At 42.2% G+C, this 60,948-nt stretch overlaps 1 protein-coding gene across 1 annotated transcript; it reads left to right on the top strand.

The window, feature by feature from the left end:
* The first annotated feature begins 967 nt into the window (after window positions 1–967).
* TMEM248 (transmembrane protein 248) lies at window positions 968–31,877 on the top strand. Its single transcript, XM_063449693.1, has 7 exons — window positions 968–1,174; window positions 16,365–16,541; window positions 19,837–20,122; window positions 21,300–21,450; window positions 21,550–21,733; window positions 25,988–26,131; window positions 31,426–31,877. Exons 2-7 carry the CDS (start codon window positions 16,380–16,382, stop codon window positions 31,444–31,446), a joined length of 948 nt encoding a protein of 315 aa, XP_063305763.1. The 5' UTR covers window positions 968–1,174; window positions 16,365–16,379; the 3' UTR covers window positions 31,447–31,877.
* Window positions 31,878–60,948: the final 29,071 nt, after the last annotated feature.

Raw genomic sequence — 60,948 nt, 5'->3', positions numbered from 1 at the left:
TGAAAACCCCTTCAGTCACTTACTTGGGACAGCGGCGATGTCCCTCGCCGCTGTCTCCGCCTCCGCGACGCTCCTCCCAGTGATTGCGTCGGCCGGTGGGCGAGACTGATCTCGCCCGCCGGCCGAGGAGACCTAATGCGCATGCGCGGAAATGCCGCGCATGCGCATTACGTCTCCCCATAGGAAAGCATTGAAAAATCATTTCAATGCTTTCCTATGGGGTTTTGAGCGACGCTGGAGGTCCTCACACAGCGTGAGGACGTCCAGCGACGCTCTAGCACAGGTTTCCTGTGCTAGAACCCAGGAAGTGACCTCTAGAGGTGGAGTTAACCCTGCAATGTAATTATTGCAGTTTATAGAAAAGAGTAGTGGGAGTTGGCACCCAGACCACTCCAATGAGCAGAAGTGGTCTGGGTGCCTAGAGTGTCCCTTTAAGGACCAAGCATCTGGAATAAAAGGGAATCATGACATGTCACACACGTCATGTGTCCTTAAGGGGTAAAGGAACACTCCAAGCACCATAACTAGTACATTGCGCTTTACCGGTTATGGTGCTATTATCGCCTGGGTAACCCTGCAATGTGCAGTGTCAACTCCGAATTCTTGAGTACTGGCAGGTTTATTTACTAACATGTAAATTCAAAGCTAGTTTTACATTTAAGGTAAATAGTTTAAATGGAATCTATGTCAGCTATGCTTCCACTTAAGCTGCTCCAACCTAAACATTTAAATTCACTTTGAATCCTCACTTTAGTAAATAACCCTGTCAGCCCTAAAATGTAAATGTAAGTGGTGAAATTGAGGCCATTAATATGAGGGTCTTAATGAATAATAAAAAGAAAAAAAAGAACAAAAAAAACCCTCATATTTATTGGTTTATTATGAGACCTGGGAGCCCCGACGTTTGTCACTAAACACGCGCTATAAGTAAAGTTATTCGAAAAAAAACAACGTCAAGGCGGAGACTGCAGCTTGTGACAGGTCGGCATTGCCTCCGGAAACAGTAGCTAAGGAAGTCAGGGAGCAGGAGGAGAGCAACAGAGAGCAGCCTTCCGCCTGTCACACAGACACAGGCATGTCAGAGCCCGGGCTCCCGCCATACACCCCGACACCGGCCGCCTGAGAGCGGGAACCCGGGGACAGGCCGGCAGCGCGGACATTGCAGGCCCTGCAGGTGAGCGCGGGGCATGCTGGGTACTGACTGGCAGTGCCAGGGAGAGAGTCAGGCAGACATTACTGGGAGAGACAGGGAGCCAGGCAGACATTACTGGCAGAGCCAGGCAGACATTACTGGGAGAGCCAGGCAGACATTACTGGGAGAGCCAGGCAGACATTACTGGGAGAGCCAGGCAGACATTACTGGCAGAGCCAGGCAGACATTACTGGCAGAGCCAGGCAGACATTACTGGCAGAGCCAGGCAGACATTACTGGCAGAGCCAGGGAGAGAGCCAGGCAGACATTACTGGCAGAGCCAGGCAGACATTACTGGCAGAGCCAGGCAGACATTACTGGCAGTGCCAGGGAGCCATTACTGGGAGAGCCAGGGAGAGAGCCAGGCAGACATTACTGGCAGTGCCAGGGAGAGAGCCAGGCAGACATTACTGGCAGTGCCAGGGAGAGAGCCAGGCAGACATTACTGGCAGTGCCAGGGAGAGAGCCAGGCAGACATTACTGGCAGTGCCAGGGAGAGAGCCAGGCAGACATTACTGACAGTGCCAGGGAGAGAGCCAGGCAGACATTACTGGGAGAGACATGGCTGGTACCTGACAGGCCGAGAGCGCTGTACAACCTGCGTTAGTTACTGCTTTCAGGGTTTGGGGCTTGGTAGATCGGTCAGTGCCCGGGGAGGCTGTTTACAGGACATCCCATGGGGGCAGTGCCAAGGGAGAGGCCTTGCAGGCCAAGGACTTGTAACACGGCCTGATCTCCTCTCTTACGACGCTGGGATGAAGGGGGAAAAAACTCAACAAAACATGTTTATTTATCAAATTTGTGCCAGGCATGAGGACACTTTATTTTTTTTTTTTTTTAAATATATTTTTTTTAATCCGAGGAAAGGGAAATTAAGATGCAGTGCATTTGCCATGAAGGAGAGGGGTGAAATTTTCATTGCATTGATGGGGAGGATAGAGGTGTAATTTGCAGAGCATTGCCAGTAAGGAGAGGGATGTAATGTGCAGAGCATTGCCAGTAAGGAGAGGGATGTAATGTGCAGAGCATTGCCAGTAAGGAGAGGGATGTAATGTGCAGAGCATTGCCAGTAAGGAGAGGGATGTAATGTGCAGAGCATTGCCAGTAAGGAGAGGGATGTAATGTGCAGAGCATTGCCAGTAAGGAGAGGGATGTAATGTGCAGAGCATTGCCAGTAAGGAGAGGGATGTAATGTGCAGAGCATTGCCAGTAAGGAGAGGGATGTAATGTGCAGAGCATTGCCAGTAAGGAGAGGGATGTAATGTGCAGAGCATTGCCAGTAAGGAGAGGGATGTAATGTGCAGAGCATTGCCAGTAAGGAGAGGGATGTAATGTGCAGAGCATTGCCAGTAAGGAGAGGGATGTAATGTGCAGGGCATTAATGGGGGGGGGGAGGTGGGGTAAGGGGAGTAGTTTGCAGCGCATTGAGGGGGGGGGGAGGGGGGAGTAGTTTGCAGGGCATTGATGGGGGGAGAGGGGAGTAGTTTGCAGGGAATTGATGGGGGGGAGAGGGGAGTAGTTTGCAGGGCATTGATGGGGGGGAGAGAGGGGAGTAGTTTGCAGGGCATTGATGGGGGGGAGAGAGGGGAGTAGTTTGCATGGCATTGATGGGGGGGGAGCGAGGGGAGTAGTTTGCAGGGCATTGGAGGGGGGGGGGAGAGGGGAGTAGTTTGCAGGGCATTGATGGGGGGGGAGAGGGGAGTAGTTTGCAGGGCATTGATGGGGGGGGAGAGGGGAGTAGTTTGCAGGGCATTGATGGGGGGGGAGAGGGGAGTAGTTTGCAGGGCATTGATGGGGGGAGAGGGGAGTAGTTTGCAGGGCATTGATGGGGGGGGAGAGGGGAGTAGTTTGCAGGGCATTGATGGGGGGGGAGAGGGGAGTAGTTTGCAGGGCATTGATGGGGGGGAGAGGGGAGTAGTTTGCAGGGCATTGATGGGGGGGGAGAGGGGAGTAGTTTGCAGGGCATTGACGGGGGGGGGGAGAGGGGAGTAGTTTGCAGGGCATTGACGGTGGGGGGAGTAGTTTGCAGGGCATTGACGGTGGGGGGAGTAGTTTGCAGGGCATTGACGGTGGGGGGAGTAGTTTGCAGGGCATTGACGGTGGGGGGAGTAGTTTGCAGGGCATTGACGGTGGGGGGAGTAGTTTGCAGGGCATTGACGGTGGGGGGAGTAGTTTGCAGGGCATTGACGGTGGGGGGAGTAGTTTGCAGGGCATTGACGGTGGGGGGAGTAGTTTGCAGGGCATTGACGGTGGGGGGAGTAGTTTGCAGGGCATTGACGGTGGGGGGAGTAGTTTGCAGGGCATTGACGGTGGGGGGAGTAGTTTGCAGGGCATTGACGGTGGGGGGAGTAGTTTGCAGGGCATTGACGGTGGGGGGAGTAGTTTGCAGGGCATTGACGGTGGGGGGAGTAGTTTGCAGGGCATTGACGGTGGGGGGAGTAGTTTGCAGGGCATTGACGGTGGGGGGAGTAGTTTGCAGGGCATTGACGGTGGGGGGAGTAGTTTGCAGGGCATTGACGGTGGGGGGAGTAGTTTGCAGGGCATTGACGGTGGGGGGAGTAGTTTGCAGGGCATTGACGGTGGGGGGAGTAGTTTGCAGGGCATTGACGGTGGGGGGAGTAGTTTGCAGGGCATTGACGGTGGGGGGAGTAGTTTGCAGGGCATTGACGGTGGGGGGAGTAGTTTGCAGGGCATTGACGGTGGGGGGAGTAGTTTGCAGGGCATTGACGGTGGGGGGAGTAGTTTGCAGGGCATTGACGGTGGGGGGAGTAGTTTGCAGGGCATTGACGGTGGGGGGAGTAGTTTGCAGGGCATTGACGGTGGGGGGAGTAGTTTGCAGGGCATTGACGGTGGGGGGAGTAGTTTGCAGGGCATTGACGGTGGGGGGAGTAGTTTGCAGGGCATTGACGGTGGGGGGAGTAGTTTGCAGGGCATTGACGGTGGGGGGAGTAGTTTGCAGGGCATTGACGGTGGGGGGAGTAGTTTGCAGGGCATTGACGGTGGGGGGAGTAGTTTGCAGGGCATTGACGGTGGGGGGAGTAGTTTGCAGGGCATTGACGGTGGGGGGAGTAGTTTGCAGGGCATTGACGGTGGGGGGAGTAGTTTGCAGGGCATTGACGGTGGGGGGAGTAGTTTGCAGGGCATTGACGGTGGGGGGAGTAGTTTGCAGGGCATTGACGGTGGGGGGAGTAGTTTGCAGGGCATTGACGGTGGGGGGAGTAGTTTGCAGGGCATTGACGGTGGGGGGAGTAGTTTGCAGGGCATTGACGGTGGGGGGAGTAGTTTGCAGGGCATTGACGGTGGGGGGAGTAGTTTGCAGGGCACTGACGGTGGGGGGAGTAGTTTGCAGGGCACTGACGGTGGGGGGAGTAGTTTGCAGGGCACTGACGGTGGGGGGAGTAGTTTGCAGGGCACTGACGGTGGGGGGAGTAGTTTGCAGGGCACTGACGGTGGGGGGAGTAGTTTGCAGGGCACTGACGGTGGGGGGAGTAGTTTGCAGGGCACTGACGGTGGGGGGAGTAGTTTGCAGGGCACTGACGGTGGGGGGAGTAGTTTGCAGGGCACTGACGGTGGGGGGAGTAGTTTGCAGGGCACTGACGGTGGGGGGAGTAGTTTGCAGGGCACTGACGGTGGGGGGAGTAGTTTGCAGGGCATTGACGGTGGGGGGAGTAGTTTGCAGGGCATTGACGGTGGGGGGAGTAGTTTGCAGGGCACTGACGGTGGGGGGAGTAGTTTGCAGGGCATTGACGGTGGGGGGAGTAGTTTGCAGGGCATTGACGGTGGGGGGAGTAGTTTGCAGGGCATTGACGGTGGGGGGAGTAGTTTGCAGGGCATTGACGGTGGGGGGAGTAGTTTGCAGGGCATTGACGGTGGGGGGAGTAGTTTGCAGGGCATTGACGGTGGGGGGAGTAGTTTGCAGGGCATTGACGGTGGGGGGAGTAGTTTGCAGGGCATTGACGGTGGGGGGAGTAGTTTGCAGGGCATTGACGGTGGGGGGAGTAGTTTGCAGGGCATTGACGGTGGGGGGAGTAGTTTGCAGGGCATTGACGGTGGGGGGAGTAGTTTGCAGGGCATTGACGGTGGGGGGAGTAGTTTGCAGGGCATTGACGGTGGGGGGAGTAGTTTGCAGGGCATTGACGGTGGGGGGAGTAGTTTGCAGGGCATTGACGGTGGGGGGAGTAGTTTGCAGGGCATTGACGGTGGGGGGAGTAGTTTGCAGGGCATTGGGGGGGGGAGAGGGGAGTAGTTTGCAGGGCATTGGGGGGGGGAGAGGGGAGTAGTTTGCAGGGCATTGATGGGGGGAGAGGGGAGTAGTTTGCCAGCATTGATGGGGGGAGAGGGGAGTAGTTTGCAGGGCATTGATGGGGGGGGAGAGGGGAGTAGTTTGCAGGGCATTGGTGGGGGAGGGGGGAGAGGGGAGTAGTTTGCAGGGCATTGATGGGGGGGGAGAGAGGGGGGAGTAGTTTTCAGGGCATTGATGTGGGGGGAGTGGGTAGTAGTTTGCAGGGCATTGATGTGGGGGGAGTGGGTAGTAGTTTGCAGGGCATTGATGTGGGGGGAGTGGGTAGTAGTTTGCAGGGCATTGGTGGGGTGAGGGGGGGAGAGGGGAGTAGTTTGCAGGGCTTTGGTGGGGTGAGGGGGGGAGAGGGGAGTAGTTTGCAGGGCTTTGGTGGGGTGAGGGGGGGAGAGGGGAGTAGTTTGCAGGGCATTGGTGGGGTGAGGGGGGGAGAGGGGAGTAGTTTGCAGGGCATTGGTGGGGTGAGGGGGGGAGAGGGGAGTAGTTTGCAGGGCATTGGTGGGGTGAGGGGAGTAGTTTTCAGGGCATTGATGGGGGGGAGGGGGGAGGAGAGGGGAGTAGTTTGCATTGGCCTGAGGGGGACGTAGTCTGCAGGAGCATTGCTATGGAGAAATAATTGTCATGGTGGATTGTGTGCTGACAATGGGTTTATCAGGTTGTGCTGTTATTAAAGTGAAGCTGCCATTGCAGTTTTCCCAACTATCTGGCCTGACTCCTATTATACAACTAACTGTTTCTGCCCAACTGAAAGCTCATATTTAGATGTATTTTCTTTTTTTCTTTACCCCGGTCTCCTACTGAGAGCATAAATCATGTTTTCAGTGTGTGTTACACTTGCTGTAACACACACCTCTCCTGCATACCCCTGTTTGGGAAACATTCTTGGTTCGCATAACGGGTTAAAAGTTCCCAACACTTTTTACGTTGGCTTTGTGCAAATAAAACTTCTGTTATCTATCTCTATTCTCAGACTGTCTGTCCAATAAATCATTCTGGCTGTTTCTCTCCCCTCTCTGTGCTGCTCTCACCAAAGACTGTCCCTTCTTCCACTTGTAGGCATTTCTTTCCTTTAGGCTGAATGTAATAATTAGACTCCCAGAGGAGGGTTTTCTCTGATAAGACATACAGAGCTCAGCCTCTTTATCTCTGTGCAGATGCGCACAGGTTTGGCACAGACTGAACTAACTGAGAGGTGTTGTAAAGGGCTGTTTTCTCCAGCAATTCTCTATAATTTAAGATTTAGTTGTATGTGTCATGACAGGTACCCTTTATAGAGAGAGGTTGGCAAAGGTAGATAACCTGTAGCTCTCCTGCAGTTATTTTGCAGTAGATCTGATTGTGCTTTTCAATACACACAGGTGCTTTTCTCTTATTTCTGATTTTCATTAGTATTATTAAGACTTGAGTTCTGTGGCAGGTGGATAGCTACTTGTCGTGATTACCTTACATCTACAAGCTTTTTGACCTGAATTTGCAGACCAGACTTGGTAATATCAATACAAGAGAGAGCATTTTGCATAAAGTGTGAATGACCTGGTGGCAGCTGTGGAGAACTTGTTAGTATGATTATTTGTAATCAAATTGTGATGAACGTATATTAGAAGTTGTATATTTATACATTGACCTTGTTAGTAGTATTTAAAGATGAGATTGAAACCAAATAAGGTAATTGCATACATCAGGCTTTTTATTGTTTATTTTCATAATGACACTGGATAGATGACATTACATTTCCTTTTATGTAAAAAATAAAATAAAAAAATAGCTATTAGTGTTTCATTGACTGTAAGCAATCAGATGTATTATGTTTATTTTCAGGATAAAGGCATCTATTAGGGATAGGTTCCACCAATACTAGATCCTATATTTGGCATTTTTCCTATAATTGTTCTTGTAATTTGCTAATATTACCGAAAACTAACTGCTCCCAGTCATTGCACACCATCTTCCGCATCTAGAATTCCAGGCAGTCGCAATATTCCGGAGCTCCGAGGCCCAAACGAGAGAGAACTGACAAAACCCCAACTAACCGACACCCGGACCACGGCAAAAGCCCAAGACCTACATCCCGACGATATGGGACGCAAAACCGGCAAGAAAATCCCGGGGAAAAACAACCCGGGACTCACCATAGGAGACATGTGGCGGCAGGCCCGAGGCGCAAACGAAGCCAACATGGCGGCGCTCCATGGAGGCTGCTCGGACTTCTCCGATGACCTCTCAGGTGAGGAATACCTACCGACCCACACAGCAGGACGGCCCTCACCACCGACCAACGCCACTCAGGACCCCACACCAGTGACGGTAGCGATCCTTAAGCAAATGCTGGCAGACCATCACAATGACATCCACAAAGAGATCGCTGCACTGAGGGGGGATCTAAAGGGGGTGACCAGCCGCCTAAATATGCTAGAAAACCGAACCGAAACGAACTCCGACGACATAAGGGAGCTCAAACGCATGGTACAGGAGCTGCGTCTGCAACAACGCTCTCACGATTACCGCATGGCCGAAATCGAAGATGCCAGACGGCGAAACAACCTCAAACTCAGGGGGCTCCCAGAGAGCGCCACAGATGCGGGCCTACCACAGACCATCAAACGCCTGCTCGCTATGATACTACCACCGGCGCAGGCAGAGCACATTCACCCAGAAAACAGCTTCAGAATCCCCAAGTCACCAAAGGCACCCACTGGGTCTACCAGGGACACTATAATAGTTCTCCGGAAAGGTTCCGACAAGATGGCGATACTAGACGCCCTGCGGGGCAAGACGCCTCCACAGTTTGATGGCAGGACTTTAAATTTTTACGCAGACCTCTCCAGCGGCACCTTAGCTTGGAGACGGTCCCTCCAGCCACTTACCGCCCTACTCCGCCAAAAAGGCCTCAACTACCGCTGGCGACCAGCTCACACCCTCACGGTCCAACAGGGACCTGACTCGCATCAGATCCGGGACTTAAGCGACGCAGCACCACTTCTACTATCCTTAGGCCTCTCTATGGACTCCATCCAACCAAAAGGCCAGAAGAGCCAAGCTTCCCCGCAACACAGCTGGGACCCAACCAGGACCGTCCCGTTTGTCCCACAGGGCCTCACACCGGACCCATACGTCACCATCACCACTTGAACAGTGATGGACGATCACAGGGACTATCGGTTCCAATGACAAGCACGCCTGTGGTGGTTGACTTATACCTGTTTCTTCCTTATCCTTTACTTTTTACTGGAAACCAACTTCAACACATCTCACTCACTAGATCCTTACCTATGGTTGGCATCGAGGGTACCGGGACACTTGGACAGAGCAACACCAAACCCAAGTTACGCTGGTTTAGTCACCGACCCGGTTGGACCCAATCACTCAGCTCGAGCACTGTATGCTCTCACGCTGTTCCGTACGCACTTGTTTTTTCTTTTTCCTTTCCTAAGCATGCCGCACTTCGACAAATGTGACCACCCATAGACCTAAGATTCCAGGCCCGATTGCTGTAAGCTACACGTATAGCCCGCCTGTTCCTTTTACTCAGCCAAAATTCACAAAATGTGTTACTAATTGTTCTATTTATGTTATTCTTTGATTATTTCCCATTTACATGTAAACAGCAACTCAATTCACTATCAACATGTACTAGTTTGCCTGTACTGGCATACTTTAATTATGCACCATAAATACCTTCATTAATGGGGTACTGCAAGAGTCGCCTTAACAGACTTGCTCACTTTGCTGGGCAGACTAGTGGCACTGTAACGACCAGCTCCATGGGGCTGGTGGGAACCCTGACTTGCCTATCACGGCTACACTCATACTACACTCCACCCCTACAGTAGCATAATGTAGTATACACAGTCACTCCACACTTCAGTAAGCTACGTCGCACCCAACAACTAACTAACCTCGGAAGATCACTCATCCCCTCTCTCAATGAAACCGTGCGCACCTTTATGCATTCCCACTAGGAGGGAGTACACTACAGATCTCATCTGCTCGCTACCCCACTGTTGAATATAGCACACACAGGTACAGCCTCATACCCTACTTAATTTAAAGGTGTTAAGACACGCACATACCTTTATGCAGACTACAAGACGTTGAATGCCCTAGGATTGACAAGCATGTTTGGTAATGAGCATAGGTATGATCTCGCAGCCGAGACGCAGTAAGCGCCCAGGCCGTAATTGTCTGGCAATGTAAATGTCTGTAACGTAATATGTCATAGCCTATGTATCTCTGGGCATTATACTTTATCCTACCTAGCACGCACCATGAGCATTTGAACTACCTACACCTGTTCCTATATACACGTTAAACTTATAATTTACCTAACAAATACACAACTGGGTTAACATTACCAACATATCTTGCTTAGTAACATGTTGTTATCTCTTTTGTTCGTCCGCGTATAAATGTTATAAATTTGCAATTCGTGTACCTACTAATGCTGACACTTGTGTACCGTATGACATTAGATTGGTTTTACCACGTTTAACAATGTTTAACAATATGTTTACAAGTTGTTCAAAAACAAAAAATGTGCCTGCACCTCAATGCCATGCATGTATAAATTTATGATATCGACGTGATTATGTCTGCTGTTGTGGCAGCGTATATCTTTCTGTCAAACCATGCACAATAAAAAAAAAAGAATTCCAGCCGCCCCCCCAATGAGGCACAACCTCACTTTGCCCCTCCCTGTGAGTATCGGCATGCAGGAAGGTGAGACCATGAATAATCTACTGTAACATACTGCCTGCTTGTCAGCAATTTTACTCCTACTATATTCAGCACATTCCGTTAATTCTAGATTTGTGTAGAAATAAAAAAATAAAGTAATAATAATTTAAATACAAAATATCAGCACTAGTTATTGGCAATCAGCCCAAAAGGGGACAGATAATCTGTATCAGCATGAGCTCAATGAGACAGCCACTAGAGGCTGGATTTTAACCCACGTGTAAACATAGCAGTTTCTCTGAAACTGCTATGTTTACAGCAGGCAGGGTTAACCCTAGAGGGACCTGGCACCCAGACCACTTAATTGAGATTAAGTGGTCTGGGTGCCTATAGTGGTCCTTTAAGCTTACATAGGTTGGTATGCAGTCAGAATACCAAGTACTATACACAAAGGGTGGCTCTGCACACATGCAAGCAGTGCACTGTCCACAAGGTAAAGAAAAAGACAAAATTATATTCTGCACATTAATGAATAACCCCCAATATGTTCATTGCTCTACACAGCCATATAATGAATTTAAAGGGAAGACGAGAAGGAGGAGGGTAGGGGCTCCCGCCCGCCGCCGCTGTCTTCTTCACGTCAGCATGGAGGGATGTTGGTGCGGGGCACGGCAAAGGGAAGCCTCTGAGGTGAATCCTGTGTGTGTGTCAGGCTGTCAATCTGTAAATTTTCGGCAGATTCGCCCCATTTTCAGCCGAAATTTCGGTGCATCCCTAAAAATGTTAAAGATTTAACAAGTGACATTAAAGAGACACTATAGTAACCAAAACTACAGCTTAATGTAGTTGTTCTGGTGAGTATAGCCTGTCCCTGCGGGCTTTTCCATGTAAACACTGCCTTTCAGAGAAAAGGCGGTGTTTGCATTACAGCCTAGTAACACCTACAGTGGCCACTCCTCAGACAGCCACTAGAGGTGCTTCCTGGGTCAGTGCTTCAGTTTCCAGCACTGACGGTCAGCGTCTTCACCCTCCGCATAAAGAAGCTGAACTTTCCTTATAGAGATCCATTGATTCAGTGCATCTCTATGAGGAGATGCTGATTGGCCAGGGCAATGTTTGGCCCCGTCCCACCTCCTTGATGATCTCAGCCAATCCTATGCTGTTCCTATGGTAAAGCATTGGGTTGGCTGAGATAATCAATTCTGAGGTCAGCCAAGGAGGCACAACAGTGGCAGTGCCAGCGCCTGCAGTCCCAAGTGGCGCTGGAAATAAGGTACGTTTTCTTACCTTTTAAGTTGGGTGGGGGCAAGCCACCTAAATGGTGGTTTTAACACTATATGCTCAGGGAGAGGGGAGGGAGTCCGTCACTCAGGGGATTGCCTTAACGACGAGTGACGGACCTCGTCCGTCACCTGTTAAAATTAACCCCAGATCGTGGGGTTAATGGTGCTCCGGTCTACATCTGTATTAGAGGCAGACCGGGAGCACCGACTCACGCTTCCCAGCACATGTTCCCGCTCTGACAGCATGTCAGAGCGAGCACATGTGCTCAGTATACTCACCTTCCGCCTCCCTGCACTTTCGGGTTCACTGTGAAGTGCAGGGAGACGGATCAGTGCTGATCCTGCCCCCTGTAAAAAAATAAATAAAGTTAAATTAAAATCCCACCCCCCTTTACCCAGTCCAAATAAAAATTAACCCCTTCCCTGCCAGTCGATCACTGCCTACAGTGATCAAAATACAGATTTTTTTTTTTTAACCCCTGACTATTAACTTTTATTTTTTTTTTAACCCTCAGGGGTTCAATTTATTTAACTAATTTAAATATTGTATAATTAAATATTTTTCTAGCTGGGGTGGGTGGGAGTTATGGGAAAATGGGGAATTTACTGTTAGTGCTGCTTACTGCTAGTTAGGGTTTAACGGTAAAAAAAAAAAAAAGCTTAGAAAAATGTTAAATCTGTGTAAAAAAAAAAAAAAAAAAGTTTTAAGAAAGTTTAGGAAACTTAAAAAAAATTAATAAGCAAAACATAAGTTTAAAAAATTAGTTTTAAAAAGTTAAAAAATACATTTAAAAACGCTCATTACCACTACACCTGGAACAAACTAGAGAAAAAATGATCCCACGCCAAGGTTCAAAATATGCCTTTTGAATTACCCTAGGGTGTATTCTTTAATAAATAGTATGTGTTTGTGGGGAGGTTTCAATAACCAACCATCTAAACTATTTCAAATTGGAGCATGGACACAGCATAAAACTTCAAAGTTAGAAAAAAAAAAACTGGCTGCGTCTCAAATGTGCCCCTTCAACATCCACATATACCTGGCAAAGGTACATACGGTGGTATTGCTGTACTCAGACGACATAGCTGAGCAACATATGATGTATTATACAGTGGTAGCACACATAAGGTTTGCAAAATATACTGTGCAAACTCATTGTGTGTCAAAAAGGCAGAAAAAACGCTTATTATCACTACACCTGGTACAAGCTAGCGGAAAAATGATCCCACGCTAAGGTTCAAAATATGCCTTTTGAAATACCCTGGGATGTCTTCTTTAAGAAATGGTATGGCTTTATGGGGTATTTGGATTATATAGCCTGGTAAAATACTCTAAAATGAGACATGGGCACAGCGTAAAAATGTAAAGTTTAAAAAAAAAATAATGGAATGGCTGTGTCCCAAATGTGCCCCTCCGATGTCCACATATACCTGGCAAAGGTACATACGGGGGTATTTTTGTACTCCGCAGACATAGCTGAGCAACATATGAAGTATTATACTGTGGTAGTACACATAAGGTTTGCAAAATATACTGTGCAAACTCACTTTGTGTGTCAAAAAGGCAGAAAAAACGCTTATTACCACTACACCTGGTACAAGCTAGCGGAAAAATTATCCCACGCTAAGGTTCAAAATATGCCTTTTGAAATACCCTGGGGTGTCTACTTTAAGAAATGGTAGGCCTTTGTGGGGTAGTTTGAATTTAAAACTTACGAAGATGCTTGGAAATTGCACATAGGCCCAGCATCAAAATTAAAAGTTCAGTAAAAAATGATATGGCTTGGTCTCCTATATGGCACTGTAGCTACACGAAATAGTGCCAAAGACATTCATTATCTGCAGGAGGGTGACTTGCTTGATGTGGTGCTGCTGGTGGCTGGAGTGCTGCTCCTTCTCTCCCGTCCCCCTCGCCGTGCTCGGGAGGAAGTGACACATTGTCACTTCCTCCAAGCATCCTACACTACCTAAGTGCTTGGGCCACCCGATGGGAAAATCGCAGCGGAACATTGGGAAACGCTACTTTAACCTAAAGTACATGCTGCAGTGTCTTTCTTAGATTAATTTATTAACATTACATATTAAGATACAAGTAACACTGAGTAGATTAGATTAATTTAGTAACAATGGAAAACCGAGATTTGGTTACAATTAATTTAGCATTATGTTTAATGTATTGATTCAGGTCAAGAATACAAACTCTTCTTCCTGGATCAACCCTAGTATTGTCACGTTTAATGTGACTTTTAGTTTTCCACCCTTACATAAATTTAGTCAATCTTCAAATTGTAGAGGTTTAAAAAAACTTTTTTTTTTGTTTTTTTAGCTAAAATAGTCAGGTGTAGTCAGGCGCGGTGTAGCACAGCATTTTGCTGCGCATTTGCATTATCCTTCCAATGCTTCCCTATGGGGATTGACTGAAATCATAAACATTGATAATCTCCGCCAAAGAGATGAAGCTTTTTCAAGGAGACTGACGAGGGAGATTTGTGAACATTATGCAATTTAAATGTGCTTCTCATTAATTACTCCTAACATGATTATCAAACATAAATTGTTTAAACTAATAACGCATGAACAATTGGGTTGAGATAACGTAGGTTGTGGCCTACATATTTAAAACCATAATGTCAGGGTAGCAGCCTGTCAACTGAAGCTGAATGATGCAACAAGATAATGACACGACAACACATGAGAAAATACACACAATGTTTTAACTAGGGAGGAGATGTGTTCTAGAATGAACATAAACATTGATATTACCTCAACTCAAGAGAGGTGCGTGATAAGATGTATGCTATTCACACAATGAATCCTACAAATATCAATAAACTGAAACCGGTTTAGGAGGAACAGTAGTTTCTAAGTTCAAGAGTTCACATGCCTTTTCTCCAGTTTTGGCTTCTTAAACTGTGTTCAATATTAACAAGAAGCGCTGGGGGCATATGTTTAGATTGTTATCTGTTATTTTTATACGGTTGAGAAGGGGTTTCCAAATAATTTTTCCTGTGAAAACCTTTGACATAATGCGGTAACGACGTGGAACGCCAAATCATTGGGGGTGCTGTAGCACAGATAGTAAACAGATATTATTACTTAGGAGCAGGTTTGCTTTTGAGTGTACAGTTGGTGTTTGTATATAATGTTTGCATTTGCATGCAGGTACCGTATATACTCTAGTATAAGCCGACCCGAATATAAGCCGAGGCCCCTAATTTTACCCCAAAAAACTGGGAAAACGTATTGACTCGGACATAAGACTAGGGTGGGAAATGCAGCAGCTACCGGTAAATTTTGTAAATAAAATTAGATCCTAAAAAAATTATATTAATTGAATATTTATTTACAGTGTGTGTATATAATGAGTGCAGTGTGTGTGTGTGTGTGTGTGATGCAGAGCCTTGGTGGGGGGTGGGCATTTTTAATATTTTTTTTTTATTCTTATTTTAATTTTTTTTTGTTATATTATTATTTATTTATTTTTATTATTATTTTATTATTATTGTTATTGATACATGGCAGGGAGGGGGGCTCTCCTTCCCTGGTGGTCCAGTGAATTGGCAGTTCAGTGGGGGGGAGGGGGGAGTGGGGCTGGCAGAGAGCACTTACCTCTCCTGCAGCTCCTGTCAGCTCCCTCCTCCTCCGCGCCGGTCCATGCAGCTCTTCTGTCAGCTCACACTGTAAGTCTCGCGAGAGCCGCACTATGACCCCGCGGCTCTCGCAAGACTTACACTGGGAGCTGACAGAGGTGCTAAACGGACCGCCGCGGAGGAGGAGAGAGCTGACAGGAGCTGCAGGAGAGGTAAGTAACCATAATGTAAATTGCCATAATACAGACAGTGACTCGAGTATAAGCCGAGTTGGGGTTTTTCAGCACAAAAAATGTGCTGATAAACTCGGCTTATACTCGAGTATATACGGTATGTATGTAATGTTTGCATTTGCGTGCAGGGGTGTGCTTGGATGAAGTGTTGGCTTTCAAATGTGGATGCACATTTGTGTGTAGCATTAGGGTTTGGGTGTATATAATTTTGAATCCAGGGGTTTTTGTATGTAATGTGTGTGTTTGCAGGAGTATGTTTGCATGTTGTGTTGGTGTTTGCTGGGATGTATGCACATATGATTGCAGTACGTATGCCACGTACACATAAAAACATTGACACATACACAGACACAAAGATGCACAGACCTTGACACACAGATACACACTGGCACATACACATACACACTGGCACATATACACACACTCAGTTACACATTGACACATACACAAACCTTGATACACAGATACTCAGACCACCATTCTCTTTGACAGACACACATACATACACACTCTCAGTGACAAGCTTTTTGTCCTAAAACTAGTAGTGAACAGTTTGACAAGTAACATTTTGGTTGAGAATTTAGACTAAAACAAATCCTCCCCTCAGCCGGTCGTCCAGGGACTGACATCATTGCATGATTATTGGGCAGCCAGGAAAACTTTACTATAGCAGTTACTGTGCTGCCGCCATCCACCAACTCTTCCCCCCCTGCTCCCACCCAGTAGCCTTGCTCCCCCCACCTTAATGATATAAGAAGGGTTGTGATTGCTTGCTCCTTCTGTTTGTTTATTTTTCAGCTAATTATGTCAATCTAACATGCATGATCAGGAAGCAAACAGCAGCATTTACAGTTTTTTGGGTTTTTTTTCTCCCTATTTTGTTTAATAAAATGCATGCATTTCTGTCAACAGTTTGGTCCTAGGAATGGCTGTGATGACTAGTGTATGCTTGACATACTTCTAACGCACATGCAAAACTGGATATTGGTTAGCATTATAATTGTGAGGTTATATGATTAGTTACCTAGCTAACATTGGACATCTGTGTCGTGGCTTCATACATATTTGCATTGTTTTGTCTCCCCTTTGGTATAGGGTATTTCCATCACCATGATTCTAAGCTTACATCCCCTGGAGAACCTGAAGGCCTATATTAGCAGCCGACCGCCGCTGGTGGTCTTTATGGTCAGCGTTAGTGGGATGGCCATAGCCTTCTTGACTCTGGGTTACTTCTTCAAGATGAAAGAAATCAAATCACCAGAGATGACAGAGGTATGAGGTTTTAGAATTTGCATAACGAGAACACATTTTATTTTTAAAGTTAGGCTTTGTGAATTTAAGCAATTTTGGAAAGCAGCTAGGTTCGTTCTCTAAATACTGAATTGATATCTGAACTACAAATCTAAGCCAAAACAGATGATTAGGAAAAATGTAATGCTAAAGTGAGACTTGGATTTTTCTTATTGTTTTTGGATTAAAAAGGCCATCATCCCTTAAACACGCTCATTTCTTTTTCCCAGGATATATCTTTTGGAAAACACAGGTCTTCTGTTGATTCCCCTGTCCCCATATCTTTTCCTATTATTTATCATAGTTATTTTCTATTTGTAATATGAGAATGAATGAGAGTTCAATTTGGATACACCATAATTTTTATTTTTATTTTGATTCTTTTATTCTTTATTATTTTTTTCCTCCCCTGAGCTCAGCCTTTTCTGTTCTCTCCTCTGCAACTGTATGCATCTGTTGTTTTTGACGGTGCAAAATATGTAACACTGCTCACTGAAAATAGAACCCTGCACTAATCAAGGGGCTTAAATACATCCTGCAAACCACACTACATATATTTAAAAAATATCTCAAATACAATCACATTTCAAATATTTGTGTTCTTTTCAATAAGTGAAATCACCTGTTTATTTTATTTGCTCTGCATACTTAAGCACACCATGAACCCTATTCATGTAGGTTAAACCACACCTTTAACACTTTTAAGAATCAGCTTTTGGAGATCATGGCATCTGTTGTAATTTATACGTGCCAGCCAGTGAAGCTTAAAGGAACTCGATGCTAAAGTTTACCATGGGAAAAATAACTAATTGTACCCAAATACGTTTTAGATTATAAAAAAAAAACCAAAAACGTACATTTGAAGTTCCTGCTGGCTTTCCTCTTCTGCAATGAGCTGTCAATAATTCAGGAGGAGACTTAACCAATCATATTGGGTACATTAACTTTATAAGCGATGCTTTATGGACCTAGCTATGTTATCTGTGAGTTATAGTTCAGTTGTTGGCTTTTGGCTGTAAACCACAAACGGTCATTAAATCATTTGCAGCAGTATTTTTGATGGAGAAAGAGACACACTGCAGGTTGTGAAGGAAGAGCAGATACAGTAAAAATAAATAAAAATTTTGTAAAAACACTAATGAAGATTAATGGAACACTATAGGCACCCAGACCACTTTAGCCCATTGAAGTGGTCGGGTGCACTGTCCCAGATCCCTTAAACCTGAGGAGGTAATTTATTGCAGGTTTTTAAGAAACTGCAATAATTACCTGCTAGGGTTAACTACACCTCTAGTAACAGTCTACCAGACAGAGGAGGAAGCTAGAGCTCCAGGTAATTGAGTTTGTTTTTCTGGCACTGTAGTTTCCCTTTAACGGTAACTAAGCAGGTTCGTGTGTGGAGTTGCACTTTAAATCTTACCAACATTAAAAATTATTGGTACAGGTTGATGGTATGGTTCGTTGTGAAAAACCTGTTTGAATGCTGTGTTTACTAGAGCAAACAAGATTTGTATTGTGATGACATTTCTTGCAACCTTTCTATTGCATGATTTGTGTTTGTCGTACAGGGTTCCCACACAGTTCTAATACTATTCTTAGGTATAAGAGCAAGAAGGCTTTTCTTTCTTTATTTAACATGGGCATGTTCGCTAAAGCATAGCCACAAGACGGTGATTTATAAGAATTATAATCTGAATATTCTGTGAATCCTTCTTTTGATCACCGACTCTGAAAGTAAGCTTGCCATGATTCTATGCAGACACGGTTACTCTTAATTTGCGTTGGTTCCTCTGCGTTTCTAAATTCCATGGGAAGTCACTGGTAACCTGAGGTCAGACCGTCTTTGTAAAAAAGGTGCTCAATGACTTTAAAAACTAAAAGCTGCTTGACAATTGATGAAATTGCAGCATTGCCTTGCTTGTATGACGCAAGTTTACCTGGCTTAGTCTAGCTCGAAAAAAGTGAATTGAAGGCTTCTATTTTCAAGACATTTATAGAATTATTTCCATTCCTAGTGAAACTTCCTAGGTCTTGTGTGGTAAAGAGAAACTGATTATAGAAGAATAGTTTTCATGTAAAAAAGTTTGCTGTAAAATGATGTTCGAAGCCCACTTGGGCAATGATGGTTTTTACTCTCAGTCCAAATATTTCTGAACTTCAAACCCATGATACTCTGCAAATATTATAAGTAATATAATTTGTGAACATATGAGACAAGAGAAGCCAAGCCGTAAGACCTCACCAGGGTTTTCCATAACACTTTCTGCTTTTGTGCAAAGTCTGTACAAAGCAGAAAAATAAATCCAAATGCAGGAAAAAATCACAACATACCAACATCTATAATGAGGGGGTGGGGGCTAAAAAATAAAATAAAAAATAAATATGTTGTCATTTTTGTCAACATTTGGATATGTTCTTCTGATTTGTATTTCAAATGATATTGCACTAAATAAATTAGCACTTTTTGTTTAGCTTTTCAGCTGAAGTACGGTCTGACTGTTGACCCCATTTCTCTTGGAATTTTATAGCTTAATGTAGTGGTTCTGGTGTCTGTAGCCTGTCCCTGCAGGCTTTTCAATGTAAACACTGCCTTTTCTCTTTCTATGAAAAGGCAGTGTTTTACATTTCTGCATAGAAACATCTCTAGTGGCAGTTACTCAGACGACCACTAGAGGTGCTTCCTGTGTCAGTGCTGCACACTGAACGCTTCCCATAGAGATGCATTGATTCAGCTCATCTCTATGCGTAAAGGCTGATTGGCGCAGTGTGTCGTCTTGCTGCACATTCGTAATAGCCTCCCAATGCTTTCCTGTTGGAAAGCATTGGTATAAATGAGTTCATCAAGATTGATGATCTCAGCCATGAATGCAGGGCCAGCCATAGCGAGACCAGCGAGGGAGCAAAGGTAAGTAAAATTACCTTTTAACTCGAAAGAAAGGGGCAGACACCTAAACAGTATAACACTGTAGTGTTAGGAATACAGTTTTGTATTCCTGACACACTAGTGTTACTTTAAATAACACCATTGAGATACCAGTCAGGCATGAGTCAGATTATTATATAGATTTTTATTTTATTTTATTTTTGTATATTTATTTTGTCTCTACAAATATGAGCCATTTCTGCATTAGTGTATATTCATTTGGTAAAATTAATAATTTATATGTATAATCTCTTGTTTAATGCAAATACGTGTGGGGATTTTATTTTACTATTTTCACATTGGCTTCACGAAGCTGCTACATTGAACTAATTGTGCTCAATCCTTCCTGTTCAGGACTGGAACACTTTCCTCTTAAGGTTTAACAACCTGGACCTGTGTATATCTGAGAATGAAACTTTGAAGCATCTCCTCAATGATACTACCCCTCCTGAGAGTACAGTGACCACCGGCCAGGCGAGGTCATCCACTCAGACACCACAGGCATTAGAAGATTCTGGACCCATAAATATCTCTGTAGCCGTTACACTGACTTTGGATCCTTTAAAGCCCTTTGGAGGGTTATCTCGTAACGTAACACACCTGAGCTCCACAATTTTTGGCCACCAAATTGGTCTTTCAGGTATCCATGAAATGATGTTGCCAGCTTCCTTTTTCCTCATTGGCAAAAGCAAACAGAGCTGACTTAGTTTTAGTTGATGGGAATGAGAAAAGGGTTCCCCTCATTGTCTGGCTGGATGAGCATGATGACATAAGGAGTGTGGAACAACTGAACTCTAAAGGTTGTTTTTATTTCCACACTGCAGTGTACATGTTTCTGTAGTATATTGCTGCTGGGCTTTTCGAACATTTGACCAAGAGCTATTTCCATAAATTCTCCTCTCACCAAGCACACTGTGATTTTTATACCAGAAAAATGCACACTGCACTGAAAATTAATCTCAACTTCCATGCCCAGTGTCTTGGTTCGCTTCACACCATATTCAACCAATTTTAACATCATGAGGCTTTTTGCAAACATTCCATTAAAGGAACACTATAGCGTTAGGAATACAAATATGTATTCCTAACGCTATAGAGCCCTAGTCACCTAAACGGTGACTAGGGCCCCGTTCAACGGCGAATAAATGGTTAACCATTCATTTGCTTATTTTAATCCAGCGCTGGGCTCCCTCGGCACTGGTGACCTCTCCTCCTCCATCGACGTCAGCTCCCGAGTGGAACTGAATGCGCATGCGTGACCAGAGGCGCGTGCTCGCATTCAAACCCGCCCATAGGAAAGCATTACTCAATGCTTTCTTATGGGGATCTTTTTTGACTCTAGAGGTCCGTGAAGGGCGTACAGCGTCAAATAAGTGCGATTTACTCAGTTTAAATCGCGAAAGCACCTCTAGTGACTGTCTGGGAGACAGCCACTAGAGGCTGGATTAACCCTGCAGTGTAAGAATAGCAGTTTCTCTGAAACTATGTTTTCAGCTGCAGGGTTATAACTAGGGGACCTGGCACCCAGACCACTTCATTGAGCTGAAGTGGTCTGGGTGCCTATAGTGATCCTTTAAGTGAAAGTAAAAGAATAAGCTGGAGTAGAGAAAGACAAATGGCAGAAAAAAAATACTGAAAACTAAAAATGAATCTAATATTTAACCTCTAAATCCCCATGCTTTCTCTTGCATAGTATTTCAGTATAAAACAAAGTTGTTGTTTTTTCTTTTCTTTTCTTTTTTTTTTTACTTGCTGTTTAAAATGTTGTCACTTTGTCATAGTGTCAGTTTGATCAGTGTTTTCTTTTCCCTTCTAAGGCAGAGACTCCCATGAGGAGATGAATATTACTTTCACTCTGCCAGCTGCATGGAACTCCGATGACTGTATACTCCACGGGCGCTGTGAGCAGGTGGGATTTACCACATGTATGACCGTAACGGCAGCAAGCAGCGTGTTTCCAGTTACACTGTAAGCAACTCATAAACTGAAGCCAAATGTACATTTTATAGCTGTCAATAAATTTAGTATACCTTTTTTCTTTTTTTTCCCCCCCTCTTCTCCCCTTAGTCAGCCGCCACATTGCATTCCTGAAACATACAGTAATGCCACTCTGTGGTACAAAATCTTCACCACCGCTCGTGACTCGAGGACAAAGTATGCACAAGATTATAACCCATTCTGGTGTTACAAGGGAGCCATTGGAAAAGTGTACCATACTTTAAATCCCAAACTCACAGTCATTGTTCCAGAGGTGAGATTCTTCTATTACAAATTAAGCTTTCCCTTTTATCCATTCATAATGAACATACATTTCTGAATATACTTTTCTTTTCTGCTTTCCTTCAATAGCAGGTTTCATTCTATTGTTAATTTTTATTGCCCGAGTCATACCCTTTTCTGTTCTCAATCTTCAAGCCTTTTCTTAAGTTCCTGCATCAATCATTTTACCCTTGTGTCAGTGATTAGAGTTTGTGGACGCCTCTCAACCTGTCAACACCACAGGATGTCTGTGTGACAAAATTCTCAAGGTTGCTTTATGAATATTCCCATCTGCCATTATCCTTTCATTTTCAAATTAATACCCTTTTCCTGATCAAACATGGAAGCATTTAATTCTGGGCAATCGCATACCCTCACAGCAGAAAGAACAGGATTTAGAACTCTGAAATTTGTGTAATTGTATCCACACCCTGCCTATCAGCAGTCTTTTTTTTTTTATGTATTTTTTTATTTATTTTTTTCCCTGTCCTTGACTGCAGTTTGGAAGGAGTCTGTCTAGATTTGTAATGTTATACCAGGCCAATATTTATGTAGGCTAAGCCAGGGCTCATGTTTGTAAGAGTTGCCGTCCCTTTTAGTGACCCAGGGGGTCTAACATAATTCTTTCCCTGAGGAGATGACAGTGGTCCACTGGAAATATGAAGCTAAGCCAAACTCCCTGAAGACCCAGTAAACCACATGTCCATAAGGTACTTTGGTGTGCCTCTCTTTTGTATATAAATCTTCCATTAGTGGTGATGACGAATGGCATATGGGGTTTATAAGAAAGCCCCTAGTTTAAGCAGTTTAGTTTGTGAGTTGTTCAAATCCCTGTTTGCTTATGATATACAGTACTTCATCTGTCTCCATGGCTATTTAGTTTTTTATTCCTTTCTCAAGTTATTGCATTAGTAGTTTAGATTACTTACTAGTATAAGTACCTGTTAGAAGGAAGCAACTAACAGAAATTGAAAAAAACTAACCAATAGGTCACATTTCAGAGGTTTTCGGTGAGCATTAAGGAATGTTTAATCTTCCAATGTTTGCATTTTATAAGAGTGCTCTAATGGATATACTGGCTGTGTCTGAATACCACAGTGCTAGAGATTGAGAAAAGGGCAATAGCCACAATAAGAACTTTCCTGGATCACTAATTTAAGAAGCCTGCTTATGTGCATTTTAGCACCTAAGCAGGCTTCTTTCAGAGAAAGGAAAGAAATAAATTTTCATGATCGTCTTACTTATGTAAATCTGCGTATGAGACCAAGATGGCCTATTTGTTTGATCTGGTGTGAAGACCGTCTCCGTATATGTGATATTCTCTCTGTGTATTAGATGGTGTGAAGCTCAGCTGCAGTATATGTATCCATTATAAGATTTGTATGAGCTGGAGATAAGATATGAACTTGGTATATTTCATGGGTGTCAAACCTTTTGCTTTCCTGGGCTGCATTGAGCGCAGAGGAATTGTCTTGGGCATATAACCTTTATAATATAATTATTTTTATATAATAAAACTTCAAAAGCCCTTTTCCTAAATGTGTTAGCCTTGTGTGGGATCGCTACATTTAAGCATTACAACTTAGGTAGCTATCGCCTAAACACATACACATGTACACATAATCACAGACCCACATGGTAACACCCCTACGTGCGGGGACACACACACACACACACACACACACACACACACACACACATAAATGCAAGAAACACACATACATGCAATCACTGACTTACATACAGACCCCTCCTCCTTCCCTCACTCACATCTATACACACACACACACACACACACACACATACTCACTGACAAAACATACACAAAAAATACATTCATACACATTTAGTACTTAAGAAGTCCACCCAGCCTCCCTACCTTGCTCTAGGAGGACTGGAATGGATCCACTGCCCCTGGTGGCTAGCAGTTGGTGCCAGGCTTGTATCTCTGTGGTCTTCCTGCACAGGTCCCACGTGCGCCCTGCAATGATGCAGAGTGACTGCCAGGATGACGTCATATACCGGAGGCCGGCTCTCTTCAGGGCGCACGAGGAGCAGAGAATGTAAAGGGCTCCCTGCCTCGACGACAAGCAGGGCGGACACAACTGGGCCGCACTGCTAGCGTTCCTGGACCACATGCGGGTTAGACACCCCTGGTATATATGAATGATGTATGTTCTATGTATAAGTAGGTGTAAAGACACATCATCAGTACATGAGTCCAATATAATCTCTGGTGTGAAGACAAAAACTTAATTGTGTGTATATATCCAATACAAGTTCTGTGTATGAGGTGCTGTTAAGTCACAGCATTCGTTCTGACTGATATTTGAATGTTTGAGCTAATGTGGAGCCTCATTGTATAACTGATAATCTCTTAACACACAGACTTGATATATATGATTGATAGTCTCTCTATATATATCCAGAGTGCATGTTAAAGGATACCTGTCATGACAAACACACCTTAAGATGTCCTAAAGGCATCTAAATGAAGGGGACTGGGTGCCATGTCCCTGTCTGTTTAAACCGGCAGTGTAATAAATTGCCATTCTGCAGCATTTCTGGCAACATTTTAATCAGATGGTCTCATAGACACTTTCCCTTTCCTCTCAGTCAGTTCAGTCTATGCTGATCAGCTCAGATAACAGACCTCTTGGTGTCTCACCTGCTTGAATTTAGCACAAGGCAAAGTAATGCCTTCAAGGAGATGTAGGGAGAAGGGACATGCTCTGTGAGAGAGGTGAGAGCAGCACTGAGAGAGGGAAAAAAAAGCCAGAATGATGTATTGCAGCAGCTTTGTACAGGCAATTTGAGAAGATAACATAAGTGTTATTTATTTTACACCAACTCATACATACAGTATACATCACACAGCCAACCTAATGTTTTGAGGACCTTTAACCTGTTATTGGAAGCAAGTCTGTGTTTCCCAAACAGGGATTTACAGTAGAGGAGTGTCTTGCAGCAAGTGTAACACAGACACAAAACATGATTAATTGGTCTCAGCAGGAGACTAGGTTAATTTATAAAAGTTTCAATTTCTATTAAAATCTGCATTTTTTGCAAAAGGAAAATAGGACACACTTCGCACACAAAGCTTTTCAACAAGTTCTTTAGGGGTCTGGACTGTGCCTGTTATGGCAAGAATTAATCATGTTTTGTGTCTGTGTTACACTTGCTGCAAGACACTCCTCTACTGTAAATCCCTGTTTGGGAAACACAGACTTGCTTCCAATAACAGGTTAAAGGTCCTCAAATTTATTGTATAAAATGAGTCAAGGCAAGTGGCTAGAAAACCTTTACCTGTCATGATCGAGATTATATAATTCCCATATATTGAAGTTTCTTAAAGTAAACCTGTGTATTTGTTTTGTGTTTGAGTTGTGAAGCTAATTACAAAGATTGTCGGATTTGGAAGAGCTGAATCTAATTACACCAATTTCCACATTATATTTATTGTCCTTTTTGCTGTGAGGGGACCACTAACCCATAAGTAAGTGCTGCAAAGTATAATTATCAGGAAAAGAAAACTACTGTGTGAAACTATTTTCCTTAACATGTTCTAACTTTTCACAGCTCTTTTTCTGACTTATTTATTTAAGGGGCACTGTAAGCACCAAAACCACTACAGCTTAATATCGTGGTTTTGTAAACTGTGCCTTTACATGTTGGTATTTCTAATGGTGGAGTGCTCCTTTTAATCTTGTGTATTTTGACCACTGCTTCTGCATTGGGGCAACAACATTTCTTAGAAGATTAGATATTCCCTTTAGTCATCTCGTCCAGCTTTAGAAAAGCAGGAACAGAGAGTTCTGTGTATATGGCTGCACTTGCAGTGTCTCAGATTCACAGAATTAGTTCCAGACAAACTAATGGAAAGCTAAATTCACCTTTCCTGGTTAAATATTTTATTTGTGTTAGGCTTCTCATTCCCTTGTTTACTCCTTGCTTTTCTGTTTACTGTCCATCTGCCTTCCATACATGCATGTATGTTTATATCCATTTTTGTCCAAATTGTCATTTCCTCTGATATATTGAAATGGTTTATTTTAGGTTTCATTTGCAATTATTTCTTTTTCTCGGTAAATGCTAGTGAATTCTCTAAATCTTCATGGCCATATCTAGCGTATTTATCTTTCACTAGAGAAGCTTTGCAGTGTTGGCATGCCCAGTGAATTCCTAGAAGTGACAGCATTACATGCTCAGATTTTTAGATGCTATTTTTTTTTTTCTTCCATAACAGGATGACCGCTCCCTTATAAATCTGCATCTGATGGATACAAGTTACTTCCTGTTTGTGATGGTTATCACCATGTTCTGCTATGCTGTGATCAGAGGAAGACCAAGCAAAATAAGACAAAGCAACTCTGAGTTTTCTCCAGAAAAGGTTGGAAACTACCACTATAGGACTTAATTGTATTTGAAAGGGAAATCTGTGACCTGTATTATTTCCTCAGATGTCTTGGTAGAAGTGATCATGTCACTTATACAGAGCTGAAGACCAGTTGGGAAAATGGTTCAGAGTTGATTTGTGACTTCTGGGAATTAAATGGTTCACATAATCCATATTCAGGATATACAACTATAGGAGCTGCAGATTTAAAAAATAAATAAAAATAAACTTGGCAAAATATTAGCCTGGAAATGATGGGTGTCTGTAGCTGTACTTTAACACACTCCACTGCCTCCACCTCACCATTTCCCCCACTCAAAAAAGGTCACTGTGTAAGGGGAATACATAAAAAAAAATACATGTGTGCATTTGTTCACATGTGCTTATGTATACAAACATAGTAACCAAGGTTAGAAAAAAGACTTGAGTTCAAGCTTCCACACTTTTGTTTCTGCAGTTTTTCCAAAAGAAGGTAAACAATCAAATTTAAACTGATTGCCAAATATGTTGCAAACTGGAACGGTAGTAAATATGTTACTGCCTGGAGAAAAATGTATATCACAGCCATTCATGGTTGGCCTGCGGATGTAGATCTATACTAATACTGTACATTAAAATTCACAAAGATGTATGTATGTATCACACAGAGAAAACAATAACTATCCCTTACTGAGATAGTGAGTGATATACTAAAGTGCCTGAATAAAAGCAGCTCAACACAAAAAGTGGAATACCTTAATCCACAATAAAGTGCAAAATATAAGAATAAAAAGGTATAAACAATATACCGGCAAGTGGAGCGCTATAATGAATATTAATATAAATAATGAGGGGGTATACTCACCCCTCCAACATAGTGATACAATGTGTCCAAATGTACATACAAAGTAAAACAACAAAAAGAGAGAATATAGTGCAGATGGTTTACAAAAATCAAAAATGAATAATAGTAGCAATTGGTTGAAACCACTCACGTGGGTTGGAGCCTATAAGCTATTGGCTCCGTAAGTGACTCCTTTTTGCTCTTGAGGCAGCAACACACCCCTTTATTCCAAACGATGTTCTCCCGAAGATATGGAACAAGCAGAGAGAGAGAACCTCATAGGTGGTATTGTACAGATAGTGTATACAAAATAGTGAGATAGTAATTGTTATGCTCACCTTAGACAGAGCCTTGAATTCCTGGCTCTGAGGTTTGTTGGCAATATGCTAATTTATTGGGATAGCATTCCCCACATAGTGTTCCTGGAGGCTAGAAAGGACTATATGGACTGATATAAAAAAATATCGATTTATTGTAGAGATAAAAAATAATAAAAGGTAGAAAGTCCAAGTATAAAAGTCCAAAACTCCAGCTAAGGAGTTTTGGACTTTTATACTTGGACTTTCTACCTTTTAGCTTATATGCTTTTGAGAAGTCTTAATATTGTTTTTATTATTTTTTATCTCTACAATAAATCGATATTTTTTTATATCAGTCCATATAGTCCTTTCTAGCCTCCAGGAACACTATGTGGGGAATGCTATCCCAATAAATTAGCACATTGCCAACAAACCTCAGAGCCAGGAATTCAAGGCTCTGTCTAAGGTGAGCATAATCATTACTATCTCACTATTTTGTATACACTATCTGTACAATACCACCTATGAGGTTCTCTCTCTCTGCTTGTTCCATATCTTCGGGAGAACATCGTTTGGAATAAAGGGGTGTGTTGCTGCCTCAAGAGCAAAAAGGAGTCACTTACGGAGCCAATAGCTTATAGGCTCCAACCCACGTGAGTGGTTTCAACCAATTGCTACTATTATTCATTTTTGATTTTTGTAAACCATCTGCACTATATTCTCTCTTTTTGTTGTTTTACTTTGTATGTACATTTGGACACATTGTATCACTATGTTGGAGGGGTGAGTATACCCCCTCATTATTTATATTAATATTCATTATAGCGCTCCACTTGCCGGTATATTGTTTATACCTTTTTATTCTTATATGTATGTATGTATGTATGTATGTATTTAAGCCCTTGGTGACCAGGCAGTTTTTCAATTTTCTTACCGTTAAGGACCAGGGCTGTTTTTTAAATTTCTGCTGTGTTTTGTTTAGGTGTAATTTTCCTCTTAGTTATTTACTGTACCCATACATATTATATACCATTTGTCACGCCATTAAATGGTCTTTCTAAAGATACCATTATTTTCATCATACCATATAATTTACTATAAAAAAAATGATACAATCTGAAACATACTTTTTCTAACTTTGATCCCCCCAAATCTTTTACGCATCTACAAACGCCAAAAAACACCCGTGCTAAATAGTTTATACATTTTGTCCTACAGTAAAAAATGGGTCGCAAGAGAATACTGAGAACGGGCAGCAGCTGAAATAGCCTGCCCTTCGGTCGGTCCCCGCTCAGTTCTCAAGCTGTTTTTTGCTCATCTTGTGCCATTACAGAGAGAACTTCTCTGAAACATATCAGACTGGTCCCACCCATACGGGCAGTTCAGATCCGAAATGCCAGCAAGTTCCCTCTGCACGAGAGACACAGCAACCCCAGACGATCGTTTCAGCCTTGTTAGGCATCATCAGTGAGGCATAGCTCACGGTGCCTAGGGAGATATCAGCTATGCCTCACTGATGATGCCTAACAAGGCTGAAACGATCGTCTGGGGTTGCTGTGTCTCTCGTGCAGAGGGAACTTGCTGGCATTTCGGATCTGAACTGCCCGTATGGGTGGGACCAGTCTGATATGTTTCAGAGAAGTTCTCTCTGTAATGGCACAAGATGAGCAAAAAACAGCTTGAGAACGGAGCGGGGACCGACCGAAGGGCAGGCTATTTCAGCTGCTGCCCGTTCTCAGTATTCTCTTGCGACCCATTTTTTACTATACATTTTGTCCTACGTTTAGAAATACCCCAATGTTAACATGTTCTTAGCTTTTTTTTGTGTGCAAGTTATAGGGCAGTAAGTGCAAGTAGTAGTTGCTATTTCCAAAACCATTCCCCCCCCCCCCAAAAAAAAATTAACAAAAGTTACATTGTAACACTGCTATCTGTCAGGAATCCCTGAATAACCCTTCACATTTTTTTAAAAAGAAGACAACCTAAGGTATTAACCTTGGGGTATTTTTACTCTTTTTATGCAACCATTTTACCACCAATCTATGCCAAATTAAAAAAAAAAAAAAAAAATGGTGTTTTTTTTTTTTGACACACACAGCAATTTAAGAATACATGTACTGAGAACTTTAAGGTTCCTGCCACGAACACCCCAATATGTGTTCAGCAACATCTTCTGAGTACAGTGATACCACCCATGTATAGCTGTGTCAGGTTCTCTGGGGGCTAAAAGACCTTATTTTGAGGGTGCGCATTCCAGTTTTCCAACTTGGAATTTTCACAGATGGTCATCATGCACCCATGTCCTATTTGGGACAATGTAATTTGTCCCAAATAGGGAGGCCAATGTATCCGGCCAATGTAATTTACCCCCATTAAACCATATATTTTTGAAAAGTAGATACCCTAGGGTATTTCAAATGGTGGTATTTTAAAACTTTCCATGTACTAATTCTACCACCAGTCTCTGTCAATTTTTTGTGTAGTCATTTTTTTTTTCCCTCTCACATTGTACTTTAGGCATGGATTCTCAGTTCTTGTTATGTGTTACTGACAAAAATATGTATTCAGCAACATCTCATGTGTACAACACTACCCCCAATGTACATGTTTTATGGGTTTTTGCAAACTTACAGGGGTCAAATGGAGGGCTTTTCCATGCTTGCAAATTTAAATTTGCCTGATTGGTTTGCTGGGCTTATGTTGCCTTTGAGACCGTATGGCGGCCCAGGAATGAAAATTAACTCCATCATGGCATACCATTTGTAAAAGGAGACAACCTACGGTATTCAAAATGGGGTATGTCCAGTCTTTTTTAGTAGCCACTTAGTCACAAACCCTGGCCAAAATGAGTGTTTATATTTGTTTTTGTTTTTTTTGCATTTTTTACACAAACTGCCATTTCACCGATGATATCATCAGTATAATAAATTTTACTGCTCTAAAACACTCATATTTGTGTAGAGTAATGTCTCAAGAGTAAAACAGTACCTCTTAAGTACAGGTTTTATGGTAATTTGGAAAGTTACAGGGTCAAACATAAGATTTGACAATTTCTGTTTTTGTAAATTGCTATTTGCCAGATTGGCTATGTTGCCTTTGAGACGGTATGGCAGCCCATAAATGAAAATTAACCCCACCACGACATACCATTTGAAAAAGTAGACAACCCAGGTTATTCAAAATGGGGTATGTCCAGTCTTTTGTAGTAGCCACTTAGCCGCAAACGCTTGCCAAAGTTAGCGTTCATATTTGTTTTTTGCATTTTTTTACACCAATAACTGCACTTTTACTGGTGATATCGTTGTGAAAAGTTTTACTTTTTAAAACACTAATTTTTGTGTTCAGCGAAGTCCCCTACTATACCAATACCCCCATGTACAGGTTTTATGGTGTTTTTGAAAGTTACAGGGTCAATATAGGGCATGCCCAATTCAGTTTGCCAGATTGGTTTGCTGGGTCTGTGCTGCCTTTTGAGACCATATGGTAGCCCAGGAATGTGAAATAACCTCATCATGGCATACCGTTTTCAAATGTAGATGTCCAGTCTTTTTTGTAATAGCCACTTAGTCACGAACGCTGGCCAAAGTTAGCAAAGTCTCCCAAGTAAAACAATACCCCCAATGTAAAGGTTTTATGATGTTTTGGAAAGTTACAGAGTTAAATATAGGGCTTACCAATTCAATTCTCTGCACTGTCTGCCTGGGTTGTCAGGCAGATCCCTTAAATTATAATTAATAAAATCAAATAATTATGTGTGTGTAGATACATATACATATACATATACGTGTATACGTGTATACGTGTATATGTGTATATGTGTATGTGTATATGTATATATGTGTGTGTATATATATATATAAATATGTATATATGTGTATATGTATGTATGTATGTGTATATGTATATATATGTATATGTATATATCTTAGCTTGACGTTTGCTTGAAGTACCTCATAAACTTGCATTTGTTTGAGACTTTCATGAAGTAATTAAGGATTTGTAAAATGCGTAAAGGAACATGCCAATGGATTACTTATACCAATTTAGTACTTATACCACCAATGAAAACATCCATACACTTATTTAACTACAAAATCCAGAACACATGAATGTTCATTCACCTCACAGGTGGAATTCTAAGGTTTTTTTATTTTTTGTCTTTACAGGTTGCACTGTCTGATGCATAACCTTCTCAACTCTATCTTGAATAGATGCAATTGGAGTCATAGCCTGTTGACCCCACCAAGAGAATGTGTCTTGTGTTCTTCTGAAGAGGAGAGAACACACAACCTTGCAACGTTGGTTCGATCCAACCAAAGACATTTCAAGTGCCTGTAATTGTTTTGTACATATTTATAAATGGGTACATTTAAAGAGGCTCGGTGCATACTTCCTGCATTGCAGGATCTTGTATTTTAATCCATTGTACCTGTGGACTAGCTGTCTTTTTCTTGTATAGATATGTCTAGTGGCTATGTCTAGTTGGCAGTGAGGGTTGTCCATTCATGCGTGTGTAATGAAGATTGAAGCAATGTCTTTCACTTAATGTTTTGCGCAAAACTGCACTTTCTTGTACCTAGCTAAAATAAACCTAGCATCTGTTCGAATGAAGGGTAAACTGCTATAACAGAGGAGTCCTCTATTCTTGCAATGTGAAGCATTTTTATTTTATTTTTTTTCCCTTTAATCAAAATTTGCTTTGGGGTCAGCACGATAAGAGTCAAGTAATACACATTTCTTCCAAAGCATGTGTCATTTTGACAGAATTTCTGTGCTAGTAGATCCACATACTAATGTGTTACACCTCTCAACATATGGGTATAGTGGTTTAACCTTTTGTTTCAGATGAATGAGCATGGCATTACACTCAAAATGTTAGATTAGAATATGTGGTGAGCTTCAGTCTCCTATATTGTTTCCAGTTACAACCTGCCACCTCTTTAGCTACAGAGATGGACAGGGGTACGTTTGGACTATAGAAGTCCAAAATGACATCTTCAAGACCTGCACTCTTTACATCTATTTTGGTTACAATGGTAACACCAATCCTTTTTAAGGAAAAAAAACAAACAAAAAAAACCTATAAGACTGTACAAAAGAAAAAGCTACTTATTGGATCTCTTGTGTTTATAACATATATTTTTGTATTTGTCAATCTGCCTAAGTTAATTTTTTGGAAGGCGATTACAGTGAGGTTTTAGGTTTAAGTGCTAGAACGTACAATGCCATTAAACCGGCATTAACTAATTTTATGTAAATTTTACTTTGAGTGGTTGGGGGGGATTCTTCTGTTCTTTGATTGATAGTGATCTTTATTTCTAGATTGGAGATTTGCCATAATTCAGCTGTTGCCCATTTCACAATCCAAATCAATACATGTAATTTAGTTTAAATAAATAACAGATCTATTTCTTGACAAAAAACAGCTGCTTCTATATCCTCCATATTTAGAATTCTATTTTTAAATGTGGATTGCTAGAAACAATGTAATTCTGGTTTATATGGAATGCTTTTTGGCTTTCTAAATAAAGCTCTCCCTGGTACTGTGGCATTGGACTGTTGTGAAAAAGCAATGTCTATAAATTTAGTGTATATGAACAAATGGATTTTCATATCCTGCATACACATCTTTCAGCAAGTGTGCATTGATGAGACACAATGCAGTCTGAGCCAGCCGAAAACTCTCTGAAAATGATCATAAATATGAGTTTGAAAACGTAAATGTAGATTTTAGTGATTTTTACTAGCATTGTACAATTACAATAGCTAACATTAATATCAGACAGTAAAATCAGTGAGTGGAGAGTACTGTGTGTAGAGGTAAACCCCCCCCTCCCCCTTTCTACTCTTACAACCTCTGTTTTGAATACTTCTGTAAGGTATAGTAAAATCCTCCTCCAGGAACGTGATCCAAACCAAAACTGTAGTTTTCCATAGGCCTCTTACATAAAGTAGACCAAGACCACCAAACCAGACAAAACTGGTGTTTCCAAAAAGTCTAAACAAATTGGTCAAAATCCTCCGAGTGGACAGCACGGAAAAAATGGCCAGGAAAGCAAAGTTGCTGTTTGTAGGAAGGAAGCAAACTGTTCAATAACTCTGAGGCATCTACATTAGCCTTATACATTTAAAACGTGTCCTACACTGTAAAATGTAATTAACCCCCAAAAAAAAGAAAATTGGGTTAAATACCACTTACATCTTTTGTACAACATTGATGTTGATTTCTTTTATGCTCTTTCATCACCAGGAAAGCATTTGGTTGGAGAGGAAATATGACGTTTCCATCAGGAATCTTGGTGAATGGATGGGCTGATTAACCCTTAAGGACCAAACTTCTGGAATAAAAGGGAATCATGACATGTCACACATGTCGTGTCCTTAAGGAGTTAAAATAGAATGGCTACATAAAAAGCTACTAATAATAAAAACTATTATTGCTTAAGATGTTTTCTACACCACATTCATAATTTATCTGGCAATTATTGCTTAGAGAAAGTTAGCAGTATTGCTAAATGTTTGTCACCTTCCAGCTGTCAGATATAATATGGCCTATTGGTGTTGCTCAGCCCATTACTGGGCACCCATTACTAGTAATTATAGATACATTTAACCTGTACTCTTGATGGTAGTCAGTGATAGGTTCAGAGTGATGACGTGATTATGAGAGTGTTCCTTTTAAGGGACTGTTAAAGGCACCCAGACCCATATATCTCAATGATGATGTCAGGGTGCTGTGGACCTTTATTTTAACTGCAATGTAAAACATTGCCTTTTTTGTAGAAACAATTTTTTTCAACTGATGGCTTAAATACACCTCTCTAGTGGCTGTCTTCCCATGAGAACAACAATTACTCATTCTCTGTTTTCATTAAGATGTGGTAGTTTTGGTATTTAGATTGTCCCTTAAAATATTTTGACAATTAAACAGATACTATAGGCACCAAAATAACTTTAACTTAATGAAGCAGTTTTGGTGTATTGATCATGCCTCTGCAATCTTCCTGCTCAACTTACTGTCTTTAAATCACTCTGTTTATACAGCACTAGTCAAACCTCCCTGCCGGTGACTTGCACAGCCTTCTTTACACTTCCTGTAAAGGAAGCTAGACATGATAGGTTTGCTTATTGCACAGTCTGTTTAATCTAGAATTTCTGATCTCATCTGTTTATGGCCTACAGGAGCCTCTTGTGTGTAATAAAACCTAAATTACAGAGCTGGAAATAAAAAACTTGTAAAATTGACATTTGATTTAAAAATGAAACACTTTTTTTTTATTTCATACAGGCTGTGTCAGTCTCAACCAGGGAAGTTGTGGCTAGGATTACATAAACAAAGTGATTTAGCTCCTAAATTGTAGAAAATTGAGTGAGTTTGCAGGGTCTTGATCCATATACTATAAACGGCTTAATTACGTAAAAGTTGTTTTGACGCCTAACGTTTAGATGAAGGCTTGTTGAAGACCCTTGAGGTGGAAACATTGACAGACAGGGTCTTTATTGATGGTTGTATAAAATTTACAGAAATAATGGAGCTTCTGTTCTTTTACACAGTCCATGAACTACGTTTATGCAGTATGCACTATATGGACAAAATTAATATAAAACATGCCTTTCAGCAGCATTGACTTTAAAAATAAATAAATATATAAATGTATGTACATACATACACACATCAGTATCAGTGTTATTTAATTGTCAGGGATTCAAAGTGAATTTCAAATAGCTGAATTGGGAAACTTTCTCCACGTCCGCTATGCTTACAATTAAGCTATTTTTGCCTTAAATTAATCATTTGAATTGAAGAACTGGTTATTCTCAGTTTAGTGAATACCCTTTTAAATGCCACACTCTGACATTAGAGTGGACTCTGGGTGCTCAAGGCAACATGCACTTTGCATTCATTCAAATTGGTTATGATGTTTAGCATAACTTTTTGAGTCCAGTATTCATAGCGTGTCTATATAATACATAACCATCTTTTCCCTCACCACCCATCAAGAATGACATTTTTCAAGATGTGCGTTCCTCAACTTTATGTTGCAGTTTGGATTGAAATGTACTTTTGGGAAGATAATGTATCCTTGCTTATATTATAACTCCTTAAATATTCCACTAGATGTCAGCAAAGCTGTCTCGTTCCTAGATTTCAGATCATTTGTATGTTCCATATAATGACCATATTCAACGGAATATTTCCGATAAATGATACAACATAAAATGTAAAAAAAAAAAAGCACACACCTTCGTATTCACAAATCTGGTGCCCATTATTAGTACCTTATAGCATTTATTACTTATATTCTGCAGCACAGTACAACTGGGGAAAAAGATGCAATATACATGGATCAATAGATAGATAAAACTTAAACCAGGTTAGAAAGTGTTTGGGTTGTTCCTTCAAGATTTTGATTTGGAGCAGCCTTCACATTCCTCAGATTTGAATACTGTGGAATATTGGGCTGATTTCAAATATACAGTTTATTAGTCCACCCATTGTACAGCGCTACAGAATTTGATGGCGCTATATAAATAATAATAATGAGGCATCACCTAAGAATATTTCTGAACTACAAGTATTTTCTAAATAAAAAAGGAAATTCCTTCAGCAAGAAAAGAATGATGGCATCATGCTACAGAAATCAGCCAGAGACACTGAGTATTGTCAAAGGGGATGTACTAGCTTACGGGTACACAAGCTTTAGTATTTAACATTTACTTTTATTTTTCCAATCCATTAAATTTGGCACCAAAAAAACACAAAAAACAGGCAGCATATGTATAGTTCAAGTTTCTAAGTTTCCTTAGAAAATCAAAATTTTATCAGAGGTGCCAAACCTTTGCAAACAACTGTATTTTACTTAATATAGTTACCCATGCATGTCACAGGTTGTGTATTCCACATGTAAGTGGTATAGCAGGCAACTGAGATTAAGTTTTGGAACCAATCTCAGTGGAAACATATGTGATCTTCCAGTAAGTCTAACTTTTGCTAACATTTTTACCAGCTCACTATATTGATGGCATATACACAAGTTTGCAAATAACACTTGATTTGTTGAGTAAAGTCATCAGGACCTGCTCCCTCTAGAGGAAGGAGACAGAACTTCAATTGCACTTCTGTAATGGTCTCAGTCCACAAAAACCTCTCGCTACGAATACTGTTTTTGGAAATAATACCAAGTATGATATGTGTAGGCACTCAAAATGTTGATTAAAGATAAAAAAAAAAACACATTAAAGATAACATATAAGTCACATATATACAATGGGTAAGGTGAATAGATGCAAAGAAGCAGTTTAACCCCTGTGGCGAAACCAACCTCGCCACTGGGCCCTGGAGAAGCCTGTTTGCTAGCCTCCTACCTGCTGACTATGGCCCCTGGGTTATTTGGGGCATATTGTACTGTATATTGCTGCTACTGGCCCTTTTAACAGCATCTATGGACATATTGGGACTTTTGGGACTACTGTCCCTTTAAGACTGTGATACATATTCTAGTGTACTGCCTGTAATATTATATGTGTATTAAGTTTAACCTGGGATATGTATGCAGCATTCATCTGATTGTTCGGTAGAATCACTCCATTTATTATATTGAGTGAAACTACCGAACAACCAGACCACCCAGGAATAAGTGTGCCTCCAATTACAGTTTGCAACAATGTTGCAAACGGGTAATTGGCCATCAGTGTAATGTATTCTTTGTCCTCTGGGTGGCCGCCATTCGGGAAACAAACACGTGGCGGCGGCCATCTTAAACTACCGAACAGCGGTGTTTTGCCGTCGAGTGTCTGGAACTAAAATCGGACACTTGACTAGGCAAACACCGCTGAGACCTCCATACTTCCAGAAATTCGTATGGAAACTACCGAATGACCCGCCGTTCGGTAGAAAGAACCCCATAAACAAGGGAATTCATTCAAACCCTCTCCAGGCTCTATAACACAGGCAATTCGCCTGTTTTCATTCCCTTGTTTGTGACCGACCGCAGGGCCAAAATGCATGGAACTGTTTTCGGATACTTTACCCATGCGGTCGGTCAAATCTTTGGAACCCCATATCTCACGAACCATTCATCCGAATGACTTGAATTTTGGATATGTTGTCCCCCTGAATAAGGGCTATCCAGCGATGCTGGATTTAAAGGTGTACCCCCGGGTTTTGGGGTACATCCAGAACTTGGCTGAAAAAGTGTACCGGATAATTGAGTTTAATGTTATCTGAGGGGAGGGGATGTGTGGGCTGAACCATGTATGTGATTGGTTATTTTATGCCTCCCCCTGGGTGTGGCCTGTATGTGGATTAGTGTAATAAAAGCCAGGCTGGATGAGCCAGTCCAGAGTTCCTGTTTTACCCTCAAAGTGATGTGTCGTCTCATTATTGGGGGAAGGATTTATTGTATGCTGTTCCAGTTGACTGCTAGGAGTACAAGCCTATTCGTATGGTTCCTATTCAATGGTCTACAGCATTCATATGCTTGGGAGAATTTAAAGGTTTCTCGGATTCGGTGATTGTGGTGTCTGCCAGAGTGCTTGGAGTCCTCAGGAAGCACTAGGAGCATCCATTAACGGAGGTACCAAGTCGGGGTGCCAGGTGATCCGTTACAACCCCTTAAGGACCAAACTTCTGGAATAAAAGGGAATCATGACATTTCACACATATCATGTGTCCTTAAGGGGTTAATGTAAAAAATGTCCCAGGAGCATGTGTGTTCGATCTATCTTTGCTAAGGATAGTGTTTGTAACTTGATAGACAAGTCCCAGTTTGACTCCATAAATATCAGTGCCTAGAAATTAGGTGTTATTCTCTCAAAAAAAAAAAAAGACAACCACTGTCCAACCAGGATAGTCCGTTTATGAAATTTATACCCAGGGATGTGAGATGTGCTGCAGACCCAGTGTAGTGTATAAGCACTCCAAAACACGGGAAACCACAAAGAGGTGAAGAAAAGAGACTTTCGTAAAATTAATCCAATTTATTGTTCTAGCAAAAACATTTAAATGAATGAACAATTTTAAAAACTCAATATCAATGTAGGAACAATAAGGCACCCGGGAGAGATAACAAAAAAATAAATGTATGGGGCATATTTAGTGAATATGGTTTCTGCCTCCACAGGTGCGTAAGTCAACCCAAGATGTGATTCGTACCAATCGTGCTTCCTGCAGGCAAGATGAGCTTGCTGTGCACCCAGCCTGAATATATATATATATATATATATATATCATCAAGTCCTTTATCATTGGCTGCTGTTAAAAAAACCTGATGTACAAAATGAGGCAGATTGTTATTGCACAAAATTGGTATAACTGGTTTCTAGGTGTGCACATATAACCGACAGAATCTCATTATAAGCAAATCACCTGGTCAAATAAAAATCACTTGGCAACAAAGGCGATATAACTCATGAAAATACAATGTATAATAGTAAAACATAATCAAACAAATATATCAGGGTTGCATTGTACATATCACTTAGAGATAAAACTAAGCTAATACAAATACCTGCTCTATATAGAAAACACACCAATATAAAACAAGAAGTTCATGATTCCTTCAAGTACCAGCTCAAAATCAAACATATAATAAAGAGAAACAACGTGAAATTGGCAGCACTATTCATGTAAGTATTGAATAAAACCAAATAATATAATGAACATGTTGAAAACCAGCACTATTTATTAAAAAAAATACAGTGGGAATTAGGGAGTTATCTACTTATTCATTCCTGTCATTACCTTGACTGGTTAAGTAACTTACATTTTATATGAATGTATGTTACTTGATTGTTGTAAGTGTTGCAAATGCTTACAGCTCAATCCTGGCTATGTTTGTGTACTTTTTATTTAAAATTGTATACAATGTAACATTCTTCTTTTTCCACTGGGTAAGTATGTTAGTACTTAGGCAATACTGTGCTTCGGCACTTCGACATTTCAGTAGTTTCGGAACTTAGGGACTTTGGCAAGCTAAGTGTGGAAATAGGTGAACCTCTGTATTTAATCTTTCAAGATTCTTTTTTTTCCTGAATTGTACAGGAGGATTGGAGGTAGGCAGATGTCGTTCCTATATTTAAAAGGGTTCAAAATCCTTGCCTGGAAATTATAGACCTGTGAACTTAACTTCTGTGACTGGGAAAGTATTTGAAGGGCTATTAAGGGCTATTCAGGAATTCATTGGGAAGAACTTTGTTATTAGCAATAATCAGCATGGTTTTTATAAACCATAGGTAAATAGAAGTATAGATCAGGGTGTTGCAGTGGATGTGATCTACTTGGATTTTGCCAAGGCATTTGATATGGTTCCTCACAATAGGTTAGTGTTCAAACTAAAAGAAATTGGTCTAGCTGAATATTTTTGTTCTTGGGTAGAACACTGGAAAGAGTACAGCGAGTTGTCATCAATGGTACATTTTCAAGCTGGACAAAAGTGGTAAGTGGTGTCCCTCAGAGTTCTGTTTTGGGACCACTTCTATTTAACATATTTATAAATGATCTTGAAATTGGCAATAAAATCCATGTTTTAGTGTTTGCAGAGGACACAAAACTTTGTAAAGTAATAAAATGTGAGCAGGATATTGCTTTACTGCAGAGGAATTTAGATGGATTGGGGGACTGGGCACTAAAGTGGCAGATGAAATTTAATGTAAAGAAATGCAAAGTTATGCACTTCAGGGTCAAGAATGCACAAGCAACTTACACCCTAAATAGTAGTGAATTAGGGATAACAACACTCGAGAAGGATTTGGGAACTGTTATAGACAAAAAATTAGGCAGCAATATGCAATATAAATCTGCAGTTGCTAAGGCCAGTAAGGATTTGTCTTGTATAAATAGGGGCATAAATTCTTGGGATGAAAATATAATTTTGCCTCTTTATAAATCGCTGTTAAGACCACACCTTGAATATGCTGTGCAATTTTGGGCACCTGTTCTAAAGAAGGATATCATGACACTAGAAAAAGTGCAGAGACAAGCTACAAAATTGATAAAAGGAATGGAGCACTTTACTTACGAAGAAAGGTTCAAAAATGTAAATCTCTTTATTTTTGAAAAACTGCGCCTCAGAGGGGATATGATATATTTATACAAATATATTCAGGGCCAGTACAAACCATTATCTGGAAATTTATTCATAAACAGGGCTATACATAGGACACGAGGCCACACATTTAGGCTTGAAGAAAGGAGATTTCATCTAAGGCAAAGAAAAAAAAATTGTACAGTAAGAACAATAAGGATGTGGAATTTTCTGTCTGAAAAGGTGTTTTTTTATCAGAGTCCATACAGATGTTTAAACAGCAATTGGATAAATACTTGCAAAAACATAACATACAGGGATATAATTTCTAATTAGTGGGAGAATAGCTGCTTGATCCAAGGAGATATCTGACTGCCATTTTGGGGTCAAGAAGGATTTTTTTCCTAGTTTGTTGCAAAATTGGAAGTGCTTCAGACTGGGTTTTTTGCCTTCTTTTGGATCAACAGCAAAACATGTGAGGAAGGCTGAACTTGATGGACTCAAGTCTCTTTTCAGCTATGTTACTATGTCATTAAAAAATACGTGAGCTACACATGCATGTAATATGCAAACTGCAAATTAGATCACAGTTAGTTATGCTGCATGCATTTAACCTTATTTCATTTAATTGCAATAATTTATTATTTTTGTAGCGGACCACGGGTAACCCGACTGGTTACCTCTGCTATTACCTTCCTTCAGCCACTCTGGAACCATCAGCACAAGTAAATACTCATTCCCCCAGTAACCAGACGACACATAGTCCTGGGAGTCAACTGAGGTTTATTTGGTCACACACAGCTTTTATGCACAGACCCCTACATGGGGTCTCCCATACAATAATACAAGGCTTTTCCTCGCAGGATCCTCTACAGAAAAATATACATATTCTAAAACACTCCAAAAATTTTTTTTTTCAAAGGGGCTAATTGGATTGCATAGGAGGTCAGAGCTTACAACCCAAATTTATCTTTGAAGCTGGGACCCCAACAGAGCCACTCTGCAAGGTGTGAGAAGTCACACACAAGTGGCCTGGAATTTTGGCTTCAGTATAAAATAACTCTCTTGCTTGCCATTTGTCCTGATTCCCTCCTAGATAAGGAGTCCTTTGATATGGACAAGCCCTGTGTTCCAATATCGTATACAAAAGGAGACACCAATACCCACCCACAGATCAATACTCAAGCCTCATTTTGATCATATTCGAATGGGACAAGCACAATCTTCTACTGACAACAATATGGGTACAGATATTAAGTGAGTGCTTATGCAATGAGTAGTACTCTAACACCCAGATGTGGTCCCCTTAACCATCACCAATAATAGAAATCACAAATATATACATGGTGGAGTATCTTACATGCGCATTCAGAGGTGTGTGTGTTGTGCTTCTTATAGGTAACTTTAATTGCTTTTAAAATTAATTGCAATTAAAGTTACCTAGAAGAAGCACAACACACAAAACAGAAGGACAGCAACTGAGGAAGCCTCCAGGAGAGGCGAAACACGTTTTGCAACATACTTCTACAATATTAAGGACTTACCAGTACCAACTGTAAGGTTTTTAATTTTATTTGTATTTTACAAAGATTAACTCTTTGTGCACTTGAATTGAATAAAGCACTTTTTGAACCTTCACTACAAATCTGTGACTGTAATCAAAAGAGTGGAAGCTAATCTAATTTACAGAGAAGGGAGTGGGACACTCTACATCCCACAAAGCTGAAAGTCTGAGCCTAATAGTTATTGGCTCCACACTTGTGAGTGCACCTTATTTCACTTTGGCACTTCAATTCATATTACAGGCAATATTGTGCTATTATTTGTGTTTTTCTATGTTTCATTGTAGGATAATATCTACTGTAAAGACGTACCTCGGAATGTGCATGTAAGATACTGTCACGATAGTGACCCCTTCTCACAGAGTGTAACCTAAAATAGAACGTATACCGGACCTTAGAATGACCGGACTCACGTTTAGAGTAGTCAAAAGGAATAGCCAGAGATCAAGGGAGTACGGAAGATGGATAAATGATAACCAAGCCAAAGTACGGGGAACCAGAGAGTAGAGTAGTCAATAAGGAAAGCCAAAAGTCAATAACCAGGAAAGAATCAATAGATAGCTTGAGAGCACTAGAGGAACCAACAAGAACCACACTTGGGCGCCTTACAACTGTCAGGGACGCCCTTTTATAGTGTGGGGTATATTGCTTTAAAACCACACCCCCAAAAGGTCCGGGGGTGTGGCCACGTATGAGTTACGTCGTCATTTACTTGCCGGCTACGGCGCCTTATTATAAAAAACGAGCGGTGTGAGCGGCCGGCGTCAGAAGGGCTGTGCCGCTCCCCGGAAGAGGATGCCTTGCTGCGCGGGTCCGAGGAGGAAAGGTAAGGTATCGTTACAGTACCCCCCCTCTAGAACCACCCCCAGGGCGGGCAGGACGCCTCCTTTCAAATAAATGAACCAGGCGAGGGGCGTGAACATCAGATGCGTCCACCCATGAACGCTCTTCGGGACCGTAACCCTTCCAATCCAAGAGATATTGAAGTTTCCCTCTAGAAACACGGGAATCTAAAATGGTCTTTGAGTAAAACGATTACATATTAAAGGTTTGAGAAGGGAAACATGAAATGAATTAGGTATCTTCATGGTAGATGGCAAACGCAGGCTATAACATACAGGGTTGATGCGTTTAACTACCTGGAATGGTCCAATAAAATGTGGTGCAAACTTAATGGACGGGACCTTAAGTTTTATGTTACGAGTACTCAGCCATACCCTATCTCCGACCATAAATGTGGGAGCAGCCTTTCGATGCCTGTCCCCATACGTTTTTGAATCTTGGCCCTTTGAATCAAAATATGTTTAACCCCTAACCAAGTCTCCTTCATTTTCCGGACAGTGTTGTCAACACTTGGCACTCCCGTAGAAGAAAAAGAACTCGGAAGGGTAGTAGGGTTAAAACCATAATTGATAAAAAAAAAAAGGGGCTATGTTGAGTAGATTCGTGCACTTTATGGTTGTGGGCAAATTCTGCCATGGTAGCAACTCAACCCAATCATCTTGATGAACTGAAGTAAAACGGATATACTGTTCTAGACATTGATTCATCCTTTCTGTAACCCCATTAGATTGGGGATAGTAGGAAGATGAAAGGTTAAGGTTTATACCTAATTGTTTACAAAATGCTTTCCAGAAGCGTGAAACAAATTGCGGGCCTCTGTCGGAAACAATTTCTTGGGGTATACCATGTACGGACAACCTCCCTTATAAACACAGAAGCCAGTTCGGAAGAAGAAGGTAATTTGATAAGTGGGACCAGATGGGACATTTTATAGAATCTGTCTATAATAGTCAATATGACGCTGTGATTCCTGGAACGAGGCAGGTCCACTATAAAATCCAGGGCAATACTCGACCACGGTGTATCTGGAATAGGCAATGGCATGAGAAGACCAAAAGGTCAGCCTTTGGGAATTTTTAGTCGAGGAACAGATACTACATGCAAGAACGAATTCACGAACATCCTTCTTGTGAAAGCCACCAGAACTGTTCTTCAAGCAACGATTCAGTTTTATGTATTCCTGGATGCCCTGCCAATTTGGAATCATGCATAAGGGATAGGACTCTATTCCGATAGGCTAAGGGCACATACAATTTACCTTTGGGAACAGTCAATGAAGTCCGATCCTGGAATTTAGAAAGTTCTTCCATCAACCCCGAAGAGATTTTAGCATGTACAGTGGCTACTATGCGATCAGTAGGGATTATGGAGGACAAGACGTCTTCGGGGGGTGATAAGTGTTCATATTGGTGGGATATGGCTCAGCTTTAGTATTTTTCGACTCCGGTCTATATGTTACAATGTAATTGAAACGGTTTAGAAATAGGGACCATCGGATTTGTCTGTCGGACATTTTCTTTGCTTCTCCGAAATAAGAAAGGTTATTATGGTCCGTAAGAATGGTAATAGGGACGGGTGACCCCTCAAGCAAATGACGCCATTCCTTAAGAGCAAAAATAATCGCCAACAATTCTCTATCCCCTATATCATATCTTTTTTCCGTTTCAGTTAACTTTTTCGCAAAAAATCCACAGGGGTGTAGAGGTTGATCATCCGAAGGTCTTTGAGATAGAACAGCTCCTATACCTGTTTCGGATGCATCTACCTCAAGTAAAAATGAACGGAAAGGATTAGGATGTCTTAACACCGGGGCTGAAGAAAAAGCCTCTTTTAACCTCTCAAAAGCTCTTTTAGCATTTAGACCCCATTCCATATGATTCCTTCCCTTTTTAGTCATGGCAGTAATAGGGGCAGTTATGGAGGAAACCCCCTTAATAAATTTCCGGTAATAATTAGCAAACCCCAGGAAGCGTTGGATGGCTTTAAGTCCAACGGGTAAGGGCCATTGCTGAATGGCTTCTAGCTTTTTTGGTTCCATTTGGAAACCAGTTCCTGATATAATGTAACCCAGGAAATGCACTTCGTCTTTGTGAAACAAGCATTTCTCCAGCTTACAATAGAGTCCATTTTTCAATAATTTAGAAAGAACTAACCTGACGTGTTTATAGTGTTCTTTCATGTTTTTAGAGTAGATCAGTATATCATCCAAATAGACTATTACAAACATCTGTAAAAAATCTCTTAAAACATCATTAATGAAGTCTTGGAAGACTGCCGGGGCGTTACATAACCTGAAGGGCATAACCCGGTACTCGTAGTGAGTATTAAATGCAGTCTTCCATTCATGTCCTTTCTTAATCCTGATTAAATTATATGCTCCCCGCAAATCCAATTTAGAAAAGACAGTTGCTCCTTTTAACCTGTCAAAGACTTCAGTAACTAAGGGTATAGGATAAGCGTTCCGTATAGTTATCTTGTTTAATCCCCTGTAATCGATACAGGGTCTTAAATCTCCCTCCTTTTTGGAAACAAAGAAAAAAACAGCGCCCGCTGGAGATGAAGATTTAGTAATAAACCCTTTTCTTAAATTTTCTGTAATGTATTCCTCTAATACCTTATTCTCAGCTATATAAAGGGGATATACAGTGCCTCGAGGGGGCATAGTGCAGGGTAACAAGTCGATGGCCCAATCATATGCACGGTGATCATATGGAGGTAATTTTTCTGCCTCTCGTGGTTCAAAGACAGCTTTAAGATCAGAATATTGTTTGGGTATCTGGGTGGTCAGAGGTTCCATAGTAGGTATATTAATCAGACCTACTGGTTTGATTGGGGAAATACATTTTCTGTGACAAGATTCTCCCCATTTTAGAATTTATTTTCTTTCCCAGTCTATTGAATGATTATGCTGGGAGAGCCAAGGGAAACCAAGAATAACAGGAAAGATGGGAGAAATTATCTGTTGCAGGGTAATAACCTCCTTATGAAGGAAACCTACAGACAATACCAGAGGAATAGTTTCCTGGGTAATTAGAGGTACCGACAGTGGTCTACTATCTATGGCCTCAATGGCTAAGGGTGCGGATCTATTTTGAAATGGGAGAGCATGTTTCGGCCCGAATTCGTGATCCACAAAATTCTCGGCTACCCCAGAATCTATTAAAGCAATGGTTGATACCTTTTTTCTTTCCCATTCTATAGCAGGGCTCGAGTCCTGCAGGAACGCATGGGAACGGCGTTCCTGCACTTTTTCCAAAGCAGGTATGCCGTTCCCAGTCCTGCAAGACCTGCCCTGCTAACTGCACACAGGGGCCATCACACGCGGTGTTCTTCTCCAGCTCTAACTCTCGCGAGACCCACGGCTGTGAGAGCGTTGCCACGGGTTACCATGGCAACGCTCCGCACAGGCGAGTCTCGCGAGAGTTGAAGCTGAGAGAGCTGGAGAAGAACGCCGCGTGTGATGGCCCCTGTATGCAGCGGCTGCTACCCTCCACCGGACCACCAGGCGAGCTCCCCCCTCCCTGACAAGGTAAGAAGCAGGGAGGGGGGAGTAAAGTAAAAAAAACATAAAAACAAAGGTTAAAACGCAAATGCATCCCCCCCCATCATCCAGCACACACACACACACACACACACACATAATCCAGTACACACACACACACACACATAATCCAGCACACACACACACACACACACATAATCCAGCACACACACACACACATAATCCAGCACACACACACATAATCCAGCACACACACACACACACACACATAATCCAGCACACACACACACATAATCCAGCACACACACACACATAATCCAGCACACACACACACACACACACACATAATCCAGCACACACACACACATAATCCAGCACACACACACACACACACACATAATCCAGCACACACACACACATAATCCAGCACACACACACACACATAATCCAGCACACACACACACACATAATCCAGCACACACACACACAATCCAGCACACACACACACACACACACATAATCCAGCACACACACGCATCATCCAGCACACACACACATCATCCAGCACACACACACACACATAATCCAGCACACACATAATCCAGCACACACACACACATAATCCAGCACACACACACACATAATCCAGCACACACACGCATCATCCAGCACACACACACACATAATCCAGTACACACACACACATCATCCAGTACACACACATAATCCAGCACACACACACACATAATCCAGCACACACACACATCATCCAGCACACACACACACATCATCCAGCACACACACACACACACACACACACACACACACACATCATCCAGCGCACACACACACACACATCATCCAGCACACACACACACACATCATCCAGCACACACACACACATCATAGCTGTCAGGATAGGCACAGGGATCCAACACGCAGAGTACAAACAGGTAATAGGTACATATACCGGACCTTAGAATGGCCGGACTAACGTAGGTGTAAGTAAAGAATGGTCTAGAGACAAGCCGAGGTCGAAGGAACGAGAGAGCAGGTAAGCGAGAGACAAGCCGAGTCAAAGGTAATAGAGGTAAGCGAGGTAGAACAAACAAGCCGGGTCAAAACCAAAGAGACAGAATAAATAACAAGAGCACTGAGTGACTAGACAAGCTAGAACCACGACAGGGCAATGAACAAATGTAGAAAGCCCTACTTTATACCCTGGTTCCAGATAGGTGAGCACGCCCCCGACGAGTCCTCATTTGTGCTCGGGACTTGATTGACAGGTCGGGACGGGTTGTCGTCATGACGTCGGCTGCTGAGCGCCGCGTCATAAAAGGAAGTGGATCCCTCGCGGCCGGCGTGTAAACGACCGAGGGACCCGCGAGGAACGAGTGATTCACCCCTTCTGGAGGGAAGAACGTCCAAATGTCTCACCTCCTCAGAGGTAGAGACAACAGGTACCCTGACAGTACCCCCCCTCTCAGAAACGCCCACCGGGCGGAAGGAACCGGGACGGGATGGAAAACGGGAGTGAAAAGACCTGCGGAGGCGAGGCGCATGCACATCCTCCTGAGGTACCCAAGACCTCTCCTCAGGTCCATATCCTTTCCAATCAACCAGATATTGTAACTTCCCCCTAGAGATTCGAGAATCGATGATGGAGTTGATTTCATATTCCTCCTGTCCCTCAACCTGAACAGGGCGAGGGGAGGATACAGAGGAGGAAAACTTGTTACATACTAGAGGTTTCAACAAGGAAACATGAAAGGAGTTAGGAATGCGTAAGGCAGATGGGAGAGCCAGACGATACGCAACTGGGTTAATTCGAGTCAGAACCTTGTAAGGACCAATGTAACGAGGAGCGAACTTCATAGAAGGAACCTTTAAGCTAATGTTTTTGGTACTCAACCATACTCTATCACCTGGAACAAAGACTGGAGCCGCCCTTCTATGCTTATCAGCGTGTTTCTTGAACAACATAGAGTTATGCAGAAGAATTTGTCGAGTCTGATCCCACAACTTCCTCAAATTGGCAACATGAACATCAACCGACGGTACCCCTTGGGAAGGAGAAACCGAGGGAAGAATGGAAGGATGAAAGCCATAATTCATGAAAAAGGGGCTAGAACGAGTAGAATCACAAACGAGATTGTTGTGTGCAAACTCCGCCCAAGGAATCAGACCAACCCAATCGTCCTGGTGTTCGGAAACAAAACAACGCAAATATTGTTCAATCTTTTGGTTGGTGCGTTCAGCAGCTCCGTTAGACTGAGGATGATAGGCAGAAGAGAAATTCAATTTGATACCCATTTGAGAACAGAATGATTTCCAAAAACGGGAAACAAATTGGGAACCTCTATTGGAAACAATTTCGGAAGGTATCCCATGTAAGCGAAAAATCTCTCTTGCGAATATCTCAGCCAATTCAGGAGAAGATGGGAGTTTAGGTAAGGGCACGAAATGTGCCATCTTAGTAAACCTGTCAACCACCGTGAGAATCAGTCTGTTTTTTAGAAGCAGGTAAATCGACAATGAAGTCCATGGCCAAACAGGTCCATGGTTTCTCAGGGATCTCCAAGGGATGCAAAAACCCACATGGAAGTGTCTGAGGTCGTTTAGTCTTCACACAGACCTCACATGCTTCAACAAAATGCCCAATATCTTTACGTAATGAAGGCCACCAGAAGTCTTTAGATATTAGGGAACACGTCTTGCGAATGCCAGGATGCCCAGCCACCTTACCGTTGTGAAAGCATTCTAATAGTTCCCGTTGTAGCTCAGGAGGAACAAAATACCGTGCTCCGGGACCCTGTCTAGGAGCCAGATGTTGTAACTTTATGATCTCGGCAAGCAACGGAGAATTAATCCTGAGACTCGTGTTGGCGATAATATTACACTTGGGAACTATAGAAGACAAAACCGTCTCAGATATAGTAGAAGGCTCATGTTGGCGAGACAAAGCATCGGCCTTAGAGTTCTTAGAACCAGGTCTATAAGTGAGCACGTAATTGAAATGAGTGAGGAACAAGGACCAGCGAGCTTGCCTGGCGGACAAGCGTTTAGCCTCTCCAATATAGGACAAGTTCTTGTGATCCGTCAAAATAGTAACAGGATGTAAAGTCCCCTCCAATAAATGTCTCCACTCCTTCAAAGCCATGATAACAGCTAGTAGTTCCCTGTCACCGATGTCATATCTGCTTTCAGGCCCAGACAATTTCTTGGAAAAAAAAAACACATGGATGTAACGGTTTATCCACACCTAACCTTTGAGACAAGATAGCACCTATACCTGTCTCTGAGGCGTCTACCTCGAGTAGAAAAGGCAAAGTCGTATCGGGGTGAACTAAAATTGGCGCAGAAGCAAAAAGTTCCTTGAGTGTCTTGAAAGCAACGAGAGCTTCAGTAGACCAATTCTTAGTGTCAGCCCCCTGTTTGGTCATATTAGTAATAGGAGCAATAATAGAAGAGTACCCTTTAATGAAGCGCCTATAATAATTGGAGAATCCAATAAACCTCTGAATGGCCTTGAGACCCCTGGGTAATGGCCAATCTAAAATAGATTGGAGTTTATCCGGATCCATCTTAAAGCCTTCCCCAGAAATCACGTAACCAAGAAAGTTTATCTGAGATTGGTCAAAACTACATTTCTCCAATTTGCAGTACAACCCATGTTGTAGGAGTTTGCGCAATACCCTTCTGACTTGTCTGTGGTGGGTCTCAATTTCTCTAGAGTGTATTAGTATATCATCCAAATATACAATAACACAATCATGTTGAAATTCCCTGAGAACTTCATTGATCAGATCCTGAAATACTGCCTGTGCATTACAAAGCCCAAAGGGCATTACCGTGTACTCATAATGCCCATAACGGGTATTGAACGCTGTTTTCCACTCGTCTCCCTGCTGAATTCTCACCAAGTTATACGCCCCTCTGAGATCTAACTTGGTGAAAATCTTGGAACCCTTTAAACGATCAAAGAGCTCAGTAATCAAAGGAATCGGGTAAGCATTTCTAATAGTTATTTTATTCAAGCCACGATAATCAATGCAAGGTCTTAACGTGCCATCCTTCTTATTCACAAAAAAAAACCTGCCCCAGCAGGGGAGGAGGATCTCCTAATGAATCCTTTGTCTAGGTTCTCACGGATATACTCCTCTAAGACTAAGTTCTCTTTAGTGGATAAAGGATATACATTGCCCCTCGGAGGCATAGTACCAGGTAGAAGGTTAATCTTACAATCAAAGGACCTGTGTGGAGGTAAAGTATCAGCATTCTTCTTGTCAAAAACTGCCCTTAAATCCAGGTACAAGGGCGGTATTTGCATATCTGTAGACTGGGTAGAAATAACCGGTGTATTAACTACGCAAAGGGGTGAGACTTTCTGTAAACACCTGCTCTGGCAACCCTGACCCCATGAAGTTATCTCTCCTAGTTCCCAATCAATAATAGGGTTATGTTTCTTTAACCATGGATACCCCAGGACTATAGGAACAGAAGGAGACGAGATAAGCATAAGAGATATAACCTCCTCGTGTAAGATACCAACAGTCAAGTTAACAGGTATGGTCTCACGAGAAATAACAGGTTCAGATAATGGTCTACCATCAATAGCCTCAACGGCCAGAGGAGTATCCCTTAGCTGGGATGGGATAGAGTGTTTAGTAACAAAAACTTGGTCGATAAAGCTCTCAGCAGCTCCGGAATCTATCAATGCCATAGTTTTTAGTACTCCCTTCTCCCAAGCTAAAGAAACAGGTAGCAAAAGTCTGTGCTCTTAATAATTGTGTATAGAGGACAAAATAGAAACACCCAAGGCCTGTCCCCTAGAGAAACTTAGGTGCGAGCGTTTCCCGGGCGATTAGGACAATTTAGGCGTAGATGCCCTCTTACTCCACAATACATACACAACCCCTCCCTTCTCCTGTACTGTCTCTCCTCTTCTGAGAGGCGAGTATTGCCTATCTGCATAGGTTCTGAAAAAACTGGAATTGTGGATTGAGAATTTTGAAATAAGGGAGCAAGTTTAAAGGAAGATCTACGAGTACTATCTCGAGTGTTTTGTCTCTCTCTTAAACGTTCATCAATACGAGAAATGAAAGAAATTAAATCCTCTAAATTTTCAGGGAGCTCTCTAGTAGCAACCTCGTCTAGAATTACATCTGATAACCCGTTTAAAAATACGTCTATATAGGCCTGTTCATTCCACTTAACTTCTGCCGCCAATGACCTGAACTCTAGTGCATAATCCACAAGGGTTCGGTTATCTTGTCTAAGGCGCAACAGTAATCTAGCTGCATTGACCCTTCTACCCGGAGGGTCAAAAGTTCTTCTAAATGCAGCAACAAAAGCATTATAATTATAGACTAACGGGTTATCATTCTCCCACAGAGGATTGGCCCATCTCAGAGCTTTGTCAATGAGTAGAGTAATAATGAATCCAACCTTCGCCCTATCTGTAGGGTAGGAGCGAGGTTGTAATTCAAAATGAATACCAATTTGGTTTAGGAAACCACGACACTTCTCCGGAGAACCCCCATAACGTACTGGAGGGATAATACGGGAAGAAGCACCTACAGTGGCTACTTCTAGACCTGAACTTACAGGAGAGATGGACGTAGCTCGCATCTCCTCTGGTGGATTACTAGAACGAGATAATAAGGACTGCAGCGCTAGAGCCATCTGGTCCATTCTGTGATCCATGGCGTCAAACCTAGAGTCGGAAGAACCAACCTGAGTGTTTGTACCTGCAGGATCCATGGCCCTGTCGTAATGTCAGGATAGGCACAGGGATCCAACACGCAGAGTACAAACAGGTAATAGGTACGTATACCGGACCTTAGAATGGCCGGACTAACGTAGGTGTAAGTAAAGAATGGTCTAGAGACAAGCCGAGGTCGAAGGAACGAGAGAGCAGGTAAGCGAGAGACAAGCCGAGTCAAGGGTAATAGAGGTAAGCGAGGTAGAACAAACAAGCCGGGTCAAAACCAAAGAGACAGAATAAATAACAAGAGCACTGAGTGACTAGACAAGCTAGAACCACGACAGGGCAATGAACAAATGTAGAAAGCCCTACTTTATACCCTGGTTCCAGATAGGTGAGCACGCCCCCGACGAGTCCTCATTCGTGCTCGGGACTTGATTGACAGGTCGGGACGGGTTGTCGTCATGACGTCGGCTGCTGAGCGCCGCGTCATAAAAGGAAGTGGATCCCTTGCGGCCGGCGTGTAAACGACCGAGGGACCCGCGAGGAACGAGTGATTCACCCCTTCTGGAGGGAAGAACGTCCAAATGTCTCACCTCCTCAGAGGTAGAGACAACAGGTACCCTGACAATAGCCCCCCCCCACACACACACACACACACATACATCATCCAGCACACACACACATCATCCAGCAAACAAACACACACACATCATCCAGCACACACACACACTTCATCCAGCACACACACACTTCATCCAGCACACACAAACTTCATCCAGCACACACACACTTCATCCAGCACACACACACACATCATCCAGCGCACACACACACACATCATCCAGTGCACACACACACATCATCCAGCACACACACACACACACACTTCATCCAGCTCACACACACACACACTTCATTAAGCACACACACACACCCACACACACTTCATCCAGCACACACACACACACATAATCCAGCACACACACACTGTGTAGCGGAGAGCTGATATCCCACAGCTATTCTCCACTGACGATCCCAGGAAGGCTCAGGAACAAGGCAATAGTAGATCCATAGGCAGAGTTTCCAGCAGGCAAAGTAACACAGCGATATCCCCACAGCAATCCCAATAACTGGACGACACACAGTTTCAGGAACAGAACTGCTGGCTGGTACATCCAGCCTGCCTTTTATTACAACTGTACACAGACAAGCCACACCCAGGGGGAGGCATAAAACAACCAATGGTATCTTGGGTACAACCCACACATCCCCTCCCCTTAGTGTGACACATAATCCCATTATTGTACAGTTTCAAACATAACTTTTACACCATATTCATAACTTCTATAATATTCATCACATTCGCATAAAAATACATATTCACAATCAATCCATTCAGGGGAATAACATATAAAAAATGGCATGAATCAGACCAGGGGTTCAAAAGTTAGTAAAAGTATCTTTTGTTCCCCCTGGCTGATTGTATTTTAATCTGGCTCAAACAGTAAAAGTAAAACCATCCCCACAATGCATCCTGGCTTCCTCCCTTCTGCCCTGGAGATAATTGGAGAAGGAATCTAATTATCTCCAAAGACAGAGCCAAACTCCATTACCCACATGGCAGACAAAAAGACAGTAAAAGACATAAAATTACATACTGATACATTTAGTACATAAAACACACATTTCTACATATCCCCAGATAGCTTTGATCTGACTGCACATTATTAGATGAATGGCACTCAGATCACACGAATAAGCCTTTCTGCAGGGAAAATAAACAGTTTAACCTGCAGGGCCATAGTCCAAAGGCAAGAGGCGGGCAAGCAGCCCCCTCCAAGGACACGTGGCGAGGTCGGTTTCGCCACACTTCTCCCCTTTGCCCCCCAGACTAACAGGGTAGATGAGGGCAATCCATAATACAGGGAGGACAGCCACAATAGGGTTCCGCTACACACTGCATTCATTAAACACACTATGCACTCACTACAAACACACTACATTCATTATACACACTCTGCACTCACTACAAACACACTACATTCATTATACACACTCTGCACTCACTACAAACACACTACATTCATTATACACACTCTGCACTCACTACAAACACACTACATTCACTATACACACTTTGCACTCACTACACACTACATTCATTATACACACTGCATTCACTACACACACTACATTCATTATACACACTCTGCACTCACTACAAACACACTGCATTCATTATACACACTTTGCACTCACTACAAATACACTGCATTAATTATACACACTCTGCACTCACTACAAACACACTACATTTATTATTCACACTGCACTCACTAAAAAAACACTCTACACTCCCTACAAACACACTGCATTCATTATACACACTCTGTACTCACTAGAAACACACTGCATTCATTAAAAACACTATGCACTCTCTACAAACACACTACATTCATTATACACACTCTGCACTCACTACAAACACACTACATTTATTATGCACACTCTGCACTCACTACAAACACACTACATTCATTATACATACTCTGCACTCACCACAAACACACTACATTCACTATACACACTTTGCACTCACTACAAACACACTACATTCACTATACACACTTTGCACTCACTACACACTACATTCATTATACACACTGCATTCACTACACACACTACATTCATTATACACACTCTGCACTCACTACAAACACACTACATTCATTATACACACTCTGCACTCACTACAAACACACTGCATTCATTATACACACTCTGCACTCACTACAAACACACTACATTCATTATACACACTCTGCACTCACTACAAACACACTACATTCATTATACACACTCTGCACTCACTACAAACACACTACATTCACTATACACACACTTTGCACTCACTACACACTATATTCATTATACACACTGCACTCACTACACACACACTACATTCATTATACACATTCTGCACTCACTACAAACACACTACATTTATTATACACACTGCACTCACTACAAACACTTCATTATACACACTCTGCTCTCACCACAAACACACTACATTTATTATACACAATCCGCACTCACTACAAACACACTGCATTCATTATACACACTCTACACTTACTACAAACACACTACATTCATTATACACACTCTACACTTACTACAAACACACTACATTCATTATACACACTCTACACTTACTACAAACACACTACATTCATTATACACACTCTACACTTACTACAAACACACTACATTCATTATACACACACTGCACTCACAACAAACACACTACATTCATTATACACACTCTGCACTCACAACAAACACACTACATTCATTATACACACTCTGCACTCACTACAAACACACTACATTTATTATACACACTGCACTCACTACAAACACACTACATTCATTATACACACTGCACTCACTACAAACACACTACATTCATTATCCATACTCTGCATTCACTACAAACACACTACATTCATTATACACATCCTGTACTGCACTATATGCATAGGAGTGTAATTTTTTTTTAGGGGGGGGGGGAGGCGGAATCTTGGGTGAGTTCCCACACTTTTTTCCCCAGGACTTGACCCCTGTTCTATAGTCACAGGTAGAAGAAGCCTAAGATCTTTCTTATCATTGAAGGAGGTCATACACATAACACCCAAGGCCTGTCCTCCTTGAGGGCTTAGGTGCGGGAGTTTTCCGGCCGGTTAGGACATGTAAAGCGGGAATGTCCTTTCTTGCCACAATACAAGCATAAGCCCTCCCTTCTACGGTATTGTCTCTCTGTCTCAGACAATTGTGTAACTCCCAATTGCATTGGCTCTGGAGGAGTAACTGTTGTTGTCTTAGACGAGGGATAAGTCAAGGCTAGGCGTTCCGGCACCCTTCTAGGTCTCTCCCTAGTGTTTTGCCTATGCGGAGACGTTCGTCAATGTGAGCCAGATAAGTAATTAGTTCCTCCAGAGTATTAGGTAAATCTCTGGTGGCCACTTCATCTAAGAGTTTGTCAGATAATTCATTCATAAATACATCTACAAACGCTTGTTCGTTCCATCTAACCTCAGCAGGAAGAGTACGGAATTCCAGAGCATAGTCAAATAGGAAACGTGGGCCTTGTCTCAAACGTAACAAAGTTTTGGCAGCGTTAGTCCTTCTCCCTGGGGGGTCAAAGGTTCTCCTAAAAGCTGAGACAAATTCAGTATAGTTAAAAACTATCGGGTTGTCGTATCCCACAAGGGATTAGCCCAGACTAATGCCCGATCTACTAATAGGGTAATTATATAACGATACAGTTCCACACAAAAGATTAGTGTTCAAACTCAAGGAAATCGGTCTCGATGAAAATGCTTGTTCTTGGGTAGAACATTGGCTTAAAAACAGAATACAAAGAGTTGTCGTTAATGGTAAATTTTCAAGCTGGACAGAGGTGGCAAGTGGTGTCCCTCAGGGGTCTGTTCTGGGACCCCTTCTATTTAACATTTTTATAAATGATCTTGAAGACAGCATTGAAAGTCATGTTTCAGTGTTTGCAGATGACACAAAACTTTGTAAAATAATACAATGTGAGCAAGATATTACTTTGCTGCAGAAGGATTTAGATAGACTGGAGGACTGGGCACTCAAATGGCAGATGAAATCTAATGTTGAAAAATGCAAAGTTATGCACTTCGGCGTAAAGAATACACAAGCAACGTATACCCTTAATGGAAGCGAATTAGGGATAACAACACACGAAAAGGACTTGGGAATTGTTATAGACAACAAACTATGCAACAATGTGCAATGTCAATCAGCAGTGGCCAAGGCCAGTAAGGTATTGTCATGCATGAAAAAGGGCATTCATTCTCGGGACGAGAATATAATTTTGCCTCTCTATAAATCACTGGTAAGACCACATATTGAATATGCTGTGCAATTTTGGGCACCTGTTCTAAAGAAGGATATCATGGCACTAGAAAAAGTGCAGAGGCGGGCTACAAAATTAATAAAAGGAATGGAACATATCAGCTATGAAGAAAGGTTAACAAATTTAAACCTATTTAGTTTAGAAAAACGTCGCCTGAGAGGGGATATGATAACATTATACAAATATATTCGGGGCCAATACAAACCATTGTGTGGAAATCTATTCACAAACCGGACTTTACATAGGACACGAGGCCATGCGTTTAGACTGGAAGAAAGAAGATTTCGTCTAAGGCAAAGGAAGGTTTTTTTACTGTAAGAACAATCAGGATGTGGAATTCTCTGCCTGAAGAAGTGGTTTTATCAGAGTCCATACAGATGTTCAAACAGCTACTAGATGCATACTTGCAAAGACAGAATATTCAAGGATATAATCTTTCAATGTAGGGTAATAACTGCTTGATTCAAGGATAAATCTGACTGCCATTCTGGGGTCAATAAGGAATTTTTTGTCCTAGCTTGTTGCAAAATTGTGCTTCAAACTGGGGTTTTTTTTTTTTTTTCTCTTTTGGATCAACAGCAAAAAACAGGTGTGAGGAAGGCTGAACTTGATGGACGCAAGTCTCTTTTCAGCTATCTAACTATGTAACTATGTAACTATGTAACTATGTAATATAACCAATTTTAGCCCTGTCAGTAGGATATGCTATTGGATGGAGTTCAATATAAATGCTGACTTGGTTCAAGAAACCTTGACATCCCTTAGGATCACCCCCATATCGAAGAGGAGACGTAGCCTGATTGGACGTGCTTGCAGCAAGCATTTCCATAGGGTGTTCCTGAGGTCTCTGGGTAGGGATTTGCTCCTCCGGTTGGAGATGAGCAGTATGGGTTAGTAAAGTTTGTACGGCTAGAGCGATCTGGTCCATACGATGATCCAGTTCCTCGAACCGATTGTCAGGTACTGGCCCAAGAGGGTTAACACCTGCAGGGTCCATGGCCCTAGTGTAATGTCACGATAGTGACCCCTTCTCACAGAGTGTAACCTAAAATAGAACGTTTACAGGACCTTAGAATGGCCGGACTAACGTTTAGAGTAGTCAAAAGCAATAGCCAGAGATCAAGGGAGTACGGAAGACGGATAAACGATAACCAAGCCAAAGTACAGGGAACCAGAGAGTAGAGTAGTCAATAAGGAAAGCCAAAAGTCAATAACCAGGAAAGAATCAATAGATAGCTTGAGAGCACTAGAGGAACCAACAAGAACCACACTAGGGCGCCTTACAACTGTCAGGGCCGCCCTTTTATAGTGTGGGGTATATTGCTTTAAAACCACGCCCCCAAAAGGTCCGGGGGCGTGGCCGCGTACGAGTTACGTCGGCATTTACTTGCCGGCTACGGCGCGCATGCGCCGTATTATAAAAAACCGAGTGGTGTGAGCGGCCGGCGTCAGAAAGGCTGTGCCGCTCCCCGGATGAGGATGCCGTTGTCGTTACAGATACTCCACCTTGTATATATTTGTGACAATCTTCTACTGAAGCCCAAACGTGATTTGTGAACAAAAGGAATAAAAGTGTAGCTAGGTCCTCTATCCCGCTACACAAATAGACGAATGAGTAGTAGTTCTGCCACAATTCTGCTGCATGCTTATGGGATAAACTCTGAGTGAGTATTATATATTTGAGTTTCGGAGGAGAATTTTCACTGCAGAAGCTGTAAAAAAGTAGGACTAATTGCAAATGTAGAGGTTACAATGCCATAATCTTTTTTTAATTCATTATTTTTTACTCTATTTAGTTTTTTATTTCATACTGAGTACATCACGTAAATAAATGCTTCAAAAACAAGATTGGTCAATTATAGCTCAGAAGAGTATCCCTTTATACTGATTGATTGTACCTTTTCAGAAGACAACTGTGATGTCAGAGCTCAGTTTTTTAATGGAATCTTATTAAAGAATACTTTTATTTGTTGGGTTCATAACTGCGTTTATCACAGGTGCAACCGATTATCGTTGACTCAGCCTCTAATCGCTTTTAAAGTCAATTAATTTTTTTTTTTTTTTCAATTTATGTTTTATTGAAAATTTTATATAGTTTAACATCATTATCTGTCTTATGCGTTACAAAGTTTCATATGTGACAAGTAATGTAAAACATCAATTATGCATATGGTTAGTATGTAGGCGTAGAATATTAACGTAAAACTCTTAGTGAACATATAGGTATTATATAGGTGGGTAGGTAGGTAGGGGGTTAAACTCTCGTTATTTTAGCAGCAGCCCTGGGTAATAGACACATTTTCAGTGCAATTATTGAGTCACTTAGCAAATCTGCGTTCTGGCTCTCTTATGGCTGCAGGTGTCAGCCTCTTTATTGTCACGGTGCTCGGTGCTTTGTGTTGCTTGTGCTTATGGTGTAGACATTGCTCCGGTTCCGCTATTGTAGCTTCTGGTAGAGGGGTCCCTTGCTGTTGCATTGTCGTCAGTCCTGTGTGTTTTAGGAAGCTGTCTGGGTCATCTGCTGAGGTGAGTGTGCAGCTTTCACCTGCGATGACAGTGGTGAGGGATCCATCCATGCCCCAACGGTATCTCAGGTTAGCATCTCTCAGTTTCCTAGCCACAGGCGCCAGTTTACGCTTTTCTGTGAGCGCTGAAAATGGCGTATCAGGGTACACTGCTACCTTGTGGCCTTCGTGGGTCACTGTGCCTAGTTCCCTTGATCGGGTCATGATTGCGGCCCGTATGGAGATGTCCCTGGTGACAATGATGACGTCTCTGGGCGCTTCTTTGGGCGCTGCTGCGGATTTTCGCACCCTGAAAGCTGAGGTGATTTGTGCCCTGTCCGTGGGGCCTCTAATGCTCATGGCTGTCATGAGGTTATGTATATAGGGCAGGAGCTGTGCGTCGTCTATGTGTTCTGGGACACCTCTAAGGCGCAGGTTTTTTCGTCTGTGCCTTGCCTCCATAATAGACATCGAGCGTCTCAGGTCTCGTACCTGTAGGTTGAGCTCCTGTAGGTTCTGATCTGTGTCAGATAGTTTTTTGTCTCTGGTTGTCTCCCTTGTCTCCAGGTCGCGGACTGTGCGGCGTACATCCTCCACTTCCGTCTGGACCTTCTGGAGGTCCTCTTTCCAGATCTGCCGTAGGTCGAGCAGGAGCCTCTTGATATCCCCTTTTGTGGCTGGGGTCTCGTCTGCCTCATGCTCCGGCGAGCTGTCTCGGACCTCTGAACGAGACGAGGGCAGGGAGTCCACCTCTTCTGCAGAGGCTTCTGGTGAGTAAAAGGCCTCAGGCGCCATCTTGGGCCTTCGTGGAGGCTCAAAGGAGAGTCTAATGTCGGGCTGCCGGGGCGTAACTGAACTCAGATTTTTTCGGTTTTTCTTCCCCATAGTCTCTGTTTGGGGGTTTTGTTTGTCTCGGGTGGTTATTTTTATTTTTCCCGTTGTTTAGGGCCTTAGTGTCTATTGTGGAGAGCGGAGCTCCGTGGAGAGACGTCCGCTCAGTTCAGCCGCTGGCCACGCCCCCACCAAGTCAATTCATTTTAACAATACTGTCATGCAGAGTGGACAGTCACTGCTGACTTCCACATACATTTCCTTTAACAGAAACAAAATATTAAAATGGCATGACCGGAGGATGTTATGAAATGATATAAGGCACAGAGCTTCATTTAGATATAAATATTAAATAAAGTTGAGATTCCAGACCTGTCAAGTCTAACAGATTTTAAGTTATTTATTGGCTATTACTTTTGCAATAAGACAGCACTTGCTTTTTCGGTTTAAGTGCTTGGAATTTGACTTTTGAAAAGTTACTTACTGTAAATCTAGGGACACGGGAAGGATATCCTAGAAAAATAATATTTTACAAATTTAGTTTACATAAAGACTGACCATATATTTTATGTAATACATTACATATTCAAGGAATAAAAAATATTGCAAAAAAAAAAAATACAAGTTAAAATAATATGTTACATGCCATTTAAAGTATCCCTTGGTCCACTTCTTAGTGGGTCTGCTTGCTGCACACACACATTAGGATGAGATGCTCCAATTTAGGAATGCCTTATTCTAATCGGAATGGACTGATTTTATCCCAC

Source organism: Pelobates fuscus, chromosome 1, assembly GCF_036172605.1.
Source record: "Pelobates fuscus isolate aPelFus1 chromosome 1, aPelFus1.pri, whole genome shotgun sequence".
NCBI lineage: Eukaryota > Metazoa > Chordata > Amphibia > Anura > Pelobatidae > Pelobates > Pelobates fuscus.
The sequence above is the reverse complement of the archived record's forward strand: the minus strand, read 5'-3'. Positions and strand labels throughout refer to the sequence as shown.

What these genes read in the sequence shown, in the direction of transcription:
- TMEM248 (XM_063449693.1), top strand. Translation starts at nt 16,380, where the DNA reads ATGATTCTAAGCTTACATCCCCTGGAGAACCTGAAGGCCTATATTAGC. An exon ending in AATCACCAGAGATGACAGAG is followed by an intron (nt 16,542 to 19,836) that starts GTATGAGGTTTT and finishes CTTCCTGTTCAG; the next exon opens with GACTGGAACACTTTCCTCTT. An exon ending in CTGAGTTTTCTCCAGAAAAG is followed by an intron (nt 26,132 to 31,425) that starts GTTGGAAACTAC and finishes TTGTCTTTACAG; the next exon opens with GTTGCACTGTCTGATGCATA.